At 42.4% G+C, this 60,948-nt stretch overlaps 1 protein-coding gene across 1 annotated transcript; it reads left to right on the top strand.

Moving 5' to 3' along the window:
• Positions 1-2,727: 2,727 nt before the first annotated feature.
• On the top strand, positions 2,728-31,232 carry LOC308103713 (adenylate cyclase type 3-like). Its single transcript, XM_080453839.1, has 22 exons — positions 2,728-3,225; positions 5,554-5,736; positions 6,614-6,763; positions 9,962-10,101; positions 10,349-10,460; positions 11,186-11,313; positions 11,722-11,880; positions 14,671-14,836; positions 15,367-15,474; positions 16,430-16,521; positions 17,683-17,844; positions 18,547-18,634; positions 18,995-19,111; positions 21,062-21,165; positions 21,729-21,896; positions 22,080-22,161; positions 23,410-23,568; positions 27,199-27,345; positions 28,175-28,291; positions 28,988-29,102; positions 29,671-29,795; positions 30,339-31,232. The coding sequence occupies exons 1-22, from the start codon at positions 2,746-2,748 to the stop codon at positions 30,561-30,563; spliced, it is 3,327 nt and encodes a 1,108-aa protein (XP_080309965.1). The 5' UTR covers positions 2,728-2,745; the 3' UTR covers positions 30,564-31,232.
• Positions 31,233-60,948: the final 29,716 nt, after the last annotated feature.

The following is a 60,948-nucleotide window of genomic DNA, read 5'->3' as shown; positions in this document are numbered from 1 at the left end:
GTCAACCTTAGTCAATCAGGATGGAATATGAAATATCGGACAGATGCGTCTTGATCACATGACTATAGAGATACTGTGTACCGATTTGTGTGATGTTTGGATAAAATCTGAAGGATTAATATCCAAAAATGTATTTGACATAAGTCGGCCTCCTGGTGGCGCTGTAAAAAGCAGATGTGAAAAATGCAGTGCAGATGTTTTTCCTTGGCCTCTAGGGAGTAGGCGTGCAAAGTTTCACGCAGATTGGTGCAGTTATAGTTAAAAATGCAAATCGGCCTGTTATAGCGCCACCATGAGGCTGATGTGAAAAGTTTTAAGTGCCATTTCTTCCTCGGCCTAGTGGGAATGTGCGTGTGCAATTTTATGCAAATGGCAAGCTGCGTTCATGATTTGAGGCAGTTTGTTCAAAACGGACCAATCCTGCAAACTTTGGATGGTAACCTTAGCCAATGAGGATGGAATATGGGAAATCGGACAGATCAGGGTTGATCACATGACTATAGAGATACTGTGTACCGATTTGCATGAGGTTTGGTTAAAAACTGTAGGAGTAATGGGAAAAAAATGGGTTTTGCACAAATCGGCCTCCTGGTGGCGCTATAACAGGCCCATGTGAAAAATTTGAGGCAGAGGTTCTGAATTGGCATCCAGGGAGTGTGTGTGCACAGTTTTGCAGCGACCGGGCCAACGGTGCCGGAGATTTGGTGGTAACACACAGACAGGACACACGGACACACGGACGGACGGACGGACAGGGGCGAAAACATACTCTCTCGCCATGCCTTTCGGCCTGGCGGAGACAATAATAAAAAACAGACTGAGGATGTCTGATTGTGACACAAAACATACCTGAACCCTAAATACTTAACTGGGTCACCTTGGCTTCCAAAGAATTAACTAATGTATTAGCATGGATCTGTTTTGGAAAGTGATTGATTGATTGATTGATTGATGTAGTTTATTTAGAAAGACATGAGAATAGTACATGACAGTACATAACAGTACATGGAAGTACAAATTCACAATACAAGGTCTACTAAACTGGAAACTCTCATTAAGCACTAAGCTCGTTTAAGATGAGAACCCCATGCACACAAATCATGATATGCTCTCCAGTTTGGAAAAAGAACACAATTAAAATCACTCATCAGTCAAACAAGTCCATTCTTAACCACTTAAGCCCTATATTTTGTTATGCATCAGGAAAGTTGATATTCTGTTCTCATTATGTTATAACTTATAAACTGCATCATTATGCTGACAAATGTTACCTATAGAAATTAATGCCTGTTTAGTGTGTGTGTGTGTGTGTGTGTGTGTGTGTGTGTGTGTGTGTGTGTGTGTGTGTGTGTGTGTGTGTGTGTGTGTGTGTGTGTGTGTGTGTGTGTGTGTGTGTGTGTGTGTGTGTGTGTGTGTGTGTGTGTGTGTGTGTGTGTGTGTGTGTGTGTGTGTCGGGGGAGGCGGATGTATTTACGCTCTGTTACAGCAGGTGATTCACTCTCCTCCCTTGCCTCCCTGTCATCCTTCCAACAATTCCCTTGACACTTACAATCTGCCAGCAGTGGCTTCAACGTAGCAACACTAACACAACTAGAAACAAAACGGACATGAGAGAGAGAGAGAGAGAGAGAGAGAGAGGAGGAATGGAAACAAGTCCTGAAGGATGCCATGTTCTTACTTGAGTCTCAAGTTCTTACTTGAGACATGTTTTATGATACACTTTTCAGTATTTGTCAGCTTTTATAACTTTGACACATTTGTAAACGATGTGTTAATTGGATAGCCACCTGCTGTGACTACACAAAGAGGAAGGTTTCGTGATCAGCCAGGATTTGTCACCAACTGCAAACGGACACCAGAAAGGACTTTCTGGTTCATTCTATGAGATTGCAAGAGGTTCTCTGCGCTGTTGACTGGATTACAACATGAACACTTGGCCTAATCTTCAAGAAGACAAATGTGTCTTCGAACAGCGGTTACTATTTTGTTCTGTCTTTATGTTTTTAAACAGACATCTGTACAGGTAACTGGCTATGATGAACATGCATGCTGATGGGATTGTTAAAGCAGCATGTTGCTCTTCTAAGAAAACGGTGTCTCCCCTTGCGTACGGATATTTAATAATGTTGCCTAATTAACCCCAAAAGTAAGACAGAGGTTGATTCTCGATTGTCTATGAAAACTTTCAGAAAAATCAGTTCACTTATGCTATACCACCATTGTTTCAGCCGTCTGGGCCTTCATTGGTGTGTATAATTGATGGTTTGCGTTCCCTATTTACAGAGGACAGGTAGGTTAACAGTTGAATGTCATTAACAATAATTGCCAATCAACGTGATGTCACCTGCGATGCGATGCGAGAGTGCGGACTGGCTGAAAACCAACCTGTCTAAGCATCAGGATCTTGAGCTCTGCAGTTAGCCTTGTTTTCTTGTTAGCCCCGCTGTTACACCACAGTGTGTCTACATAGGTAGTGCACCTCTTTCCTCTCCTAACTGTACCTTGGGTTGGCTCCCACAGTGTGAGTTTGTTTGTGACACTGTGGGAGGCCCACATTTAGGTCCACGTTTCTGATGTCACCAACAATTAAGATTAGCTTTGTTACATCAAATGCAGTCATGGAGCAATTAGAAAAAGTGAAGTGACAATCTTTGGACTGTCCATCTTATCTAAAAGCAGTATTATAGGCTACACCGAGCCAAAGGGACTAGGCAACCTTCCCTGAACTCTTTGTTTCAAACCAAAATGTCAGTGAACCGGGTTCACAACACAGACACGGATGTCTCTGCAGAATACCCAGACAGAGAGGGACACGACGAGGGAAGCGGGACGCGCGAGGTGACCGTGCGCCAGTCGGGCTGCTGCCCCCGCTGCGTCCCGCGCGCCACGCGCCTCGCCTTCGTGCCCGAGTCCCTGGAGCGTCTCTACCAGACCTACTTCCGCCGGCAGCGGCAGGAGACCCTGGCGGTGCTGGCGACGTTCGCCGCGCTCTTCAACGGCTACGTGGTGGTCATGTGCGCCGTGGTGTACACGGACGACAAACTGGCCACGGTGGTGGTGGCGGCGGTGGGGCTGGCCGCCGACGTGGCTCTGTACGCGCTCTGCCGCCTGCGGAAGCTGCCGGCGTCGCCGGTGTCCCGCGGCGCCGTGCCCTACGTCCTGTGGCTGATGATAGCCGTCCACGTGCTCTGTTACATGGGCCTCAACTACCAGGCCTTCCCCCAGGTAGGATATATAGTGCTGTCACCATTACAGCATTTATATTAAGTTGACGATTAATTGCCAAATAAATAATTGTGATTAACGATTTAAGTGTGTTTTTGGCATTGGATATGGGAGCATTTGAATTAAATAAATATTTCTGTTTGCCTTATATGACAAATAACTTAAATATACAAAGACATGACTGACATATTTAATAATGTTATACTTTAAAACGCTTTGTAAGCTTCTAGATCTGCTATTTCTGCTTTTTAAAATATTCTCAAATAATTGCGATTAGACGAGTATGTAATAATTGTCACAGGCCTAGGTAGGAATGTCACATATCATGAACTTTTACTCGACGCTTAATTGATATGCAAATAATTCAACCTATCTTCATAATAATTGGTCCTCACCATAGACAGTAAAAAGTATGGACAAAGTTACACCCATAGACTCTACAGACAATAAATTAAGCCTATTTTTCAGTGATTTCAAATCCGCCATCTTTCTATATCCGGTCTGAAAGATTTATTCGGAAATTAATGCTATTGGTTTTGGTTGGGACCAGAGCGGGGGTGGGGAATTAATTCTATTGGTTGTGTAGTTTGTCAATCCTATCATCACAAGGTAGCCACGCCCCTCCTACAGTATACCCTACTTTATCATCAATTGTAAAATAAATGGGACCATATTTTACCAAAACGCATGTCATGGTGATTGAAAGAAGACTTTAAACTAGTGACTGGAAGCCTATAGTATTTATGACAATGTTCATTAAGGTAATAAAATCAAGTGTAAAGTTCGGGAAAAAAACATCCGCTTGCATAGAGAGTTGTTTCTTCTGACACTAGCTCCATTAAGAACCTCTCACTCCGCTATACAGCTCCGAGATGAGGTACTATGTGGATGTCACCCAGAATCGGTGGAACGGCCGCAAAGGCTCCGCGGTTTACCCTTTTTGTATACTTCGTATCCCAAAACTAATGGTAGATTCCACACCGCACAGATGTTTAACGTTTGGTCCGGGGCATAATATTTTAGGTCCGGAGCGAAACTACCCGTTTAAATCGCTTATTTAGTCAGCCTGTGGCCATGTTTCCCATTCACCCCGGAAAACCCCCCTACGTCCGCTGCCAGTACTGCTCCCGGTTTGGCTACCATAGAATTTTTATACTAGTCATTAAGCTACTAATATAGACTGAAGTAATTAAAGCGGGTCATGTTTGCATGTTTGGAATTGTAACAGCTGAAATCAATAATGTCAGTATTCCGATATTAACCTGCATGCCGCATTAAGTGAAGGTGGGGGGCCGCCAGTTGCCCATGTATGCAGTAGACCGAAATGGTGCCGTCTTATGATGAGCATTAGAGGACCAATTATATGAATACAAATTAGGCTACATCCTGTTTGGCTTTAGGCTTTGTAAGCAAAAATTGCGTGTGCGCACACACACACGCACGCACGCACGCACGCACGCACGCATGCACGCCACACACACACACACACACACACACACACACACACACACACACACACACACACACACACACACACACACACACACACCTGTTATGTGACCAGGGTTCCAGAGTTGGAACACCCTGTTGCTGTGTTAATTAGTGTGTGTTTTGCTTCAACAGGCTTATTAGAGAGGCAGGTGTTTTATCATCAGTGGATCCATTGTTGTCAACATGGATTCTGTGAGAATACACCCAAACTCAAACCTTTTTATAGGACCAATTATAATAAAAAATGTGGCTACATTTCTGTTTGGCTTTTAGGCTTAGTAAGCAAAAATTGCATGGGGCAGATGACGAATAAGTTAAATATACAAATAAATTATTGACAATTACCAATGCTAATAATCAAAATAAATAATGTATATGTTCAAAACAGGCAATATTAAAGGTTCTATGACATTCATTTTCACTATTTAATTTTTTTATGTTTTTGGGGGGTTTTATGACCTCAATTACACCCAAAAAATCTGAACTTTGAACATTCAGTGGATTTTCTGTGCTCTGGGGTTTTCTGAATAATTAGGCTGAAAAGTAATCTGAGCTTGGCCCTTGGGCAGTGAAGTCATAGGCCATTAATCCCCACCCCCTCCCCTCCTCGCCCCTCCCCTCCCCTATCCTTTCCTTTGGGGGGGGGGGGGGGGGGGGGGGGGCGGAGCAGAGCTCTGCTATTTCCTCAATTTTTTAAAATGTTTTGAACATTTTACAACATGGAAACGATTTTGACGATTATGCAAAGATAATTGCGATGATCTCAAATAAATGCTCGATTGGGGCGATTTTGTAATAATGGTGACAGTCCTCTACCCCCCCTCCCCCACCCCCCAGGCCAGTGACTCTGCAGGCTGGCAGGCTTTCTTCAGCTTCTCCTGTTTCCTGACGCTGCCTCTGAACCTGGCGGCTCTGCTGCTGCTCACCGCTCTGTCCTGCTGCCTGCACACCCTGGTCCTGGGCCTGACCGTTGCTCAAAGGCTCCAGGACCCCCAGCAGGGACCCATGCTGGTGAGACAGGTGAGGAGGCAAGTGGGTCGGTTGCAGTGGTGGAAAGAAACTAAGTACATTTTTACTTAAGTACTGTACTTAAGTAAAATGTTGAGGTATTTGTACTGTACTTGAGTATTTCCAATTTCCAATACTTTTACTTCTACTCCACTACATCTCAGAGGCAAATATTGTACTTTTACTCCACTTCAATTATTTGAAAACTTTAGTTACCTACATTAACCACTTTAGCCCTATTTTATACCTAGGCTATTTGAAAATAGCCGATCTACAAGCTCACAACGCGTCGCATCGCGACGCATTGTGAGCTTGTAGATCTGCTATTTTCAAACATTTTAGTACTTTTACTTTTGGTACTTTAAGTATATTTTGATGCCAATACTTTTGTGCTTTTACTCCAAGTAAATTTTGAATTCTGGACTTTACTTGTAACAGAGTATTTCTATATTGCAGTATTGATACTTTTACTTAAGTAAAGAATTTGAGTACTTTTTCCACCACCACTGGTCGGTTGGGACCCATGCTTGGGGTGGTGGACCAGTGTGAGGGGAAGTTCTAGCTGTGCCAAGAAGTCTTTGGTAGAGCAGAGGAAGAACCACCGCATGTCATAACAGCTGCAGTCAAATTAGAATGAGCACATTGGTGTGTAAAGTAGCTAAATGTTCTAAAATAAATTAAAAAACTTTCCAGTTATTAGATTATAGATGTTTTGAATGGCTAAAATAGCTCTCTGAGGCAAATATTGTCTCACTTCTCTCTCTTTCCCTCCCTCTCTCTCCATCTCCCTTTGCCTCCCAATTTCTTCCTCCTCTCTCTCTCTCTCTCTCTCTCTCTCTCTCTCTCTCTCTCTCTCTCTCTCTCTCTCTCTCTCTCTCTCTCTCTCCAGCTCATGGCCAACATGGTGCTGTATGCGTGTGCGGCGGTGGTGGGTGTGATGTCATACTACATGGCGGACAGGAAGTACAGGACAGCCTTCCTGGAGGCCCGCCAGTCACTGGAGGTCAAGCTGACCCTGGAGGAGCAGAGCACCCAGCAGGTACGTTACGCATAGAGACCAGCAGGTACGTTACGTATAGAGACCAGCAGGTACGTTACGTATAGAGACCAGCAGGTACGTTACGTATAGAGACCAGCAGGTACGTTACGTATAGAGACCAGCAGGTACGTTACGTATAGAGACCAGCAGGTACGTTACGTATAGAGACCAGCAGGTACGTTACGTATAGAGACCAGCAGGTACGTTACGTATAGAGACCAGCAGGTACGTTACGTATAGAGACCAGCAGGTACGTTACGCATAGAGACCAGCAGGTACGTTACGCATAGAGACCAGCAGGTACGTTACGTATAGAGACCAGCAGGTACGTTACGTATAGAGACCAGCAGGTACGTTACGTATAGAGACCAGCAGGTACGTTACGTATAGAGACCAGCAGGTACGTTACGCATAGAGACCAGCAGGTACGTTACGCATAGAGACCAGCAGGTACGTTACGCATAGACACCAGCAGGTACGTTACGTATAGAGACCAGCAGGTACGTTACGCATATAGACCAGCAGGTACGTTACGCATAGAGACCAGCAGGTACGTTACGCATAGAGACCAGCAGGTACGTTACGTATAGAGACCAGCAGGTACGTTACGTATAGAGACCAGCAGGTACGTTACGTATAGAGACCAGCAGGTACGTTACGCATAGAGACCAGCAGGTACGTTACGTATAGAGACCAGCAGGTACGTTACGCATAGAGACCAGCAGGTACGTTACGTATAGAGACCAGCAGGTACGTTACGCATAGAGACCAGCAGGTACGTTACGCATAGAGACCAGCAGGTACGTTACGTATAGAGACCAGCAGGTACGTTACGTATAGAGACCAGCAGGTACGTTACGTATAGAGACCAGCAGGTACGTTACGCATAGAGACCAGCAGGTACGTTACGTATAGAGACCAGCAGGTACGTTACGTATAGAGACCAGCAGGTACGTTACGTATAGAGACCAGCAGGTACGTTACGTATAGAGACCAGCAGGTACGTTACGCATAGAGACCAGCAGGTACGTTACGCATAGACACCAGCAGGTACGTTACGCATAGAGACCAGCAGGTACGTTACGCATAGAGACCAGCAGGTACGTTACGCATAGAGACCAGCAGGTACGTTACGCATAGAGACCAGCAGGTACGTTACGCATAGAGACCAGCAGGTACGTTACGCATAGAGACCAGCAGGTACGTTACGCATAGAGACCAGCAGGTACGTTACGCATAGAGACCAGCAGGTACGTTACGCATAGAGACCAGCAGGTACGTTACGCATAGAGACCAGCAGGTACGTTACGCATAGAGACCAGCAGGTACGTTACGCATAGAGACCAGCAGGTACGTTACGTATAGAGACCAGCAGGTACGTTACGCATAGAGACCAGCAGGTACGTTACGCATAGAGACCAGCAGGTACGTTACGTATAGAGACCAGCAGGTACGTTACGTATAGAGACCAGCAGGTACGTTACGCATAGAGACCAGCAGGTACGTTACGCATAGAGACCAGCAGGTACGTTACGTATAGAGACCAGCAGGTACGTTACGCATAGAGACCAGCAGGTACGTTACGCATAGAGACCAGCAGGTACGTTACGCATAGAGACCAGCAGGTACGTTACGCATAGAGACCAGCAGGTACGTTACGCATAGAGACCAGCAGGTACGTTACGCATAGAGACCAGCAGGTACGTTACGCATAGAGACCAGCAGGTACGTTACGTATAGAGACCAGCAGGTACGTTACGTATAGAGACCAGCAGGTACGTTACGTATAGAGACCAGCAGGTACGTTGCGTATAGAGACCAGCAGGTACGTTGCGTATAGAGACCAGCAGGTACGTTACGTATAGAGACCAGCAGGTACGTTACGTATAGAGACCAGCAGGTACGTTACGTATAGAGACCAGCAGGTACGTTACGTATAGAGACCAGCAGGTACGTTACGCATAGAGACCAGCAGGTACGTTACGCATAGAGACCAGCAGGTACGTTACGCATAGAGACCAGCAGGTACGTTACGCGTAGAGACCAGCAGGTACGTTACGCGTAGAGACCAGCAGGTACGTTACGCGTAGAGACCAGCAGGTACGTTACGCGTAGAGACCAGCAGGTACGTTACGCGTAGAGACCAGCAGGTACGTTACGCGTAGAGACCAGCAGGTACGTTACGCGTAGAGACCAGCAGGTACGTTACGCATAGAGACCAGCAGGTACGTTACGCATAGAGACCAGCAGGATACGTTACGTATAGAGACCAGCAGGTACGTTACGTATAGAGACCAGCAGGTACGTTACGTATAGAGACCAGCAGGTACGTTACGCATAGAGACCAGCAGGTACGTTACGCATAGAGACCAGCAGGTACGTTACGTATAGAGACCAGCAGGTATGTTACGTATATAGAGACCAGACTCACACATGAGGAGCAGATACGATACGATAATACTTTATTGTCAGTTCACACTGAAATTTGTCTTGCGACCCAGCAGCCATGTATGCAACACATAAACAGTACACACATTTGACATGACAAAAAAATAAAATTAAAATACATACATACATAAAGACATACAAGAGCAATGTCCACCACTCAGCCTACCCCTGGCCTAAACTCCTGATTAAGCCTCAATGGCAGAGCAGCCAGCAGGTATACGCACAGAGAAGCACGTTGTAGGCGCTGCAGTGTGTGAAGTCGGCGAGCGCGAAGCGCCGAGTGGCTTGTAGTTTTCTTTCATTGAGCCAACAATCCAACACAAGTTTGCTTCACTCAGCGCTAACAGGCTTATTTGAGAGACAGGTGTTTTATCATCCATTGTTGTCAACATGGATTCTGTGAGAATACACCTGACTCAAACCTATTTTATACCAGGACAACATTTTAAAGGACCTTTCAGTTCACAATTCTCAAGCTCACACTGTTTGTAAATTGCTATTTTCGCTCACAATGCGTCGCAATGAGACGCGTTGTGAGCTTGAACTGTTAGTTCGGCTATTTTCACTATTTTTGTGTGACGCGTACGGCGTACATGCATGTTTTAAAGTGTTTCAATCACATCAAACCTGGTGTCCCTACTTTTGGCTTGTCAACATTTTCAAAGAACGCGATGTGAAGAATGTGTTGTGAGCCTGGAGATCAGCTATTTTTGCGAATATGTGGATAGCGGTTCTCTTGTGGGTTTGCAGGAGGAACTGCTGCTGTCCATCCTGCCCAAACACATCGCTGATGAGATGCTGCAAGGCATGAAGAACCAAGCCGACCAGACCGATGTCCAGCAGCAGCAGCAGTTCAACACCATGTACATGTACCGCCATGAGAACGTCAGGTCAGTACAACATGTAAATGTACCGCCATGAGAACGTCAGGTTCATAGTATTGTATATTTTGTCTGTCATTAAATGTTTCGATGAATTGAGTACAAAGGACCACAATGGAAACAAGCCATAGGCTTTCTTGGGTTTAAAATCCTCTTGTATTGTCAGGTCTTGTATTGAACTGTACTTTGCTGTGCTTCTTTTTTTTTTGCTAACTGCTAATAATCAATCAATTAATCAATGGATCATATTTTCTAGCATTCTGTTTGCTGACATCGTGGGATTCACTCAGCTGTCCTCAGCCTGTAGCGCCCAGGAGCTTGTTAAACTTCTGAATGAACTGTTTGCCCTCTTTGATAAACTGGCAGCGGTGAGTTTGTCTGTTGCACATACTGTACCATTCTGTTTATTTTCTCTTTTCTTTCCTTTCCTTTTCTTTTTTCTGTCTCTTCTCAAATGACAGCCACATTCAACCAGCTAGCGAGTTTTATTGTATTATTGTCAGGAAGTGCATTTGAACAGCATGAGAATAATATACTGTATGGTTAATTGCTCTTTAGCATTTTTATTTAATGTGTTTCATATGGATTGTCTTGCATATTCAAAGTCATGCCACGTGTTTTTATTCTCTAGGGCGTTGGTTCTCAAAGTGGGGTCCGGGGACCCCCAGGGGTCCTTGAGGGGGTTCCAGGGGGTCCCCAGCAAAATGTGTGAATATAGCATCACAATCATTTTAACCTTTTATATTTTGGCTATTCAAAAATAGCAGATATACAAGCTCATAGCGCGGCACCGAGTGCCGCGCTATGAGCTTGCAGATCTGCTATTTTTGAAAAATCTTGAAGATTTGTGCAAATCTTTGAATATATTTATTTTAAAGCGAACATTTTAACACAAATCTTTGCTTCTGGCAAGTCCCTGGCACAACATATTTTCAGATGGGGGTCCGCGGCCAAATATATATCAATTTGGGGGTCCCTGGCATGAAAAAGTTTGAGAACCACTGCTCTAGGGGACTGACTCAGCTCTTGATAAGGACTTAAAGTGAATAGACTGCAGATGAATAAGTGTTGACTTGCTTGCTTTGAGCTACAGGAACACCACCAGCTGAGGATCAAGATCCTGGGAGACTGTTACTACTGTATCTGTGGTCTGCCTGACTACAGAGAGGACCACGCCGCCTGCTCCATCAGGATGGGTCTGGCTATGGTGGACGCCATCTCGTGAGTGACCCAGAGGAGGGGTGGGGGGGGGGGGCTAACTGCATGTTCTGGTGCAAACACAGCTTTATTTATTTTTTTGTGGTCCCAAAAGAGAAAGTTGATGTCTCGCCGGGATCCAAGCTAGTGAAAATAGCAGATCTACAAGCTCACAACACGTCACGTGCGAGGTGTTGTGAGCTTGTAGATCTGCTATTTTTACTGCTTCTCAAACGTATTTTATTTTTCCCTCTAATAAAAAAATAGATACATGTTTATATGGAATTCTTTTGAAAAAATAATTCCATATTCCTTAATTTTTTCCATATTCCTTAATTAAGATTTTTAATAGTTTAGTAGTTTTTTATTGTAACAATACAATGGGGTTTAGAGTCACCTTAGGAACAGCCATACCTGTGTTTGTCCCTCCAGCTACGTGCGAGAGAAGACCGGGACAGACGTGGACATGCGCGTGGGGGTCCACACGGGCACGGTGCTGGGAGGGGTCCTGGGACAGAGGAGGTGGCAGTTTGACGTCTGGTCCACGGACGTCACGGTGGCCAATAAGATGGAATCTGGAGGCATTCCTGGGTATGAGGATGACCCCTGAAAAAAGCAAAGATAGTTATTCATCAAAAGTGACTGCGTTGAGGGCACTTGGATGGCGCAGCTAGGGATAAAATACCGGTCCACCAGCTTAGAGTGTAAGGGTTCAAAACCACCACGGTGCATCCAATATGTCTGAGCGTCTATGCCAGTGGTTTTCAACCTTTTTCATAACAAGGTCCATTATTTACTCGGCATTTGAGCCACAAACCACTATTTTATTTTATTTTCTAAATTTTTATCCCACGATTTTGTAACCCTATTTTTTACACCCAGTGCCAATTGTCTATGTAATCCTGGGCACTACCTTCCCTCTGCCAACCTAGGGAGGCCAGGGCCGAGCTCATGCCTCCTTCAATGCATGAGAGCCGTCTGACCTTCTTGTCACCTGACAGGGGAGAGTTTCCCTGGTTGGACGTAGCGCGTGGAAGGAACACGTTATTCCAACCAGTTCCTTTCCCCTCCATCAGGCGCCCCGGCTGACCAGGGGGAGGCAGTATAGTGACCAGGAATACTGCATGTTTTTGTGAGGGTACCTACCCTAGGAGACAGAGGTGGGGACTTGGACTCGAGACTCGAGACTCGACTTGACTTGAAGTCCCGATTTTGATGACTTTAGACTTGCTTGACCAAATCAAAAATAGACTTGGACTTGCTTGGGACTTGAATGCCAAAGACTTGAGACTTGACTTGACTTGAACACTAAAGACTTGAGACTTGACTTGACTTGAGCCCTCTTGACTTGAAAATTCAAGTCTTTTCAAGTCACTTTCAAGTCACTTAAGCAAGCCAAAAATGTTTAAAAAGTGTGCATCAACTATAATGTTATTAGTCAGAAATCCCGGCCGTCAGTGACACCTAGTATAGTGTTGCCAAAGCTGCTTATTTACCCTAACTTTTGGACAAACTTTGGCTTGTTTTTGGCTTGTTTTTGGAAGTCGGTTCGCTTGTTTCTCTCCCGATACTTGGCAACACTGGCCCACATGTTGCATGTTACCAAACAAACAACCAGTGGTGGAAAGTAACTAAGTACATTTACTCAAGTACTTTACTTTTTTTTTTACATTTTTGACTTATTTTTGACTTTACTGAAGTATTTGCAATTTTCAGTACTTTACTTCTACATTACAGTCATTTAGCAGACGCTTTTATCCAAAACGACTTACAGTAAGTGCATTCAACATAGGTAGGGAACGAAACTACTAATCACCAGAAGTCCTAAGTGCATTTTCTGCAAAAACAAGCAACCAAGAGTATACCTAGCGCTAAGGTAAAAGTGCAATATATCAGCTACCTACTTCTACTCAACTACATACATATCAGAGGCAGATATTAGCCTACTTTTACTCCACTACAATTATTTGAAAACTTTAGGTACCAGTTACTTTGTAGATTTTGGTTATTAATACAAAACATACATTGACCAACATACATTGACCGCGCTATATACATTTCCTCTTCTACCCCGGATTTGAACGCGGTTTCCAGTGCAATTGCTGAAATTTCACCATTCTGATAATAGAGCCTGCCTGCTTGATCAGAGGATACACTGAATTTGTGTCAGATCCTGTGTCTAGGTGAGACATGGCCTTTGACATTATCTAAATGTCTCAATAGAAGAGCAGGGAGACAAAATACAACCACCCTGATTGTATAAGTTATATTGTAGTAACATACTCTACCATACAGATTGTACAAAATTACATTATATTCATTAAAAAGGGCCCTTTTAAACCCTGTCCTCAAGGAGGAAATTAAAAGTACAGTATCTGCGTTCTGTTGGCCTGGAAGAAACCTTGTTTTAAAACAAATGCAAATTGTGAAAAATGCTCATGATTTATGTAAATCTTTACATATCTTGAATTAACATTTTGACTTGTTTGGGACTTGAAACAAAAGGTTAGGACTTGTGTGGGACTCGAAACAAAAGGTTAGGACTTGTTTGGGACTTGAAACAAAAGGTTAGGACTTGTGTGGGACTCGAACCAAAATGCTAAGGACTTGTGTGGGACTCGAAACAAAAAGCTGAGGACTTGGACTTGACTTGGGACTTGGCTGTGTTGACTTGGACTTGACTCGGGACTTGAGAGCAAAGACTTGAGACTCGACTTGGACTTGCAACATAGGGACTTTGTCCCACCTCTGCTAGGAGACACGGGGAGAACATGCAAACTCCACACAGAAAGGCCCTTTCGCCAACCCCACCTAGGGTATGGGCACTGATGATGCGGAGGAGAGAACACGCCCCCAGCGCCCACAGCGTCCCCACAAACCACTATTTGATGAGATTTGGACTCTCACCCAAATCTTAAGAGTATTTTGTTGTCGTGGGATACGATTTTGTCCACAATTCCATGCTGCATTGGTACCATTAGGAGAGATAACAGGCAAACGTTCATCAAAATAACAATTCTTCTACATTCCCTAATTGTGTAGACTTCTTGTAAATGAAGTAATGCAGATGTTTAACCATAATTTAACTCTTGAGAGCGTAAAATGAAACCAAATAGACCCCTTAACAGACTACGTCACACTGGTTGCAAGCGATAAGAACCAGTATTGCGCACGCAGGTCCAGCACCGAGGGTGCATTCGGAAAATTGCGCACCGGAGCGCACTCGCCTATTAGTTTGTATTGGCCAGTGAGCTCATTGCTGTATTTCCGAACGCACCCTATTTGTTGGGAATTGATTGCACGAAACAATCACCTGTGTGTTCTCAATGTTGGTAAACAAATAATTGGTCTATAATTTGGTCACGTTGTTCTCTTCCACAGGCGAGTGCACATCTCTCAGAGCACCATGGAGTGTCTTCATGGAGAGTTTGAGGTGGAGCCGGGGAACGGAGGAGACAGGTGTGAGTACCTGCTGGAGAAAGGCATCGACACCTACCTGGTCCGAGATCCTGAACACGCCTCCCAAACCAATGGACTCAGTGGGACGGTGTGTGGCCTGTGGCTTGTTATACGTCACTCATTCTGGCCACTTTAACCCCTTAAGACCGGGAACGCATCTGTGTCATTTTAAGATTTCTTTAGCTATTAAAAAAATAGCAGCTCTACAAGCTCACAGTGCGGCAAGCTTGTAGATCTAAAATGTTTTGAAAAATATTTGAATATATATATATATACACAACATTTTGACTCAAATCTTTGCTTCTGGGGGTCCCTATTACAAAATATTTTGAGAATCACTTTTGTAGAATCACCTAGAAGCAAAGATTTGAGTTACAAATGTTTGCTTTAAAAACAAAAACTTAAAGAGTCTCTTTTGAGTTTCCTACCGGATACATTAATAACATTTTTGAATGCGACAAATTATTGAATGCGACAAAAACAAAAAAATCTCCATGAATTCAATGCTTCATGGTGTGTAATTGATAGAAAGTAAGTATTTTTTGGGGTGAACTACTCCTTTAATCTAACTCTCTTTCCCTGAGCTTATCTGTCATTTTTTCCACTCTCTTTCCTCAGAAACCAAGCACACTGTCCAATAGGAACTCAAACCAATTGATTAACACAACAGCAACCAATGGGAATGCTGCATCAACCCACGCTACGCCCACCGAGTCCAAACAGGAGGTAAATTATGATGGAGTCGTATAATACTTTGATCAACAGAACTTAATGACATAATCTGTATGGTAGAGCATTTTTATACACTGGAACACACACGCACGCACGCAGAAGGTGGACCCACATGGGGGTCATCCCTATGTTCCCCGGGTTCTATGTTCCCCGCTTACCAAAGGGGTTAGAGTAGAGTTAGGGTTAGAGCTAGGGCTTGTAAGCGGGGAACAATGCAGGAGACAATTAACAAAGACTTTACTTGACAAATACAGTAAACACAAGCACACACTGTATATACACAACATATCAACAGTCAACACACGCACAACTCTAGACTACAACCATAATAGGCTACTCAAACACTGGAACTCAAGCTACTATAAATAACAAACAGGGAACCTGAAATGAAGAGAATATGTTTTTCTAACTTTTAGAGCATATCCGTGGTCAGAATGAGGACATAGTTAACTCATTCACTGCCAGGAATTAATGAATCCGTCTCCGGTCCCCTTGCCAACGAAAATGGCGATTTTACTGTACCTTTGAAAAATCATGGAATATTCTCTGTGACCTCCTTCCTCACCGAGATCGGCTCATTACAAGCACGGGGGTCCGGTAGAATCGAGGGGAAAAAATTGGCCGGTCGCGATCCTACATTCCAGAGCTATGGCCGTTTGCATGTGGCTTGTTTTTTGAAAAACAACAGAAAGCCGAGAAAAAAATACTTTTTTAAAATCCTTTAATGTGAAAGGTGCCTAGATTAATTTTTGTTTTGAGTGATCACGTGATTTCTTGGTGTACTCTTCTTCGGTGGTGCTGCACCTCAGCAGTGAATAGATGTCAAGCAAATTGGGGAAAAAAATAATATATATATATATATATATATATATATATAGTGCATTACTTCAGCAAGCCCTTATGAATGATCATGATTTCATTCACCTTGTTGATTCCCGTGCCCGTGCAGCCAGTGACTCCCCAGAGGAGTAAAACCCAGGAGGAGGAGCAGATCAACAGACGACTTCACCAGGAGCTCATAGAGAGAGAACACCAGCAGATGTAAGACACATCCTCACTGTCGGATGAAAACCTTGTATTGTGTCCAGTTACATTACTTTTCAGGGGAAGAAAGAGCGTGTTCAAATAGATCCAATGTATTTACAGGTAGGGTGGGTGATTTTCTTTGGTTAAAATAAGAGTGTTTGCTCAGTGAAAGGATTCTCCATGTCTCTCCAGGTCTAAACAGAAAATTCCTTTTCAGGTCGGGATACCAATTTTATCCAATCAGGATAGAGAACTCAGACAGGATACAGATTAAACGAGGGAATTTGGAAGTGATGACACAAAGAAATGAGCAGACCCAATTGGAACTGGAACACTATAAAAAATGGGTTAGAGCTGGAGAGACAGGAAGACCCCGTTACTGAACAAACACTGAGTCTATAGCAATGATCACTATCAGAAAATAGTGCTTTAACCCTTCAGCAAGATAAACTTTTTGGTTTAACCAAAAAAGATCACTTACCCTACCTTTAAAGGGTCTACACCATGAAAATCACTTTTTTCTTGTTTTTTTGTATTTTTTGGGGTCCCCAGTGTCTCTTGTACCCCAAAAAATGTTTTTTTTTTAATTCAGTCATTCCTTCTCATTTCATGGATTTCCAGAAATGTTTATGAGGTCACAAACATTATTGATGGCAAACCCAATGTTAAATGAAAAGTGCCCGAATCGCTCCGAAACTAAGTGGGGGTCTACGAACAAATACTTCGGGCTCTGATTTTGGCTCCGCCCCCCGGAAGTGGGTGAAACAGGCACCTCAAACACTTGGTGGAATTGTTCAAAAATGTTCAAAGTGTTTTTTTTTTTATTTTGTATTTTTCTTAGATGCTTCTTTTTATGCAGAATTTTTCCATTTTTTTTTTTTTTTAATATTTTTTTTTATTAACAGACACAATTGACTTGGGATGAGTATATCTGAGTGATGATTTAGGCTCAAACCTTTTGAAAAAGGTTTGAGGGACATACACCATATGATATAAAAAAAAAAAAAAAAAAAAAAATCATGGTGTAGCTCCTTTAACTAATTTAGCTGTTTCTCCTTTTTCTGTAGGCCTATCTGTCCTGTATTTCTGTGCTGCTGTACTGCCATCGACAAGTGAATTTTCCCCTGTGCGATAAATAGAGGTCTAATACTGTGTATCTGTGTTCCTCCCTGGCAGCATGGAGGAACATGGGTTCAACGGCGTGTCGCTGCGCTTCGTGGACAGGGAGCTGGAGAGGCTCTACTCCTCAGAGAAGGAGGGCCGGAGCGGGGTGGCGTTCTGCAGCTGCTGCCTGGTGCTGCTGTTCATCACCGCCATGGAGGTGCTTATAGACCCTCTGTGAGTGTATTATATACTGTACCATATGAGCACCTGCCCTTTTACCTAAAAAAGTGCCCTCTCCAGACAAAAAAAAATCAATAAATCTATTACCCCCAAAAAGGAAACTTCACCTGCCCCTAGCGGCCTAACGGTAAGTGTGTTGGATGCAGCTCAAAGTGAACTTTACTCAGGGGTTCGTCGCCGTCCGACCTTCCTCGAAAATCGGCAATCGAAAATCGGCAAAAGTGGCCGTTTTCAAGACGTTTTGGTCATTATCTCTGGAACGGAAGGTCCAATCTGCTCAGCTCAAATCTTGTTGGATGCGTGATTTGAGGACAGTAAGTACGCAATGACACATTTTTGTTTTTTTCGGGCCTAAAAAGTATGGTAATCGGGCCGGCCGGCAATAGGTGCCCTTTTGAAATTCCAGCCCCTAACAGATGTTTCTATATGTTTCTATACAGGTTAACAGATGTTTCTATATGTTTCTATACAGGTTGACAGATGTTTCTATATGTTTCTATACAGGTTGACAGATGTTTCTATATGTTTCTATACAGGTTGACAGATGTTTCTATATGTTTCTATACAGGTTGACAGATGTTTCTATATGTTTCTATACAGGTTAACAGATGTTTCTATATGTTCCTATACAGGTTAACAGATGTTTCTATATGTTTCTATACAGGTTGACAGATGTTTCTATATGTTCCTGTACAGGTTGACAGTGAACTATGTGACTCTGGCCATTGGAGAGGTGTTGCTTCTCATCCTGACCATCTGCTCCCTGGCTGCAGTCTACCCCAGGGTGAGAATGGTTACTACAGTATTACTACACTGATAAAGTACAACATACCAAACAGAAGAAGGAAAGAAATATATAATCAAGTAGAAAGTCTATAAAGATGAGTTTTAACCTCTTAAACCTTATCATGTAGTTGACCTGAGTCCCATGGCTCTATAATAGGTCTGCCAGTATTTCCCTCTACACCAAATGGAAATAGAAATCTAAGCCAATCTGATTGTCGTGTGTGTGTGTGTGTGTGTGTGTGTGTGTGTGTGTGTGTGTGTGTGTGTGTGTGTGTGTGTGTGTGTGTGTGTGTGTGTGTGTGTGTGTGTGTGTGTGTGTGTGTCCGTGTGTGTCCGTGTGTGCGTGCGTGTGTGATAGCGATTCTCCAGGAGGTTGGCGTCTTTCTCCATGTGGATTGATCAAACACGCTGGGCAAGGAACACATGGGCCGTGGCGGCCATCTTTGTTCTCACCATGGCCGAGATCGCTGACATGGTGAGACTGTAGCCGCTAGAGATTGTGTGTGTGTGTGTGTGTGTGTGTGTGTGTGTGTGTGTGTGTGTGTGTGTGTGTGTGTGTGTGTGTGTGTGTGTGTGTGTGTGTGTTTCCTCCTCCTTCTCACATCTCATCGCTGTCTTTCATGTGTGTGACGACCAGTTCCCTGTGGGGTCCATTAGAGTGCTTTAGTCGTCCGTGTCACTGCCTGTCGGCTCATTTGTCAGGCCCCACAGGGACAGCCTGTTCCACACACCACTGCCTTAGGAGAGCCTGGCAGGAATAGAAGCTACACCAAGTGAACATGTATTTACCACTGTTAGTCATTAGTCTGTATCGTCACTGTCGGAAGGAAACCCTGTACGTACTGTATGTTCAAAACTGTTACGTTATTATTAGTATCCTGACCTGAAAATGCATTTTCTGTTTAACCCTTTCAGACCGGGAAATGTCCTTTTAGGTTTCTTTGGGCTATTAAAAAAAAATAGCAGATCTACAAGCTCATAGTGCGGCACCGAGTGCCGCGCTATGAGCTTGTAGATCTGCTATTTTTTTTAAATAGTGAAAATTTGAGCAAATCTTTGAATATATATATTTTAACATTTTAACTCAAATCTTTGCTTCTGGGGGGATTCTACAATATCTTCTAAATCCTAACAGTATTCTGAAAAAACATATTTGCTATAATATTAGTGGTTCTCAAAAATGATATGACCCCCCATCTCAAAATATTTTTTTCCAGGGACCCCCAGAAGTAGAAAAAAATGTTCGCTTTAAAAAATATATATATTCAAAGCACACATTTTCAGGATTTTTCTAAAATAGCAGATCTACAATCTCATAGCGCTATGAGCTTGTAGATCTGCTATTTTTGAATAGCCAAATAAATCCTACAATGACAGAGATGCGTTCCCAGTCTTAAAGGGTTAAAGGAGTATAGTTCACCCAAAAAATGACGTTGCATTCCTAAGCCAATAATTTGATGACCGGCGGTCTCTCCGGTAGCAGACTCAAAGACCTACCGGATACATTAGCATCTTTCCGCTGATCATCAAATTATTGGCTCAGGAATGCCTCTTCTACCCCGGATTTGAACCCGGTTTCCTTCAAAAGTTCTGAAATGTTTTACCATTGAGCTAATGGAGCTGAGGCGGTCGACCTTCACATCCACTCATCCAATCACACACTCATTTCCTTGTCAGACCGCTCTATTTAAAGCTGGAAGTTTGCTTCTCATCCTGCTTGCTTTTGCTGCACTCATGCTATTGCTGCTGCTGTCATTGCTTTCTTGCTAAAATTGCTGCTTACTCCACCACCCCAGCTACCACCGTCGTTTTGGATCTGCTGTTTATGTACGGGGGGATGCACTTTATCAGAGTACCTAAAAGCAGATCCAATTCATCGCCAGACCATAATAAATATAATGCTCATTTTATATTCAATAAACATATCTCATCCTTCATGAGTTGTCTTTATCCACTCATGAGTTGTCCAGACCAGTGGTTCTCAAACTTTTTCATGTCAAGGACCCCCAAAATGATATGTATTGGGCCGCGGACCCCCACCTAAAAATATTTTGTTCCAGGGACCCCCCAGAAGCAAAGATTTGAGTTACAAATGTTCACTTTAAAAAATATATCATTCAAAGATTTGCACACATTTTCAAGATTTTTTAAAAATAGCAGATCTACAAGCTCATAGCGCGGCACTCGGTGCCGCGCTATGAGCTTGTAGATCTGCTATTTTTGAATAGCCAAAGTATAAAAGGTCATAATTATTCTGATGCTATATTTACATCATTTAGCTGGGTACCCCCCTGGAACCCCCTCAAGTACCCCTGGGGGTCCCCGGACCCCACTTTTGAGAACCATTGGTCCGGACAGAAATGTAATGAGTTGCTTTCTAACACTGTGTCGTTGTCCCATGGTTGTCTTTGTGACGTCACAACAGCTGAGTTGCGTTCCGCTGCCGTTCCGTCTCTACAACAGCAGCGCTGGGCTGACGCTGGAGTCTCTGGGCGACGGCGGCTGTGCCCAGAACCCCAAACATTACAGGTGTGGCTGTCGTACTGATAATACTGTTGACACTGTATTGACATCGGTCTATTCCGTTTTTTTATTGAATACTTTATTAAGGTACTTACACGGCAAGCGGCCAACGCGACTATGCAATTAATTCTCAATGAGAGGCGGGTGAACCGCTTGCCATGTTTTACGACCTTTAGTCAGAAATGTAAACAGCACGTGGTACAGTTCGACATTAAAGGGATAGTTCACCCAATTTTGATTAGTCACCCCATGGAGAATTCATGGATATTTTTAAGCAAATAATTTGATGACCGGTTAGGACCGGTAGGCAGCGGTTCCGGTAGGAGACACAAAGGAGACTCTTAATTGTGTCTCCTACCGGAACCGCTGCCGGTCATCAAATTATCGGCTTAGGAATGCAACAAAAAAAGTGTCCATCAAAAGAAAAAAAGTCATTTTGTTGGTGAACTATCCCTTTAAGGCTTAAAGGATAAACAAAAAAGTCAGCCACCTGGTCAAACTGTGTGTGTGTGTGTGTGTGTGTGTGTGTGTGTGTGTGTGTGTGTGTGTGTGCGTGTGTGTGTGCGTAGCTTCATGGCGGTCATGTCCCTGATGGCCACCGTCATGCTGGTACAGGTCAGTCACCTGGTCAAACTGGGCCTCATGGTGATGGTCGTCACGGCGACCGGCGCCGTCAACATCTACAGCTGGCGTGACCTCTACGACCTGTACGACTTCATGCGCTTCGCCACCTACAGGTGAGGAGCGGGGTTGCCATGTCTGCTTATTATAAGCGACTTTGGGCTTGTTTTTCCGTAGAGTCGCTTGAAAATATTGGTCGTTTTTTTTAGGGGCTTGTTTCTACATTGTGTAATTATTGTTTAACACAGTGTGTGTGTGTGTGTGTGTGTGTGTGTGTGTGTGTGTGTGTGTGTGTGCAGAGCTTCCATAGTGCCGTCCAAGTACTTGATGACCATGATGATCATCGTCATGATGATCAGTTTCTACTACTTTGCACGTCATGTGAGTCACTGTATCACACATCACAATGTGTACACACTCACATCACAATGTGTACACACTCACATCACTGTATCACACATCACAATGTGTACACACTCACATCACAATGTGTACACACTCACATCACAATGTGTACACACTCACATCACAATGTGTACACAGTAACTCACATCACTGTATCACACATCACAATGTGTACACACACACATCACTGTATCACACATCACAATGTGTACACACTCACATCACAATGTGTACACACTCACATCACAATGTGTACACACTCACATCACAATGTGTACACACTCACATCACAATGTGTACACACACACATCACTGTATCACACATCACAATGTGTACACACTCACATCACAATGTGTACACACTCACATCACAATGTGTACACACTCACATCACAATGTGTACACACTCACATCACTGTATCACACATCACAATGTGTACACACTCACGCCACTGTATCACACATCACAATGTGTACACACACTCACATCACTGTATCACACATCACAATGTGTACACACTCACACCACTGTATCACACATCACAATGTGTACACACTCACATCACTGTATCACACATCACAATGTGTACACACTCACATCACTGTATCACACATCACAATGTGTACACACTCACATCACTGTATCACACATCACAATGTGTACACACTCACACACACATCACTGTATCACACATCACAATGTGTACACACTCACATCACAATGTGTACACACTCACATCACTGTATCACACATCACAATGTGTACACACTCACACCACTGTATCACACATCACAATGTGTACACACTCACATCACAATGTGTACACACTCACATCACAATGTGTACACACTCACATCACTGTATCACACATCACAATGTGTACACACTCACACCACTGTATCACACATCACAATGTGTACACACTCACACCACTGTATCACACATCACAATGTGTACACACTCACACAAAAACGGAGGGGGGAGCAAGTATAGACCTCTGAGTTTGGGATCCCTGGGTTTAAGTGGTTTAAAAAATAAAATAAAAAAACATGCCAGAAGCACTCGATAAATGTCTTTAGGAACTTCTCCTTGCTGTCATCACATTTATTTCTCCTCATCTTTATCAGTTTCATACTATTTTCCCTTCTGTCAAACACACACACACACACACACACACACACACACACACACACACACACACACACACACACACACACACCCAGGTGGAGCGTCAGTCTCGGAAGCTGTTCCTGTGGAAGGTGGGGGTCCGTGAGCAGAAGGAGAGGGTGTTTGAGATGAGACGCTGGAACGAGGCGCTGGTCACCAACATGCTGCCCGACCATGTGGCCAAGCACTTCCTGGGCACCAAGAAGAGAGACGAGGTGTGTGGTCACACCATAGACCAGGGGTCTTCAACAGGGGGTCCGGGACCCCTAGGGGGTCCTCAGAGCTACTATAGGGGGTCCGCCAAATCTTTGTGTGATAGGATTTCGTTTTTTTACATTAACCACTTGAACCCTAGCATCCCTTTTCTGAGGGGAACATTGGCCGAAAATAGCAGATCTACAAGCTCTCAACGCCTCGCAGCGCGAGGCGTTGAGAGCTTGTAGATCGGCTATTTTTGGCAAAGAGGCTATAGGTGTAGAGGGAAAAAAGAGCAGACTAAGTAAAAAATAAACTTTAATCTGAAACACAATTTTATAGTAGGGGGTCCCTGCTTCATCTCTCTCTCAGCTACGGGGGTCCTTGGCCTGAAAACGTTGAAGACCCCTGCCATAGACAGTAAAAAGTATGGACAAAGTTACGCCCATAGACTCTACAGGCCGTAAATGAAGCCTATTTTTCAGCTATTTCAAATCCGCCATCTTTCTATATCCGGTCTGAAAGATTTACACGGAAATGAACGCCATTGGTTTTGGTTGGGACCAGAGCGGGGGTGGGGAATGAACGCTATTGGTTGTGTAGCTCGTCAATCATATCATCACAAGGAAGCCACGCCCCTCCTACAGTATACCCTATACTTTATCATCAATAAAATAAATGGGACCATATTTTACCAAAACGCAGGTCATGGTGATTGAAAGAAGACTTTAAACTAGTGACTGGAAGCATGTAGGGGTGGGACGATATATCGATATATCGATATATCGCGATACTTTCTCCCGCGATAAATAATCGATATCCTGCCGAAAAATATCTATATTATTATTATTATTATTGTTATTTTATTTTTTAGTTTGTGATACGTTGTTTTTCCTACTCTGTATTTGTGTAATGATGATTTTGAACTGTTTGGTGCTATTTTATGTGTTTATGAATTGAATACAAGGACTATCGTGATATATCGTTGGTGAATTTTCATGCAATATATCGTGATATCGCAATATATCGATATTTTCAGATATCGTGATATATCGTTGGTGAAATTTCTTGCAATATATATCGAATATCGTGATATCGCAATATATCAAACATCGTCGAATATCGTGATATATATTGTTATCGTGGGCCTAATATCGTGATATATATCGTATCGTGAGGTACCCATATCGTCCCACCCCTAGAAGCATGTAGTATTTATGACAATGTTTATTAAGGTAATAAAATCAAGTGTAAAGTTCGGCAAAAACCCATCCGTTTGAATGGAGCCTAATTCTTTCTGACACCAGCAGCCATGAAACAGCGAGACTAAAGGCCATTCATATGAACTGTCTCTTCCTATACAGCCTCAATTTACAACTCAGAAGCTAGCCTCTTGGTTCACACACTTGTAGAGAGACGAGGTGTGTGTTCACACGCGTGTAGAGAGACAAGGTGTGTGTTCACACGCGTGTAGAGAGACAAGGTGTGTGTTCACACGCGTGTAGAGAGACAAGGTGTGTGTTCACACGCGTGTAGAGAGATGAGGCGTGTGTTCACACGCGTGTAGAGAGATGAGGCGTGTGTTCACACGCGTGTAGAGAGACAAGGTGTGTGTTCACACGCGTGTAGAGAGACAAGGTGTGTGTTCACACGCGTGTAGAGAGACGAGGCGTGTGTTCACACGCGTGTAGAGAGACAAGGTGTGTGTTCACACGCGTGTAGAGAGACAAGGTGTGTGTTCACACGCGTGTAGAGAGACAAGGTGTGTGTTCACACGCGTGTAGAGAGACAAGGTGTGTGTTCACACGCGTGTAGAGAGATGAGGCGTGTGTTCACACGCGTGTAGAGAGATGAGGCGTGTGTTCACCAAGGCAGCGTGTCGCTTCGTACCACGCTGCAAGGTTGCACATCTGCTATTTTTGAAAATATCTTATTTTAAATTCGTAATCGAATTTTTAATTTGAATAATTTAGATTTTTTTAACACAAATCTTTTATTCTAGGGGTCCCTGGCACAAAACCTTTTCAGAAGGGGGGTCCACGACCAAATATATATCAATTTGGGGGTCCTTGGCACGAAAACGTTTGAAAACTACTATTCTTTTTGATTGATTGAATACTTTATTAGTCAGAAATGTAAAACAGCACATGGTACAGTAAGACATTAAAGCTAAAAGGATTAAGGACTAACATTAAAAAGTTCTGGGGACTTGTTTCCATTGTGGTCCTATGTATTCAATTCATCAACATAGCATAAAAATAACAATAACAACTAGAAAAAGTGCTCCTCGGAGCACAGGTCTCCGCCAGGTCAGGTAGGTTATTGTGGGCCAACAATGTTCGGAATTTGCCAATCAGGATGGAATATGAAAAATCGGACAGAACCAACTTGATCACTTGACTATAGAGATAATGGGTACCGATTTGCATGATGATTGGACAACATTTGTAGGAGTAATACAACAAAGAAAAGTTTTGGAAAAAAACGGGCTCCTGGTGGCGCTATAATAGGGCAATGTTAAAGGGTGGCATTTGTTCTTCAACTTAGTGCGAATGTGCTTGTAAAGTGTCACCTCAATCGGACGCTGTTCATGATTTGTGGCATTTTTTTCAAAACGGGCCACTTCTGCAAACTTTAGATGTCATTGTTAGCCAATCAGGATGAAATATGAAAAATCAAACAGTTCCATCTTGATCACATGACTATAGAGATCATGTGTACCGATTTGTGTGAAATTTGGATAAAATGTGAAGGCTTAATATCCAAAAATGTGTTTTACATAAGTCGGCCTCTTGGTGGCGCTATAAAAGGCAAATGTGAAAAATGCAGGATGCGGATGTTTTTCCTTGGCCTCTAGGGAGTGTGCGTGCAAAGTTTCACGCAGATCGGTGCAGTTATAGTTAAAAACACAAATCAGCCTTTTATAGCGCCACCATGAGGCTGATGTGAAAAATGTCAGGTGGCATTTCTTCCTCGGCCTAGTGGGAATGTGTTTGTGAAATTTCACGGAAATCACAAGCTGCGTTCATGATTTGAGGAAACCGTTCAAAAGTCCGTTCAAAACGGACCAATCCTGCTAATTTTGGAAGACAACCTTAGCCAATGAGGATGGAATATGGGAAATCGGACAGATCCGTGTTGATCACATGACTATAGTGATACTGTGTACTGATTTGCATGACGTTTGGATAAAATCTGTAGGAGTAGCCTAATATTAAAAAATGGGTTTTGCACAAATCGGCCTCCAGGTGGCGCTAATACAGGCCCATGTGAAAAATGTGAGGCAGAGGTTCTGAATTGGCATCCAGGGAGTGTGTGTGCACAGTTTCGCAGCAACCGGGCCAACGGTGCCGGAGATTAGCTGGTAACACACGGACAGGACACACACACGGACACACGGACGGACGGACGGACGGACGGACAGGGGGTAAAACATACTCTCTCGCCATGCCTTTCGGCCTGGCGGAGACAATAATGTTGTCATCAACAAATATAAAACACTATTCAGTTGTTTAAAAAACAAACCAAAAAAGAACATGCTAGAAGCACACGATAAATGTGATATGTATTTAGGAACTTCTCCAGCTTGCGTCATCACATTTATTTCTAAATGCCTACAGTGTAAATTGTAAATTGTAATTCCTTTTCAGGAGCTTTACAGTCAGTCCTATAATGAGATCGGCGTGATGTTCGCCTCCATCCCCAACTTCTCTGACTTCTATACGGAGGAGAGCATCAACAATGGAGGCATCGAGTGTCTCAGGATCCTCAACGAGATAATCTCTGACTTTGACAGCGTGAGTCCCTGCAAAGCATCTGTGTGGGTGTGTGTGTGTGTGTGTGTGTGCGCGCGCCCGTGCGTGTCAAGTGTTGATTTCCTCGACTAAAACTAATTTAGTCGACTACCTTTTTTCACCGACGAAAACTAAATAAAAACTAAGCTATGATGACTAAAACTATGAATATATTTCGTCAACGGATAAAAACTAGACTAAAATGTTAGTGAGAGATCTAGTGGAGAAGAGATCCAGCAGAACTGAAAGACAAATCGTTTTATGTTTGGTTGCGCTTGGGTGTTACGCTCTGAAAATAGCAGATCTACAATCTTGCAAGCGCTGCGACGCGTTGTGAGCTTGTAGATCGGCTATTTTCAGCATGCAACCAAGTGTAAAATCAGCCATTACAACACCATCAAGGCACCGCCAAACATACATTTTAGTCAACTAAATCAACTGTAGATTTAGTCTACTATCATCTTATGATATTTAGTCGACTAAAACTAGAGAAAAACTACAACATTTCAGATGACTGAAATATGACAAAAACTAAATGGAATGTTATTCAAAAGACTGTTGACAAATTTATGATGTCAAAATCAACACTTTTCAAGAGTTTTCAAAAGTTGCCAAAATCTTCGCTCTACAAGCTCACAATGTGTTGCATTGCCATATGTTTTGTCTGCTATGATTTTACTTTGCTTTAGTTCGTTTTGTACGCACACAATACTCTATTAAGAAAAAAACAAAAGTTTTCATTTTGATTTCAGTGAACTAAAAATGTTTTATTTCATTAGTTTCTACTAACTATTATAACTATCACTATATATATTGACTGTTTGTTCTCCAGCTGTTGGACAGAGACCAGTTCTGCAGCATCACAAAGATCAAGACCATAGGAAGCACCTACATGGCTGCCTCTGGAGTCACTCCACAGAGCAACACCAACGATTTCTCCAGCAGCAAGGTAGAACCACTCACATGTGTATCTGGCTGCGGACCCCCACTTGAAAATATGTTGTACCAGGGACCCCCAGAAGCAAAGATTTGTGTTAAAAATGTTTTCAACATTTTCAAGATTTTTCAAAAATAGCAGAACTACAAGCTCATAGCGCGGCACTCGGTGACGCTTTATTAACTCATTTTGCTTGGGACCCATTGGTCCCCTCCCAATGACCCCTGGGGGTCCTCGGACCCCACTTTGAGAACCAATGCTCTAACAGCAAGGTAGAATCACTCACTGGTGATTTCCCCATAGAGATTTCAGAAAATATTTATCTAAATTATTTTAAGCCTGGAACCAAGCCATCCAGGCTCCTATCTGTGGTTCTAAAACATTTTCAAATCAAGGACCCCCAAATTAATATTTGTCCAGGGACCCCAACCAGATTTGGGCTGTTAAAATGTTTAAAAAGATACACACACACACACACACACACACACACACACACACACACACACACACACACACACACACACACACACACACACACACACACACACACACACACACACACACACACACACACACACACACACACACACACACACTTATAATTTGCTTTGTGTTGTTCTTTTGTTGTCTTTTATTTTATTTTCTCTGTGTCTTAGTTTTTAGTCCACAATAGAGTTCTAAAAGCGTAAATCATTTTGTCTCAAACAGTCGCTGGTTGAACGCTGGCAGCACCTGGCGGACTTGGCAGACTTTGCTCTCGCCATGAAACTGACTCTCAGCAACCTCAACAAGCAATCCTTCAACAACTTTATGCTCCGCATCGGTCAGTCTATTTCATATTTTTTTAAATAAATACATTTTCTACTGGGAGCTAACAGTGTGCAAACTTCCCCTCCTTTGCTCTAATGTACGTATTGTTGTCCAGCACTTGACAAGTTTTTTTTGGGGGGTGTGCGTGCTTACCTCTGGACTAATCATATGGAATACACTGCAATTTTATTTCCAAGGTGCATGTGCATGTGCATGTTTGTATTCTGTGTGTTCGTATGGGTACTGTATGTTAATGCACGTTACCGCATGTGTAACGGTCTGTAGTTTTTGCTTTTAGTTTTTTGTTCATTTAGCTTTACATGAGCACATTAATACATCAAAGTGTTACTTTGTGGGTGATCAGGTGGGGTTGGAGCGGTCAGTTTCAGGAGAGCTTTAGTTTTTGTTATTGTCAAGTTGTCCTTGTTTATGTATGCATGGATGTATTTGTTGTATTGTTCTGTCTATTGTACTCTCTGTATTTTTGTGATAAGGACAGTCTCGAAAACAAGATGATGCATCTCAGGGGGTTATCCTTTCAATACAATAAAGGTACATGTTTGCTCTTTCCTCCATCCCAGGTCTGAATAAAGGAGGGGTGCTGGCAGGGGTGATTGGAGCTCGTAAACCTCACTATGACATCTGGGGAAACACGGTCAACGTGGCCAGCAGAATGGAGTCCACTGGCGTGATGGGGAACATCCAGGTATCCTGCTGTACACTCAACCAGTGCATTCCTAGCCTCGGAAACCCATGCATTTTTTTTTGTTACAAAGAAAAAGTGCATTCCCAACGAACGGGCATCAGTCCTATAGAGCATCGCAGTTCCCGCCCACTTCCTGGTTCCACTTCAAAAAACTCAATGCATTTTTCCCATTGACATTTCCAAAAATATTTATATCAATTAATTTAAGCCTAGAATCAAGCCATCCAGGGTCCTGGTGAATCATGACCATAAAACATTTTTTTCTGTGATTTATTTTATTTTATATTTAATTATATGATATACTATATTTAATAAATACCCTTTGTTTTGCCGTTTTCAAAAAAAAAATTTCACAGAATCAAACGTTTTATGGTCATGATTCACCAGGACCCTGGATGGCTTGATTCTAGGCTTAAATTAATTGATATAAATATTTTTGGAAATGTCAATGGGAAAAATGCATTGAGTATTTTGCAGTGGTTATCATCGTTTAATAACTTATCCTTCATCTGAGAGCGATGTTTTGTTCTTCCCCGCCCCCAGGTGGTGGAGGACTGCTATGTCATCCTGAAAGAGTACGGCTTTCGCTTCGTCCGGAGAGGGCCCATCTTTGTGAAAGGGAAAGGGGAGCTGCTCACCTTCTTCATGAAAGGCAAAGACAAACTCCCCAGCAACAGCACTGCTCCGATAACCACCACCCTGCCGCACCAAGTACATTCTGTACCGATTACCACTAACCTGCCGCACCAAGTACATTCTGTACCATAACCACTAACCTGTCGCACCAAGTACATTCTGTACCATAACCACCACCCTGCCACACCAAGTACATTTTTTTTTATTAAGCTTTTGCAGATACAGGCTTTATGAAAAAAACATTCAAAGAACCTATCACTGATCTGTTGCTACTCAGTCAGGGGTATATATAAACTGAATGTTTGATGATTTAATTGAGCTTCATGGGTGCTTGTTCAGCCTCTTCTTAAAGGCATGAATACTACTTGATGTAATGTCTCCAACAACCGCAGGGGGATGCTGTTCCAAGTTTTAATAGCAGAGTGGAGAAAGCTCCTATCAAGGCATTTGGTGTTTGACTTGAGGATGGTCAGGGCGTGGCTTGGTAGTACCCACCATTCTGTACCGATAACCACTAACCTACCACACCAAGTTAATTCTGTACCGATTACCACTAACCTACCACACCAAGTACATTCTGCACTGCTGACCGTTCCTGATCGATTTTCTGCTGAAATATCAGTAAGACAAGGATAGACATAGATAGATGCACAATGCACGTTTCAGGTACAGACTTACATACAGTAGGCTAGATATTGCCATGTCATAAACACTCTGTAGCAGCAGAACATGTGGAGCTAGATAAACAAACAAAATAGCTTATGCAGCTACAGCAACTACAGCAAAATGCAATGTTTTCTCATCGGCATGTACAGAATAATGTACAGACACTTTGTATCTGTTTATTTGCATAAAGGTGGACATTACAGACTCAGCAATGTCATTCATATTAATACTCAATAAAATGCGGCTCGTTGATTATGATTGTGTTTCACTTGATGACATTTGTGACATTTTGTACATTTCATATCACGTGTTTATTATTTGTCCAACTAGGGGGGTCCTCTGAGTTACTACAGGAGGCCGCCAAGTCTTTGTGTGATTGGAACTTTTTTAACCCTAGCATTGTTATTCTTTAGGAACAAATAGCCAATCTTTATCATCCCAGGTGAGTCTGGCAGGGAGCGGAGCTTTGACACACCACCACAGACTTGTTGCAAAGTACAAACGCGCGCGTGCACACACACACACACACACACACACACACACACACACACACACACACACACACACACACACACACACACACACACACACACACACACACACACACACAGATGATTAAGATACCGGTACTTCATTAATATTATTGAGGTGAAAGTCAACACTGGCCCCTAAAGCATCTGTAAAGACCTCATGAGTCATGATGTATCTACCTTTAGAGAAAAAAAGTTCAATTTGAGGATCACTGGAAATATTTCAATGTGTATGGGTTCATAATGAAACATATTATTAAATTAGAGATGCTTCAAGGCAAATAATTGTTTTTTTTACTTATTTTTATTTCATTTTATGCTACTATTCTTGAGTTATGTAACTGTTATTTTAAATTCTCTGTATGTGGGACCAGGGATGGAGGTATGGCACGAACACAGCTGTGCTTAAAAAAAGTCCTTTGTTTTCCTTAATACTGCATAAGTCCACAGACACAAGTAACAGTAAGCAACTCCTTACTTTTAAACAAAGTTGTGGAAAGACATGAAGTAGACTAGAGTACTTGTATGCCTGAACCTAACCTTAAACTCACAGAAACTATGCCTAAACCTCACCTTAAACTCACAGAAACTATGCCTAAACCTAACCTTAAACTCACAGAAACGATGCCTAAACCTCACCTTAAACTCACAGAAACTATGCCTAAACCTAACCTTAAACTCACAGAAACGATGCCTAAACCTCACCTTAAACTCAAAGAAACTATGCCTAAACCTAACCTTAAACTCACAGAAACGATGCCTAAACCTAACCTTAAACTTACATAAACTATGCCTAAACCTAACCTTAAACTCACAGAAACTATGCCTAAACCTAACCTTAAACTCACAGAAACTATGCCTAAACCTAACCTTAAACTCACAGAAACTATGCCTAAACCTCACCTTAAACTCACAGAAACTATGCCTAAACCTAACCTTAAACTCACAGAAACGATAGCTAAACCTCACCTTAAACTCACAGAAACCATGCCTAAACCTAACCTTAAACTCACAGAAACGATGCCTAAACCTCACCTTAAACTCACAGAAACTATGCCTAAACCTAACCTTAAACTCACAGAAATGATGCCTAAACCTAACCTTAAACTCACATAAACTATGCCTAAACCTAACCTTAACCTTAAACTCACATAAACTATGCCTAAACCTAACCTTAAACTCACATAAACTATGCCTAGACCTAACCTTAAACTCACATAAACTATGCCTAAACCTCACCTTAAACTCACAGAAACTATGCCTAAACCTCACCTTAAACTCACATAAACTATGCCTAACCTTAAACTCACAGAAACTATGCCTAAACCTAACCTTAAACTCACAGAAACTATGCCTAAACCTAACCTTAAACTCACAGAAACTATGCCTAAACCTAACCTTAAACTCACAGAAACTATGCCTAAACCTAACCTTAAACTCACAGAAATTATGCCTAAACCTAACCTTAAACTCACAGAAACTATGCCTAAACCTCACCTTAAACTCACAGAAACTATGCCTAAACCTCACCTTAAACTCACAGAAACTATGCCTAAACCTAACCTTAAACTCACAGAAACTATGCCTAAACCTAACCTTAAACTCACAGAAATTATGCCTAAACCTAACCTTAAACTCACAGAAACTATGCCTAAACCAAACCTTAAACTCACAGAAACTATGCCTAAACCTAACCTTAAACTCACAGAAACTATGCCTAAACCTAACCTTAAACTCACAGAAATTATGCCTAAACCTAACCTTAAACTCACAGAAACTATGCCTAAACCTCACCTTAAACTCACAGAAACTATGCCTAAACCTCACCTTAAACTCACAGAAACTATGCCTAAACCTAACCTTAAACTCACAGAAACTATGCCTAAACCTAACCTTAAACTCACAGAAATTATGCCTAAACCTAACCTTAAACTCACAGAAACTATGCCAATACCTAACCTTAAACTCACAGAAACTATGCCTAAACCTAACCTTAAACTCACAGAAACTATGCCTAAACCTAACCTTAAACTCACAGAAACTATGCCTAAACCTCACCTTAAACTCACAGAAATTATGCCTAAACCTAACCTTAAACTCACAGAAACTATGCCTAAACCTCACCTTAAACTCACAGAAATTATGCCTAAACCTAACCTTAAACTCACAGAAACTATGCCTAAACCTAACCTTAAACTCACAGAAATTATGCCTAAACCTAACCTTAAACTCACAGAAACTATGCCTAAACCTAACCTTAAACTCACAGAAACTATGCCTAAACCTCACCTTAAACTCACAGAAACTATGCCTAAACCTAACCTTAAACTCACAGAAACTATGCCTACACCTAACCTCAAACCAGGCCCATCCGAGGCGACACTTTGGGAAAAGAGGGAGACTTGTTCCACAAACCCAATCCTGATCTTCTTCATGATACAAATCAACAGAAAGTATAAGAGCATAAATATTAAACAAAATATAAGATGTGGGTTTAAAATCTGCTTTGCACACAGCTTGAAATGAGTCATATTCTGAGCAGGGCCGATGACAGGATTCTCGGGTCGGGGGACAAGATTTCCCAAAGTGGGCCCATGAGCCCCGTGCGCGCGCACGCGCAAAAGTTTTCTGTTTTAATTTGGTTATTTATTAATTTCTTATTTTTTTTTCTGGGTTTTCTCGGTTTTTAAATTAATTTATTATAATTTTTGCCCTCAAAACATTAAGTCGGGTGTCTTTGCGCGATTTCACGTTGGCCACTTTAGCCACCTCAAGCCAATATAGTCAGTTCTGTTCATAACCAGTGGTGGAAAAAGTATTCACACGTTTTACTTAAAGGGATATTTCACTTTCAAAAAAACTTTTGGTCATTTCATCATCTACTCAGGCCCTTGTGAGCCCCCCAGACCGTTTTTAAGTTGCTCGATTCAGTATTTATATATTTGATATTCGTTTTATCAGACACGCCCCCTTCCTATACAAACCCATTGTAACTTCAAACTCCATTTTAACCAGGTTAGATTCGTTTATTTAATTTAATTTTTTTATTGTATTTAATTTTTTTAATTTTCCCAAAAAAATATTTAAAATAAATGAAAAAAGTAATTGATAAAATGATCATCAAATGTCTAAATACTGAATCGAGCAACTTATAAACTGTCTGGGGGGTTCACAAAGGCCTGAGTAGACGATAAAATGACAAAAAAAAAAAAGTGAAATATCCCTTTAAGTAAAAGTATCAATACTGCAATGTAGAAATACTCCCTTAGGGCGCGCTCCCACCAAGAGTTGGCTGGCCGCTGTTAAACGCAGGTTGTGCGCGGCCACAGTTTTTTGCAGCCAGCAGATTAAAAAAAACGCTGTGACGCACCTGTCACTCACATTCAAGACCGTCCCCGTAGCCCGCACCGCCTGCTGCCTTGAGCACCATGGTGCTTCCTGAATCTTGGGACGGTCTGCCTTCAACTTCAAGCAGTTTTATGCTTAGTCGCGGAGAGCAGATAAACGCAAGGTCTGCGCGACAAGCGGAAAAATCTGCTCTTGCGTGAATCCACGCATTTACATTGACAATGCATTGGCAGATTCTGCCCCAGAGGTAAAATAAAAGTGCGGTGGGAGCGCGCCCTTACAAGTATAAGTAAATTCAAAATGTATTTCAGTAAAGGTACAAAAGTATTGGTATAAAAATGTACTTTGAGTACCAAAAGTAAAAGTATTGTGAGTACTTTTACTCACAATTTACATCGCGATGCAACGTAGATCGTCTATTTTCAATTGGCCGAAATGTATATAGGGTTGAGATCTACAAGCTCACAGAGCTTGTAGATCTGCTATTTTCAAAACATTTTTATACATTTGAAAACTTGAAATACGACATTCTGCATAATGAGTACTTTTACTTTTGATACAAGTCCATTTTATACTTTTGTACTTTTACTCGGCACGGCGGCCAATTCTGCACATTAAACATTCTGTACTCACAGTAGATGTCCCTCCAACGTCCAAACATCTCCTAAATTCATAATTTCTAGTTGAAAACATGCTATTTTCTGTCTCATCATAGCTGTAGAATACAACTCTCGTAGACGTATTTATGATTCTGATGTTTTCAATCTACGAGAGTTGTAGGGTTCACCCCCCATGGACACAGGGACTTTCAGCACTATAGCCCGTAGACTCTCCAAACATGTACAAATTGAAAAAAAAGGTGCTTACCCCAACGCCCCAAATGTTAACTCTTTCTACGGGGTAGTAGTGCAATGTAATAATCCATATCTTTCAATAAAGAAGTGTTTTAATCCCGTCTGTGGCCGAACGCCATTTTTTCACCCTCGTTTACTTCCTGTTTACATTGAGTGTAATTCCGGGTTTCACCGGATGCGCCCCGTCACTACCGCCCATTGGGAACTTCCGGCAGAATCGGCCACAGACAGGATTAAAACACTTCTTTATTGAAAGATATGGATTATTACATTGCACTACTTCCCCGTAGAAAAAGTTGGGGCGTTGGGGTAAGCACCTTTTTTTTCAATTTGTACGTGTTTGGAGAGTCTACGGGCTATAGTGCTGAAAGTCCCTGTGTCCATGGGGGATCAACCCTACAACTCTCGTAGATTGAAAACGTCAGAATCCTAAAAACGTCTACGAGAGTTGTATTCTACAGCTAGTCTCATCATAAATCCTCAAGTGTTTTCTCCCCAGTGACCTGTAAATAGTGTTGCCAAGTATTGCGTGAGAGCATAAGCAATCCGGTCTATGAATATTATATGTTTATGAATTGAATACCAAGGACTGTACTTTCTGCCTAATAAAATATTCAATCAATCAATCAATACTGTAAGCGTAACCTAGCAACCCCCCCCTCTCTCTCTCTCTCTCTCCAGCCTGATCTCCAGAGAATACCGTAACATTGCACGGAACGAGTGCACTTCATTCCGTGGATAGTCGCCTCGGAACTCCCAAATTGCGTGCATATGTACGGCGAGTCCCACGGTGGGCGTAACCAGTCGCAACACGGAAAAACCCGGAAGCAGAGCAGTCCGCACAATAAGATTTACGATTCTGTGCCTATCGGTACATAACTCAAACGGCGCTGAGTAGGCACAGGCGAATGTCCCACCGTTCAGGACGGCAACTCGGTCGCCTTAGCTCCCTCGGTGGTCCTTCACGGGGGGACAATTCGCCTGTGACTGCGCGCCTCCGAAATGGTTTTGTCACAAAGGCAACGCCGTACCATATGCACGCAATTCGGGAGTTCCGAGGCGGCTATCCACGGAATGAAGTGCACTCGTTCCGTGCAATGTTACGGTAATCTCTGGAGATCGGGTTGCTCTCTCTCTCTCTCTCTCTCTCTCTCTCTCTCTGATCAGATGCACACACACACAGTCACACAGACACGTCGCGACGCACGCAGCGCGCATTTCCACCAGTACACGACCACACAAATATAAATTAAATGAATTCTTAAGTTAAGAAATTTGCGACGTCTCTGTTCCGGCGGGCCCCACCCCCCGCCTGAGGCCCCCCTCCCTCCGGGGGGGGGGGGGGGGGGGGACAACTGTCCCCTTCATCCCCGCCTGTCGGCAGGCCTGATTCTGAGTATCTGTGGTATACATACTGACCTGTGCATAAAGCACACTCTAGTGGTCAGGGGGGATGAAATCATTCCCATGATGCAACCAAACATTTGATCTTGAGACCCCACTCTGAACGCTTGTAGATCTGCTATCTTCCAAAGATGTTTTAGACATTTCATACATTGGAAAACTTGTGACTTTTATTCAAGTACATTTTGAATTCCGGACTTTTACTTGTAACGGAGAAGGGTTACTTCTACATTGCAGTATTGACTTTTACTTTACTTATATAACTTACAGTAACATACACATATACATCCTTACCTGTAACTATATATAACTAAATATAATATAAACTATATATAATTTACAGTAACATACACATATACATCCTTACCTGTAACTTTGGCCACGAAGAATGTTTTCTCACAACAGAACGTCTGATAGTTGAAGTGAAAAGATACTAGTTGCTTGGTGGTGGTCCCTCCATTGTGTGTGTGTGTGTGTGTGTGTGTGTGTGTGTGTGTGTGTGTGTGTGTGTGTGTGTGTGTGTGTGCCCCCAACAAAAGTGACTATTAAGCCACATGAGCACTTTAAACCTATATACAATACATTGCATATTTGAAAATAGCCGATCTAAAAAGTCCTACACTATAGGACTGTTACAGTGTCATCTGATCATTAAGCATTTCACACTAGAGGAGTCTATTTCTTGAAATCTGCTGTTTTGAAGACTCACCTCTTGAGACTTTACCTCAGCCCTAGCACTTGCCCTAGCCTTGACGACCTTGCAGGATTATGCAAAGCCTCCCCCCCATTTTGTCAACGGGGGGGGGGGGGGAGGGCAGCCTGACAAAAAAAACGCGTTTCACTGTTTTAACCCAGCAACCCTTAACGTAACTAATAATTGGGCCGCACGACCCGGAAATGACCGTAATAATCCTAAAACCGGAGCAAAAATATTTTTATTTCATTAATTCTTTTTTGGGTGGCCCACCGGCCCAATGGGCCAGCGACCCACCGGGCATATGCCCGGTATGCCAAATGGCCAGTCCGCCCCTGCTTCGTACCATGGTGTTGCGCGTTGAAAATATCAGACCTACAAGCTCCCAACTCGTCGCAACGCGCCACGTTGTGAGCTTGTATGTCTGATATTTTCGATACGCAACAACACCGCCATACGGCGAAGCACAATGAAGCTTTACACAGCTGCGTCACCTAATCAGCGCTGAATACGGGTGGTTCGCTCGACAGAACCGGGGTCCCGAAGTGATAGAATCTGAACCAAGCCGGACTCAATTGATGATTATAAAACCAGTCAAAACCAGAATGAACTCGTATGGGCTGTGGAAATTATACAAGCAAGCACAGTGACTGTCTGTCTGCAATGGATAAAGTGGTAAAAGTTGGTGACACACTTTGCAGGCAAGTATTCAACCTCCCTTGCGCCATCATTCATATACAACATTAACAAAACACAAGCTATAGGTTTAGCATATCAAGGTTGAATGAGATGTAAAGCCCAAAACATATATTAATTTGTTTATATTGTGCAACGTACGGTTCACTCACGGCCACTTGAATTCGCTTTTTATTAGGCAATCTCTGCATGATGGAGCAGATAGATATTATTTAATTAACTATAAAAACTAGATTGCATCTGTGACAAAGGAAAGAAGTGGAAAGAAGCACAGCGCTAACGTAACGAGGTGTAATGATCAGGTGGGTGCATGCATCTGCAAACATGCATGTGACGTTAATTATACTATGGCCGATAAATGTATTCTTTGGCCGGTATAATATAATTCTATCGGTCAAGGTGGCCGGCCCAAAAAATGCCTTGCGGAAACACTAGTTGCTACAAGCTCATAGCGCGGCACTCGGTGCCGTGCTATGAGTGCCGATGGTATAGTAGCATTATATTAATGTTGAATATAGTCTATAGTAAATACAATACAAATACATCACATTGATTGATTTAATTGATTTTAATTTATTAACAACATTATTAGATTAACGTACAGTTACAGGTTATGCTAAAAGGAAAACACAAAAAGCCCACAGGGGTCTTGTTTCCATCCTTTAAGCTATGTCCACTTTTATGTTGAATACAATTGGACATCCGCCATGCGAAAAGCTTGTACATTGGATATTTTCACTATTTTAAAATGTTTTTAAAATCATGATAAAAAGGAACGGTTTTGGACATACAAGGTTTCTACCTGACAACAACAACTTACTTCATGCTTACACACACACACACACACACACACACACACACACACACACACACACACACACACACACACACACACACACACACACACACACACACACACACACACACACAGTAACAGGAATATAAGACTATTTATCATTGGACAGGCGTCTCATATCCTACTCTTCTCCCTGTGTGATGTTTGTCTGTTTGTTGTGTTTTTATTGATGTAATAGTTTGTCTGTTTTTTTGTTTTTGTATTGTTTTAGTTTTTACCTTTTTGTGTCTGGTGTTTATTATGTGTACGTGTGCATTTTAGGAAGCCAGTGTATGTTTATACAATAAGTGTATGATGTTCCTGATATGATCTGTGGTGAGTGGCGACAAAAAAAAATCAATAATAACATAATTATACAATATCAACATTAGCCAAAAATGAAATAAAATACAAATTATTCTGATATCATATTTACGCCATACTAACAGGAGTGATGATCAGAGGAGCAGAGTTTGTACCACCATCATTAGGCTGAGGACAGAATAATGGATATAGTTTCTCAGTGAAGGTGCAGCCAGTGAAAGAGTACAGATGAACTCTGGCCTCCACATCATAAAAGGAGACCAGACCCTCCTCATAATCCACAAACACTCCCACTTTCTGGACCTCTTCTCTTACAGGGAGGATGACACCACGGTTAGCACTAGCCTGGTACTCATTTCTATTCCTCAACACTACAGACCAGTAACCGTTGTTGGGGATCAGGTAGATTCTTCCCTTCCTGTTGATGGACTCTCTGGCCACTCCTAGAGCCCACTCAGTCTTCCCTTTAACCTGAACCTCATAGTAAAACCTTCCTGAGGAGAAGCTTCGTTTTCCTAAGACACAGGGACATTGAGAGAATCTCTCTGTGTTGTCTGGGACATCCTTCCATATGTTTCCATGACTCACTTGTTTTCCATCCTCAGACAGGATGAGTGTGGGATGTGCTGTATCAGGATCCAGAGTCACATCCACTGCATATTGTTGGATCCTCCTCAGCTCAACATCACTCAGCTTCTCCATCTCCTCACCTCCACTGTGTGTCTCCTCCAGCTCCTCAATCTCCTTGCTGTGTGTCTTCTCCAGCTTCTCCATCTCTTCACTATGTGTCTTCTCCAGCTGAGCCACAGCTGTCCTCTGACTGGATGTTTGTTGGGCTAGGACTATGGCTAGGATTATGGCTAGGATTACGGCTAGCACAGTTGGGATTATGGTCAGGGTTAGGGCTGGTTTAGCAGGTTCTTCCTCCAGTTCTTTAATATGATCCTTTCAAATCAATGATATCATAGGTTATCTTACTTATTACTCTTACTCAGTGATTCTCAACGTTGTGCATTTCAAGGATCCCCAGCTGGATATACATTAGACCATGGACCCCCATTTGATATGATTTATTTAAACCTCTGGGTCCCCAAACTACACTGTGAAGCCCTCAGTGTTATTTAACTCTCAGTGTGTACAAATGGAACCAAATTAACCCATAAGGGTTCATTTGGTTCCATTTGTACACTCTCAGAGCTGTAAGGGTTCATTTGTAACCCTGGTGGTCCCCAGACCCAACGTTAGGAACCAGTCAAGTAGATAAACATTAAAATCATAATTTACTCTTTACTTTTTATTAATGACTTTATAGAATTTTTAGGAAATGTCCTTATGCACACCTACAAAACGACAGGTGCGTCGGAGTATGAAAGTTGAATATGGAAGAGAGAGTCCTGCACACTGTCTTCACTTATAAAGTGAAGGCATGATGCCTGACGAAGGTCCAAGCGGCCGAAACGTTGCAATAAAAAACTCTTTAAGTGAAGACAGTGTGCGGGACTCTCTCTTCCATATTAATGACTTTATGGCAAATAAAAATACCTGCTGCTCTTTGATCTTCTGGTCAGACTGCTGCTTGTCATTCTTCAGATCCATGATGGATTCCTGGGATCGTTTCAGATCCTCCTCCAGCTTTCTGTTCACTCTCTCCAGGTCAATGTGAAGCTTCTTCTCTTGCTCTAGAGAACCCTCCTAATGCACAAAAACACATTTGTATCATAATTATTCAGTAAACATGAGAGTTCAAACATCACATTCACTTCATATTTACAATTTAAATGTAGGTATTTAGCAGACACTCATCAGAGTGATTGTGTGTGTGTGTGTGTGTGTGTGTATGTGTGTGTGTGTGTGTGTGTGTGTGTGTGTGTGTGTGTGTGTGTGTGTGTGTGTGTGTGTGTGTGTGTGTGTGCGAGTGCGTGCGTGCGTGTGTGTGTGTCTGTGTTCTTGTGTGTGTGTGTGCGTGCGTGTTAGGAGGAAAGCTCAAGATGAAAATCTGTGTGCCTTTACAATGGAATGTGATGGTGGACCAGGAGCATGGACGGAAAATGGGCTCTGTGCAAAAAATCACCACGGGCCCCTCCAGCCCAACCAATACGTTTTGTATGAATAAAATATGTTGTAAACTGACTCACCAGATCTGTTTGACGATCCTGATCAGACTGATCATTGAGATCCTTCTTCTGGTGGTCTCTGTAGAGGAAACACACACACACACACACACACACACACACACACACACACACACACACACACACACACACACACACACACACACACACACACACACACACACACACACACACACACACACACACACACACACACACACAGTCTTCTGTATATGTGTGCTTCCTTTTGCACATTTGATTTGACATGGCTGCTATAGGATAAGATATTGTATCTGTCTAAGACAAGACCTTAACCCTAACTCTTATCTCTATTACAATCACCCAGTATGTTTTATTTTTACTATTATTATTATTATTACTTTTTTAAATTTGTATCATAATGTTAGAACGTATATTACTGTGCTAACATAATAATACTAACATAGTGACAAATAAAACCCTCTTGATTCTGTTTTACACTCTGACCTCTGGTCAGTAGAGTGGTGTCCATCTTTGAAGTCATGAAGATGATCCATGGACCAGTCACTCTTCATGGAGTTACAGCTGGGTACAGGAGACTCCTGAGACCTGCTAGAAAGAGATGATGACCTCTGCTCAATTGAGTTTTATTATAACTAAATAATTAGACCAGGCAGAATTTCAGTAAATGTACTTAAAGTGCTGAAGGCAAATCAAGTTAATTTATGACATTAACGTTTCCTGGAGGTACTAACTTCAGTAATTTTTTTCCTGCTATTCCATTGGCCACTGTCTCCTCTCTGAGCTCCAGACGAGCTGACACCTTCTCCCCCGCACAGTGGGACACAGCGGGGGATACCATTGTCCTTTAAACATCTATTAACATTTCAATCCCACTCATCTCACATGTTGGCTATAGTGACTACCTTTCATTTGGTTTAGACTACAGGCAGAAAAAATATATAATATAGGCTATAACTGGGAATGTGAATGTGTAACTTGGAATGGTAACTGCAGATCCTGTATGTAAAATCTTTATGACAAAAACGTATAAAACAGTGCCATTGCTGTAGCGGTAGGCTACATTACACTCTTGAGTGAATGTATAGCCTATATAAATTATTATGGATTAATAATTATAATGGATAGCCTATATGAATGATTATAGCCTAAAAACGATTCACTGGTAGCGACAAAGTAAACAATATTTACTTAAGTTGCACAGATTCACTTTTAAAAGTTAAATGTATGCCCGCTGTCAGTCTGAAGCCCTGTGCCCAGACGCGTATCAAACGGCTTGGTCGCTGAAGCGAAAGATACACGGTTCATACATGTATAGGTTAAGTCCATGACGCATCATCGCCACAAACAGGCCTTCTACACAGGTCAAAACGGCTGTTCCACATACGTCTCAGACTCTCCCCACTCTCTCTAAACTCTTACGAGCGTTCCTCCTGACCTCCCAAGTGCACCACTCTATAGCCTTGATGGGAGTCATGGGACATGTCTGAGCCAGCTGTTTAGTGCAGCGGATAAAAGCAATATTTTGGGAGAATCGTTCACTTGGTGATACAAGCGTGAAACTTGGTACAGATCATCTTTAGAGGTCATTTATCGATTTTTTTAATCGAGCCACTTGAAAATCAAAGATGGCGGCCATTTTTCAAGATGGCCGACATCTTAGTGGGCAGTTAAGTGATATGATGGTTTATTTGGTGATACAAGCATGAAAATTGGCATGAGCAGTCTCTGTGGGTCACTTGACAATAGGCCACCCACAGCTACTTGAAATTTCAAGATGGCGGCCATTTTTCAAGATGGCCAACACTTTAGTGGAGCAATTAAGTTATATAATGGTTTATTTGGTGATACAAGCATGAACATTGGCATGATCAGTCTCTGTGGGTCACTTGACAATAGGCCACCCACAGCTACTTGAAATTTCAAGATGGCGGCCATTTTTCAAGATGGCCAACACTTTAGTGGAGCAATTAAGTTATATAATGGTTTATTTGGTGATACAAGCATTAAATTTGGCATGAGCAGTCTCTAAGGGTTGCTTGACAAGAAAACACTCCCAGCCACTTTACATTTCTATTTTCAAGATGGCCACCCCCTGGATCCTCAAAAGATACATTTTCTCATAGAAATGTATGTTTTTTTTTCATTAAGGACGATTATTATTATTATGCTAAAGAACAACTTTTAACACATCACAATATAGTTGTGTTGATTTGTTGATCATAGATAGATTAGATAAGAGTGAATATCTGCACTACCAGGGCACACTGGTGATATATCACTGGGGTTCAATGTCAGCTAATTGAAAGTTGGTATCCCAAATGCTGTCTAATTTACCCCAAAACAGTTAGATAGCCGCACCTGAATTGACAGGTTGTGCCAGCACGGGAGAGCCGAGCCAAGGTTAATGGGGTTTTAGTTAACCGGATGGTGTACAGATCGCTCAGGATTTAAATGGCATTGGATGAACGATCGAACTAAGTGTAGGGTTAAGGCACGAACTTAGTTGTATCCCATACATCAAAGTGCTTGGTAAAAGGTGGTAAAAGGATAAACCCTCGGCCTCTGCCTATGCTGCAGACATGGCAGAAGCCATCATAACAGTTGTGAAAACTAACTGGGACAGATGTTTAATTTGTCAGCAGGTCACCAAGGAAAAACTCATTCAGCCGAGTTTATTCAACAGAGAGCACGATCGTACTGGTTATGATACCATTGCAAGAAATGTTCCATTATTTCATAAGATCAATGCTCTGCCTATCTTACTTAGTCCAACCCGACTAGATGAAGGTGATGGCATAGAAAGCACATCGACAAGAAACAGAGCAAAATATAATTCAAGCTGTAAACTTAGGTTCAACAACACAGAGCTGGAAAGGACCCAAAAGAGAGCATCTACATCTGCTGAAGACACTGAAGATACCAAAGATATCCATGTCAAGAGGCCAAGAAGATCTAATGTATGACCGGTCCAGCGATGTCACAACTGTGAACGAGGCCAGGCTTGATCTCTTTGCCAGAAAGCAAAGACAATATGACTTGATCCCACCAACTCAAGCAGCACTCAAAGAGCATGCCAAACATGCTTCTTATGAGGCTGGATACGTGTGGGGACAGGCATTGAAGCGACATCCACAAATGCCGAGCCCATCTGACTGGGGATGGGTGGAACAGGACGAGAAGTGGAAAGTCTTCTGGACTCCACTTCCACCTATTGCGGAGAGTTGTTGGGAGTTGACCAAATGTGGGTGCTCCAAGGCATGTACTGGAAGGTGTAACTGCTTCAGATATGGACTCAGTTTCACATGCCTATGTAGTTGCCCCTGCTAGAACCTATTTGCATGTTTATTTTGCCAGAGTTATTCCCTGTTGTCCTCTGTGTTTTCAAGTGGAGGCCTATGGCTCGGCTTCCCCTCGTCACATCGACGCATCATGTTTTACTTTTTATCTAGTCTATTACTGTGTAATTTTCAGTTGTTACTTTGTAACATTGCTTCCACTGCCTTCCACTGCCATATCTAACAGTGAAGCACATTTTCAGTTTAGTTCCTTAGTATCGTTTGTCATGGTTCCGTGGCTATTGCCATTCAGTATTAGCCATTACTCATAATTTTGGAGCACTGTCCGTTCAGCACCACAACTGTGATTATCAGCACCACAACTGTGCTAATTTATTCATCTTATTTTTTGTTTCCCCACCCCTTAGTATTTATTTGACACATGTAATGGCTGTTAGTTTTAAAAAAACAATATATATATATATACATATATATATATATATATATATATATATATCCTCCCTTGTGACTGTTACCTTGTCGTGGTAAGGGAGCTTGTTTAGGCCTACCTCAGTGAACCCTGAGAGCTATGCCGGTGGGAGGCAACTCCTGACAGGTCTTACCAAACTGGACAGGTCGTGGGCGAGGAGTCAGACAAAACACAGTCAAACAACCTCTCTTGACAGAGCTTTTTGAGGAACCCAATACATTTCTATGAGAAAAGGTATCATTTAAAGATTGACATCTTGAAATTTCAAGTGGCTGTGGGCGGTTTCTTGTCAAATGACCTTTTGAGACGGCTCATGGCAATTTTCATGCTTGTATCACCAACTAAATGATTTCTTAAGCTTAACTAGTCCACTAAGGTGGTGGCCATCTTGAAAAATGGCCGCCATCTTGACATTTCAAGTAGCTGTGGGTGGCTTATTGTCAAGTGACCCACAGAGACTGCTCATGCCAATTTTCATGCTTGTATCACCAAATGAACCATTATATAACTTAAATGCTCCACTAAAGTGTTGGCCATCTTGAAAAATGGCCGCCATCTTGAAATTTCAAGTAGCTGTGGGTGGCCTATTGTCAAGTGACCCACAGAGACTGCTCATGCCAATTTTCATGCTTGTATCACCAAATAAACCATCATATCACTTAACTGCCCACTAAGGTATCGGCCATCTTGAAAAATGGCCGCCATCTTGGATTTTTGAGTGGCTCGATTAAAAAAGTCAAAGAGTTGACCTAAAGGAATGTTCATGCCAATTTTCACGCTTGTATCACAAAGTGAACGATTGTTCCTACTATCCGCTCTACTAGTTGGAGGTTTTTCACTTCAACATGGGAGAGGGGAGAAGCCCAGGGCTTCCTTGGCCTATAACTTAGCTTAGGAAAAAATAATCACCAATACATTACTATTTCCATTATGCATTTGAAGCAGTTTCCTTACATTTGATCTCAAATCAGAATATGGCATTGGATTCCCCATATATGAAAAGCTAAATGCAACCAAGTTTCTATACCTTGTTTAGTCAAAAAATATGTGTTTTAATATATTTCAGCCTAGTGGTGGCTGCCATCTTTAAAATGTCCATGTTGAGGCATTAGCACTCATTTCTGAGCTGGACATACAGCAGATTTGGATTCAGCACCCCTTAATACCCCTAGAAAACATGTATGTCATGAATTAACACAATTGCCTTCGGGGTTAAGATTTCTGGAAATCTGACCTAGTCTAAATGTGTTGTTTTCTGTCTGTTTTACACTCTAACCTGTGGTCAGTATAGTGTCCATCTTTGAAGTTATGAGGATGAGCCATGGACCAGTCACTCTTCATGGAGTTATAGCTGGTTGCAGGAGATGGTCTCTGCTCATGAACTCTGCTAGAAAGAGATGATGAAGGATATTTAGTTTATTAGGATTACGGTTACCATGTATATATTGTACTTCATGACCTCTGCTCAATAGAGTTTGATAACAACTAAATAATGTGTTGTTTTCATTCTGACCTCTGGTCAGTAGAGTGGTGTCCATCTTTGAAGTTCTGAGGATGATCTATGGACCAGTCACTCTTCATGGAGTTACAGCTGGGTACCGGAGACTCTGGTCTCTGCTCATGAACTCTGGATAAATATGTTTAATAGGGTTAAGGATCGTTTGTTATTTACGGGGGTGGGGGTGTCATCAAAGTAGCCTAGTCTAAATACAGATAACCTTGTGGCCAGGGCCAGCGCGCCCATTAAGCAGAGTTATTTTTTTTGTTGCAGGCTCTAGGTGGCGATGTGGCAGAAAACGGTGGCGCGGCGCTGTCAGACATAGGATAGGCTCCTGTCCTCTGAATTACTTTCTGTTTAAAAGAGACTGAGGTGCTCTTATTTTTTAATGGGGGGGGGGGGGCAAATTGCCTAAGCACCCTGCAGTGCAGTAGTTTTCTTTGTAACTTCTCAAATGATTTAAGCATGTACAGTACATGTTCAAAGACATCAAGCCATAGGATATTTTAGCACCATAATAGCCGTCTGTCGGTGTCGGCTCTCAGGTGCATTCAGCTACTTCATTTTTTACTTTTTTTGACTGGTCTGCTCCTGAGATACAGACTATATAAGCATGACACAGAATCTGAGATCATTAACTAGAAGCAGAGCATCATTTATTGCATGAACATTGAACCCTTCAAGGGCATAAGATATAAACATACAATCCTGCAGAAACAGCCTACATCTAAATATTGAGGCTTCAAAGGCATAGGTTAAGATACACAGACTACATCAAACAATCCACAGAATCATACATTTAACTTAGATGTCAGTGGAGGAGGCAGGGGAGGTGGAGGGAGTTTGATAACAGACAGCTACAGGAACAGAGCTGAGACCAATGCTGAACATGAAGAGCGAACAGGGTTCTGATTAAAAAGAACGCATAGTTGAACCATTAGATTGAGGGTGTATTGTATGCATTAGCTTGTTAGCCAATGAGAATGAAGAGAGATGAGTGAGGTTGAACGTGGAGAGACCATCTGACTGATGTGTGTGTGTGTGTGTGTGTATGTATGTATGTATAAATTAGCCCCATTTGTAACCTCTCCCTCCGCTGTATAGCTCAGAGATGAGGTCCCACAGCATCGGGTGCTGGCAGGTGACGACACCGGCGAAAATTGGCCACTCTGCATGATTCTTACCTTTTTCCGCACATCGTATCCAAAAAGTAAAGGTCAGCCCCCCTGCTCTCAGATGTTTAAAATGTTAGCGTTTAGGTGTTTAAATCGCTTTTTTAGTCAGTCTGTGGCCATGTTTTCCCAATGCAATCTTACGGGAGCAGTACAGCGCATGTGGACGGGGGTTGACTGGCCATAGGCTGACTAAAAAAAACAGGCTGACCATTAACCATTTGCAACAGAATCCCAAAACTGCACCAACCTGCGATGGGTCAAGTCAGACTGCTGAAACTGGTTGCAAGGTTTAACGAGTTGATCCAAGGACCTGCCTTTCCTCAGAGAGTCACTGCTGGATGCTCTCTGCTGATGGACTGACCTTCAACACAACAGAGACATACGATGATGATGAGGAGGATGATAATGATGATGATGATTATAATGTTCAGTGGTGGACAAAGACATCCAGTACTTGAGTCAAAGTATAGACAGGCCTACTCCTGGTCAAATATTACTCAACTACAGTAAAGTACTGAGTTAAAGGAATACTGTACTAAAAAATAGTTACATTTTCAAAAGTACATGCATTTATAAAACATTAAAGTATTCAATCATAAAGTGCATTTTCTTTTCATTATCAATACATTGCTGTATACACTTTTTGACAAATAGGGCTTAAGTGGTTAATTCATAATGTATTTTTCCCTTCCTGGAAATGCAGTGTAATAAGTAATAGAAACTGTATACTGTACTTGTGTTTGAAATGTGGTGGAGTGAAAGACATGAATATCCAAAAATACAAATAAAGTACAGAAAACAAGTACAGTACTCAAGTAAATGTACTTAGTTACTGTCCACTATAGATGTTCATCTTACCTCTCAAGTTCTCCAGATGAGTCGGTTTTATAGGCCACACCCCCCTCCTCTCTCTCCACAGACTCACTCATGGTAGAGACCTTTACACACACACACACACACACACACACACACACACACACACACACACACACACACACACACACACACACACACACACACACACACACACACACACACACACACACACACACACACACACACACACACACACACACACACACACACACAGGGGCGGACTTAAGGATCTGGAGGCCCCAGGCGAACGGTAGTATGAGACCCCCTCCACAGATTATTTTTTAGCAGAATAGATGTAATTTCCAGTATTCTGGTGCATTTTGGGAGTTTGATACTTTTATCAGACTTTACTAACATGGGATCCATTAAAAAGCTAAAAGTAGGGCTACAGAAATGTATTTTATTTTTTTCATGAGGCACCCTAACTCTTGAGGCCCCAGGCGGTCGCCTAACCTTGCCTACAGTTAAGTCCGCCACGACACACACGCACACACACACACACACACACACACACACACACACACACACACACACATCGGCTATTTTTGGTGTGTGACACAGGTGTGTAATTGAATATAACTCAGGCTTTAAGCTTAGGGTTAAAAATGGCAGAACAATGCAAGACAATAAGTAATTTATAACAGTCTGTCAGACCATAAGATGATCTTCTGTCGGCTGAACAGAGTCAGCCATCTGTGTGTTGTAGAATTCCTTAAGGGTGATTTATACTGGTTGTGTGCCGGGTCGTGCACTGAAGGTGACAAAATACCCCACAATACCTGTAAAGCCCACACTGATGGCACCTAGTATAACCATCCATGCAGTATAAAAATACCTGTAAAACCCACACTGGTGGCACATACAGTATAACCATCCATACAGTATAAAAATACCTGTATAAACCCACAAAACCTCAACCACACCGATGGCACAAACAAAGCTGGCAGTGGCTCAGGAGGTAGCGCAGCCGCGAGGGAAGTATGTGCAAGACACTGAACTAGGGTTTCCAACATTGCCTCCCAGCAATACAGGACCACATTTTTTTGTCTTATTCATATGTTCCAATGTTCAATGCCAAAAACACAATTACATTGTTAATCGCAGTTATTAGTGTGACAAACTGACAGTTAATAGTCAAAAGCTATAGCGTATTTTCCCACACAATGACAGTGTACATCAATCAGCTGTTTCTCGACTCTCACTCACACACCACTCTGGGAACCCATCGTCAAATAAAAAGGAAAAACAGCGCCGTCTGCTGTTTTTCACTTTTCCATTTGACTCTGGGCGGAGCTGTACGGAGGACCCATGCTCACAGAAAACCGGGGTTTTGGTCTGCCCTCAGCCCTCCACTTCCGGTGGTGTGCTTATGTTTTCATTCCCACTAACAATATTTCTCCACGGAACACTAACACCATTACTCCCAAAGAACATGGATCGTTTTGGTTATAAGCCCACTTGTTTCTATGATGAAAGAGCAAGTTAAAAGGTTACTAACTTTCCGTGGTTTTGTCGGCCGAGGACGCTATTGCTAAATGAGTTTCGGTTTGTTTCCAGTGGGAAGCGAGCCACACACATGTAAATCCCGCCCACTACATTTGATTGGGTAAAGCGCGGCCTGCTTCCTGATCTGAAGGCACGCCCACGCCACGCCAATGTGCATGGGTTGTCAACATGGCCACCGACAGATCCAAGCGCAGCTATGGATCTGTTCTTGAGAGATTTCACACACGCACACGCACACGCACACGCATACACACACACACACACACACACACACACACACACACACACACACACACACACACACACACACACACACACACACACACACACACACAGTGCAGATCACCTGCTGCGTCAGCCACGTGGGAAGGAGGAGGAGGGAGAGTAGGAGACAGACATGCAGCAACTTATTTTCGGTAGAGCAATGTTAGATGCACCTTTATTCTGTTTCGCCCGCTTGAGCATGTGCCGGCATGTTATGAAAACTCCCTCTGACATACAGTAGCTCTGGTCCAGAGCGTTAGAGGAAGTTCTAACCCTACAGAGTCAGACCTTGTGTCCGTGCTACACAAGGTGCAGAAGGCTCTGACACATCTCCACAACCAGGCTTAACACAGTTCCCCACTGTTTGTTTTAAGAACAAAGTATTTTCTTGTAAGGAGGGCCGGGGTATTTTCCTCTCTATCTCCTCTCCACTCACGGCCACCAGCGGCGCGCACGTTTTCCACAAACACAATGAGGAAATCTCACACATGCACACACATACACACACGTGAGCGCGCACACTGAGCCTGCCCGGTCAACTGAGTGGCACCCCCAGGGTCCTAGCGCCCTTCGGATACAGCACACAAATGTCATAACTCCACCCCTGAGCCGCCACAGCTTAAAAGGTGCGCGGATAGGCCTTAGGTTAGATCACATATTTTAATAGTTTTTTTTTAAAGTTTTTTTTGGTGAGATCTGACGTTCATATTGACAGAACACTGTACCAGAAAAAAAAAGTCTCGCTAGACGAGATTGAAATCTCGAGATTTCAATCTCGTCTAGCGAGACTTTTTTTTTTTGGTTGCATAGTGTTCTGTCACTATGAACGTCAGATCTCAAAAAAAAAAAAAAAAAAAAAAAAAGCTATTAAAATATGTGATCTAACCTAAGGCCTATCCGCGCACCTTTTAAGCTGTGGCGGCTCAGGGGTGGAGTTATGAAAAATTTCTACTGTACCATTCATCCTAAGATATCATAACGTCATAGAAAAGGTAAGAAAACTTTAGTCCAAAATTCTCCTTTAAGTAAAAGTATCAATACTGCAAGATAGATATACTCTGTTGTTACAAGTAGATGTCCCGTACTCAAAATGTACTTGAGTAAAAGTACAAAAGTATTGGCATCAACATATACTTAAAATACCAATACCATTTTGCAGAATGTTCCATTTCACAAGTTAAAAATGTATACAAAATATTTCGAAAATAGCAGATCTACAAGCTCACAATGTGTTGCATCGCAACGCATTGTTAGCTTGTAGGTGTGCAATTTTCAAATGGCCGAACTATACAGTATATAGGGCCTCTGAGATGTAGTGGGGTAGAAGTAAAAGTACTGACAATTGGAAATACTCCATTATTAAAGTAAGTAAGTAAAAATACGTAAAATTACTTAAGTACAGTACTTGAGTAAATGTACTTAGTTACTTTACACAACTGGTGCACATAAGATAATATTTTTCCCAATGAGTGAAATCCCAGGCCCTCTCTTGTAAGGTGTGTGTAATCCATTGTAACACAGTACAGTACAGTATACTCACAGACCACTAGAGGAGCTGCAGTAGGCTGAGTGGTGAAGGCCCTTGAAGATGGCAGCAACAGGAGAAAGGCAGTCCTGGTGGATCCTCCCACACAGGCTAACGTTTTTACTTATTTTATTTTAAAAAGTTCACACAGGTTGAGTTACACACACACAGTTTACTAAACGTCTTTGTGAGTTAATTTCAATCACTGAACATTATGCTACAAGGGTTTCCTGTCCGTCTGTCCGTGTGTCCGTCTGTGAGTCTGTCTGTCCGTCAGCTCCAAAGACAGTGAACAGAACAGTAAGAAACACCAAAGGTCTTTAAACGACCTTTGACTTCCTTCAGGCTGGTTTAGACATGATCTAAATGACTTTATTGCAGCTGTTAATCTTGCATTATTATATATATATATATATATATTTAATATCTGTGTTTGTGTTCTGTCGGTTAGATCAGTGGTTCTCAACCTTTTCAGGCCATGACCCCCCAACGTAATCATATTTGACCTGTGGACCCCCCCAAAATAATCATATTTGAACTTCTAAAATAATCCTATTTGAACTGGGGACCCCCCCCCCCCCCCCAAATAATCATATTTGAAATCCTAAAATAATCATATTTGAACTGTGGACCCCCCCCCCCCCCCCCCCCCAAATAATCATATTTGAACTTCCAAAAGAAGCGTATTTGAACTGGGGACCCCCAAAATAATCATATTTGAACTGGGGACCCCCAAAATAATCATATTTGAACTGGGGACCCCCCCCCCCAAATAATCATATTTGAACTTCCAAAATAAGCGTATTTGAACTGGGGACCCCCAAAATAATCATATTTGAACTGGGGACGCCCCACCCAGACACACACTTGGAATTGTAGGAGTTGAGACATTACATTTAGTTTGACTTAGTATAGGACCTGGCTAAGATATGTATGTGTGAGCTACTGCCGACTGAGTCACATGTAACTGTGTCAATTTACTGGTGGGATAAATGACACCCTTTAATATATTCACAATTGGTTTTGGCAACAATAAAATATCAGATACACAATAAAGTGCGGGGTGCGTAATTGTTGCTTATGCCAATGGAATAATTGATTAACCTTGCAGACTACGCCACTTAGGTTTGGATTAAAGGAGCCTAAGAACTCCTTGATTAACTCTCTTTCTTTCAACAGGCTTTTTACAGGTTCGAGATAACTAGGTAAGTATTTAACTAGGAGAACAACACAACTTAAAACCCAGGAGGAAACTGAAGTCGACACAATGGATAAAAAGGGTGAACATACATTTATTTGAATTATCCCTGTTACAAGAGGCCTCTGTGCCTTTAAAACCAGCATACAAAATAAACAACAATCCTAAAATATAAACCCTAACCTCCTATGGCGCCGCTAAACTAACTAAAATGCAAAACAATGGGCGAAACAACAATAATAGCAAGAGCGCAAATAAACAGCATAATAGGCAACAGTACTTTTACAAAAGTAAAGTGCGGTGCTATATAAAGTGCGTTCAGTACTATGTGGACTTTAGGCCATTCAAATGCAACACCGGGGGTTCTCTTCGGCCAAATATGCAGAGTGTGCAAAATAGCAAATGTGCAAATTAATAGCAAGATGTGCATCAAATACTTAGGGATAAGTAAAGTGCAGGTGCTATTAAAATACAATAAAAGATGCTATAAATAATTAAGACAAGTGTGTGCAAATACTGGGGGAAAACAGGTGGAGGGAAGCCAAGCCAGGACTCTTCAATTGTTCGTCTGTTTCTTTATCACCGCCTGGAAGTACAGAAACAATAGGCCAGTTCAACTGTTTACAGGTAAGGTACTGTGGGCTGCTGGCGGTGGTGGCTATCACAAATCGAGTGTTGCGTGGATAGAAACTTACTCCGAAGGCAGCTTTCGCTGCCTATTGATGGAGTTGCGCGTCGCAACACTTTAGCCTCTCTTTCGTCCGCTCCTCTCCAGGTCCTGCTTCACTCTTTGTATGGTCTGGTCGTCGCTGCTTTCGTCCTCTCCTTCCCCTCTGCACACACAGTCTTTCTCGGGTCTTTCTATAATGGAGCCGTCTGCCAAATGTTTGCTCGTTGCTTTCGGTGGCTGGCAGCACGCACTCTCCCGTCTCTCACACCCTTTACCTCGGCTACGCTCTGGGACTTTCTGTGTCGCACCGGTCCTTTCACACACACTCTCCTGCTCCCTGTCCTTCTCGCTCCTCTTCCTTTTTGAACTGAGCGGTTTATTCTCATTGCACAGAGACACCGCGCCCTTCTCCGTCGTGGTTGGCTGTCGATGACGTGACCTGCTGTGGGATTGGGCCGTGGGGACCGCGCCCAAGCGTCAGTCAATCTCACAGCTGTTTGCTGTCATTGTCAATTTGGGGCATACCAAGTGGCTCGGGGACCGGGGGGAAAACATGTTCATTCATAAATAATACAGTGCAGTCATCACAATAAAGGTTAAAAGGGTGTTAAGATGATGAAACAGTGCATCAATATAAATAACAAAAAATAATAATAATGTCCCGTTTTCCACCCTGTCACATATGCACTTAATTTAGGAGAGAATATCTCAACTGTTCTTGGCTAATATGACCCCAGGGAACAACTTAGGACTAATTCTCTATCCGGGACAAAATACCCGAAAATGACCACGCCCTTTTTAAAATGACCATAACCGGTGCACTACTTCCAACATGGTTCCAACATCTGCTAAACCGTTGGAGCTACAGATTTACTGAGGTGCTCAAAATGTTCAGAATACTTATGTTTAGGGAAACATAGAAAAGTGTAATATTTCTAATTTGAAATGTTATGACAGAACAGCTAAAAAACGGTTTTGGCTACAACTTTTGAACCAGATGAGCTATAAATGCAAACTTGGTGTCTAAATCATGTTTTTTGACAATTAGAAACATGTTGGAATGCGTATCTTTATGACTGGATGTGGCTGGACCTCTACTTTACATATTTCAAAGGAATATTAGTTTTGAAAATTAGTTTTACTTAACTTAATCTTTGTCATTTTTGGCAAACTTGGTGTCTACTTTATGCTTTTTGAGCATTAGAAACACATTGGAATGCTCATATTTATGATTGAATCCATCTAGATCACTCTGACTTGCTTATTACAAATATGGCCACTATACCAAACATGTTATGTAACGTTTCATCCAGATTGAGTGTATACAGTAGTTGTAGGAATGAGATCAAATTAAGATCAAACTCAGCTCAGCATACATTGAACACTATCATATAGTCAAAGGTGTATGGAATTTGAACAATATGTTTAAATTAGAATCAGAAAGGATAATTGCTAAACAACAAATGGTTGCTAGGAATTTGTCTACTACAACAACAGAACAGCTCTGCAATAACTGATACATACAGTACTGCACCCCACACACACACACACACACACACACACACACACACACACACACACACACACACACACACACACACACACACACACACAAACACACACACACACACACACACACACACACACACACACACACACACACACACACACACACACACACACACACACACACACACACAAACAATGATGACTGTTTTTTAATGTCCTAATCATACATCTATATATCGAAATGCAACAGACTCCAGCTTTGCAGCATTTGCTGTGTCCACCAAATGACTTTTGCAGCCACAGAGGAGGACGATAGCGCACGCTTTACTGGCATCTGCAAGATGGGTCCAGTAAGGTTCCCAGGTTCTGACACTTGGGTGGGAGGAAGGTTCTCAAGGGACCTGGTACCATCTGACCAACATCAGCCTTCCCCTGACTATGGGAAAAGGAGTGCAGGTATCTCAAAGAAACCCTGGTCACATATTATCGTCGGGGGCGGACTTGGACGACAAATAGTGCCTTCCTGGGGTTCTGACCAAAAGGCAATATGTGCCTTCTTCGGAGTGAGACTGTGTTGGTTTCTAATAGTCAAAAAACATGATTTGTAGCTCATGTGGTTCAAACGTTATAGCCAAAGACTTTGGCAGGTGGCAGCCATATTGGATTTGGCCACTATGATGACCCCGAAGGTCGTTGGCTCGGGCACCGTTGCTAAATCATTAGAGCATGCCCTGGGTTACATCAGGGACAAATGTAGTGCTTTTAGATTGATTCGCGCAACTATGGCCCTGGACTGTAATATGTTTTTAGCGGTTTCTTTTAGCTGTTCTGTCATAAAATATCAAATTAGAAATGTTACACTTTACTATGTTTCCCTAAACATAAGTATTCTGAACATTTTGAGCATCTCAGTAAATCTGTAGCTCCAACAGTTTACCATGTTGGAAATAGTGCACCGGTTATGGTCATTTTAAAAAGGACGTGGTCATTTTCGGGTATTTCGTCCCGGATAGAGAATTAGTCAAAGTTCCTAAGTTGTTCCCTGGGGTCATATTAGCCAAGAACAGTTGAGATTTTCTCTCCTAAATTAAGTGCATACATATCTTAGCCAGGTCCTAGACTAACTCGGTTCCACTGATAAATATTGTGAAAATAGCAGATCTACAAGCTCACAAGGCCTCGTGTTGTGACTCTTGCGAGGAGCTATTTTCACAATTTTTTACTCTTTCTTATATTATTTGACAATTTGGCCAATGTTTGACCAGTTTTTATAGTGTAGTTTGTTGATTACTTATGATGCAGTGATGGTCTTTTTCTTTCCTTATTTTTTTTTGTAGGTATTGAAAAGGTCTTAAAAGTCCTTAAATTGTCACTTCACTGTCATCTGGACCCCCCAAAATCATATCATCATATTTTAGTTTACTTCTTTAGAGAGTCAAAGTGGGGTTGTAATGGTTGGTTTTGAGTTTTGTTTGTCATGGCCTAAAGCCAGCTGTGACAGTTACTAAGAAGGTTTCAGAGACAGGAAGATGCAGGACTGCAATGTTCAGTCAAACCTCCTTTCTTTATTCCAGATCTCACAGCTTTATTGTCACATCACAGGTTTATAGTGTAAAGAAGTGGGTTAAATTATTATTATGTTTTGATCAGGAAAGAGAGGAAGGATAGAGGAAGAGGAGGAGAGAGAGGAAGAATAGAGATAGAGGAAGAGGAGGAGGAGAGAGAGGAAGAGGTTGACGCTAGGGTTGACGCTAGGGTTGCAAGCCCTTGTTCCGGTTCCGGCCGTTTTTGGCCGTTACTCAATGGGTGCATCCACACATGTACGTCAAGTTGTCGTACGGAAGTCGGAAGTCCCATCTACTCCCATGTTATAGGAAAAACCGGACCGGAACTTCCGGCTTTTAACTTAACATGGGAGTGGATGGGACTTCCGACTTCCGTACGACAACTTGACGTACATGTGTGGATGCACCCATAGAGGAAGAGGAGGAGAGAGAGGAAGGATAGATAGAGGAAGAGGAGGAGGAGGAGAGAGAGGAGGAGGAGGAGGAGAGAGAGGAAGGATAGAGATAGAGGAAGAGGAGGAGAGAGAGGAAGGATAGAGATAGAGGAATAGGAGGAGAAAAGCACAGGATAGAAACAGGTCAAATAATCTAAAGATAAAACAGTTTAACATGAATGCCATTTTATTGAATAAAAAATAATAAAACTAGTATCTAGAGAAGTGTTCACATCACAACATAATACATGGTAAATGTGTCATGGTTATTGTTAAGTATGCCAGTGAATTTAACATATAAAAATAACCTTTCTTTAATTGAAAAAGTTACTTTGATGCAATGCTTAAAGTATTATGTGATTAGATTTCACTTCAGAATACTAGAATTGTGCCCCGATATGTTAACGTTAATGCTCAGGTGTTTTATTATATATATACACGCACACGCGCGCGCACGCGCACACACACACACACACACACACACACACACACACACACACACACACACACACACACACACACACACACACACACACACACACACACAATGAAAATAAAGCAATGAAATCTAATCTAATCTAATGTAATCAAACATTAACTCATGTGTTAATCCAGGCCTGAATATCAGTAGGTGGGTGCAGAAGCAGGGCTGACTCTGTGTATCCAGCAGGGGGTGATAATGTAGTAGTACTAGGTCATTTAAGGACAGTTGGCAGATTGGAAGCCACACTGTTCAATACAAACCTGAAAGTACCATGGAAAGACCTAGAGTTAATATATCTATAGTCACCATGCTACCACTGTTTGGTTTATAAATCACTGAATGGCCCCAGACTGCCCGGCCCTTCTGGCATCTGCCAGAAGTGCCAGACCGTCCGAACCAGGCCTGATTTGTTTTATTACAATTCATTTTAACCGACGTTTCATGAAAACGTGCAAGGCTCCCGTGATATATGCGCGAGACCGAGACAGGACGCTATTGATTGACATTAAATGATTAAATTATTTCTCTGTATGTCTCTCTCTCTCTCGATGAAACAAACAACAAGTAAAACACACAGTGACACTCAACAGTAGTCTCCACAGATGATGAATATGAGCTAAATCAAATCAAATCAAATAAACTTGAATTAAATGAGCTGTCATGTTGACAAACATGTCAACTGTAAAGTTACTGCAACATTCAGCAGGTCTTCCAACTGTTACTGTAATAGATTACAGTGGTGTTTGGTTGCCACCGTGTGGCTTTAACATGCAACTGCAGCTATGTTACTTGATGTTTCACAGAGTGTGCACATGGCCTCACTGCAGCATCATGCTGTCTGGATCCTGAGTTTGAGTTTATTTAGGATCCATTAGCTGTTAACCTGGCAACAGCTATTCTTCCTGGGGTCCATACAGAATAATACATATACAAAAAGCAAGTTTACAGATATCACAACAAAATAAGATAATATAATTTACAGCAAAAACATGGTTAGTGCATTCACCTAAGTAATATTACATGGTATAGTGAAATAAACAGAATACAGTTATTCCTCCAGATTTATAGGAACATCCTTTAGTCTTTTCTTAAAATGCTGTTTATCTCTGTGATGCATACTGGTAGAGAGTTCAGAGTTCCTGAATGTAGTGAGTGTATGTAGTCAGTGTAGTGTATAGACATATCCTGAATGTAGTGAGTGTATGTAGTCAGTGTAGTGTATAGACATATCCTGAATGTAGTGAGTGTATGTAGTCAGTGTAGTGTATAGACATATCCTGAATGTAGTGAGTGTATGTAGTCAGTGTAGTGTATAGACATATCCTGAATGTAGTGAGTGTATGTAGTCAGTGTAGTGTATATGTCACAGGGTGAATGGAGAACCAGGTAGATTGAAGACAGAGCGCTTGTTTTTAGGCACGGGGCTTCGGGGCGAGGCGGGGCTTTTCGAGATAGGGTTTATTAGCGAGGCTCGCGAGGAGGAGGAGGAGAAGGAGGACGCGGCGCTGCGAGGCGGGGGTTTATTACGTGAGGCTCGCGAGGAGGAGCTCCTCGCGAAATAAACCGTCCTCCTTCTCCTCGGGGAAGGAGGACGGTTTATTTCGCGAGGAGGAGCTCCTCCTCGCGAAATAAACAGTCCTCCTTCTCCTCCTCCGAGGAGAAGGAGAACGCGGAGAGGCGGGGCTTTGATGTGCCGACGCGGACCTGTCTTTTGTTGTTCCCCCCCACATAGCAACCAGGAAGCTACGCTAGGGGAACGCTGAACAGTGGAGCTTGAGGCCGAGGAAGCGCGCCCTCGCGCCTCCAGGCGCGAGTGCCCGCGCTGACCGGCCGATGCTCTACTAGTCGACTCAGCGCCGTTTGAGTTGTAAACCGATAGGGACAGAATAGTTATTTTCATGGATCACTGTGTGTGTGTGTGTGTGTGTGTGTGTGTGTGTGTGTGTGTGTGTGTGTGTCAGGGAGAAAGTAAAACAAAAGCCAGAACACAATAAAAGTATCTTAACAGTCCTGCTTTCAATAAACCAAAAAAAGCATGAGCGCGTGCGCGTGTGTGTGCGCTTGTGTGTGTGTGTGACTGTGTGTGTGTGTGTGTGTGTGTGTGTGTGACTGTGTGTGTGTGGTCGCAGTCATATATGTTTGTGCACAAGCCTGGATTGTGGCTCCCTCTAGTGTTGCTTCTACAGAATTGCTGGGTGGGTGGTAAAAACGAACGCGCCTTCTTCAATCTACCTGGTTCTCCATTCACCCTGTAACATAGACATATCCTGAATGTAGTGAGTGTATGTAGTCAGTATAGTGTATAGACATATCCTGAATGTAGTGAGTGTATGTAGTCAGTGTAGTGTATAGACATATCCTGAATGTAGTGAGTGTATGTAGTAAGTATAGTGTATAGAACTATACATACCGTACATTACATTTAGGATGCATCTTGTTACAAATACAAGTCCTCTCCTCCACACCGAATGGCACCCCGATATCTTCCTCCCAAAACAGCTTCAAATAGCCATGAGCAGAGGCGTTACGTCCTGGGATTCGAACCTGGGTCTCCTTTGCAGGAAGATGGACTAAAGCCAAACA

This window comes from Gymnoscopelus braueri (assembly GCF_963280865.1).
Source record: "Gymnoscopelus braueri genome assembly, chromosome: 16".
Taxonomy (NCBI): domain Eukaryota; kingdom Metazoa; phylum Chordata; class Actinopteri; order Myctophiformes; family Myctophidae; genus Gymnoscopelus; species Gymnoscopelus braueri.
This window is presented reverse-complemented; position numbering and strand designations above follow the sequence as displayed.

Bases quoted from the DNA above. Each gene is read 5' to 3' on its own strand.
- LOC308103713 (XM_080453839.1), top strand. From the start codon at position 2,746: ATGTCAGTGAACCGGGTTCACAACACAGACACGGATGTCTCTGCAGAA. The intron at 10,102-10,348 runs GTCAGTACAACA...CATATTTTCTAG, and splicing joins TACCGCCATGAGAACGTCAG to CATTCTGTTTGCTGACATCG. The intron at 11,314-11,721 runs GTGAGTGACCCA...TTGTCCCTCCAG, and splicing joins GCTATGGTGGACGCCATCTC to CTACGTGCGAGAGAAGACCG.